This window comes from Cupressus sempervirens, chromosome 3, assembly GCF_028749045.1.
Source record: "Cupressus sempervirens isolate cs-2001-9-10 chromosome 3, ASM2874904v1, whole genome shotgun sequence".
In the NCBI taxonomy this organism is placed as follows: domain Eukaryota; kingdom Viridiplantae; phylum Streptophyta; class Pinopsida; order Cupressales; family Cupressaceae; genus Cupressus; species Cupressus sempervirens.
Window position 1 is genome coordinate 161,965,592 of NC_143120.1, and position 72,089 is coordinate 162,037,680.

The following is a 72,089-nucleotide window of genomic DNA, read 5'->3' on the forward strand; positions in this document are numbered from 1 at the left end:
CTCTTATGCTTGACACTTTGATTTACAATCTTGCTCCTGCACACATTAGCAATATGGCCTTTCTTACCACAATTATGACAAATAGGTTTAGAGTACTTACCTTTTTTGTTCCTTTCTTCAACATTTTTGGATGATTCTCCTTCTTTAGTACTTGTGTATCCTAGTCCAAATGTATCATTATTGGATCTAGGAGATCTCAATAATTTTTCAAAGTATTTGATGGCTTCATTTGGTTTGTTGATACTTTCAACAGATTCCTTTTCCCTATTTAGGTCACTTTGCAATTGCTCATTTTGTAGCTTTACTGTTGTTATCTCAATGTCCTTAACATTCAATTCATAGTTGGCATTCATCATTTGGCTCAAAGTATCCAATTGCATGTTGGAAATCTTGGTTAGCTCTGTTGACTTCTCTTCTAGTCTATTGGCCAAAACTCTTTTATCTTCTTCAATCATGGCTTTGTCTTCCATAGCTTTCTTCTTCTTTTTTTCAATCCCCTCACATAGTAATATGGCTTTTGATTCTTGCTCTAATTTGAGGTTTATGATTTCTTTTGCTTGGGCTCTATTCTTTTCCATTAGATTTGCAACTACTGAATCAAATTCATTGGAGTCTCCATTAGCAAATAGCTTAGTAGTGTCCATCTCTCTATATTGTGTGTCATTCTCCACAATAGCAATTTCTTTCCTTCTCTTTAAATATTTCTTTACTTCTTCTCTTTCTTCATCCAGTTGATGTAGAATGAGTTGTATTTCAATTCCTTGATTCTCAATAATCTTTCCCAACTTGTAGACTTCCATTTCCAAGATCTTTCCTCAAAGCTGCAAAGCTTCTCTTTTAGAGAACTAGGTTCTGATACCAATTGTTGGAATTACAATAGGAAAGGTAAACTTCTAGGGGGGGTGAATCAGTAGTTTAAACTTGGACCCATAAAAACTTTCACCACACATCCATCTCATACATTTACTAAGTAAACATTCACACATGCATGACACCAGATATGATTACCCAGAAACCCTCCAATGAGAAGGTAAAACTGGGTGGGGATGACACCCACAAATCTTCACTACTACAGTAATAAAGTATATCCCATGAAGGTTACAATGCTTTGACCATGAAACGTGATCTACCCTGTGAAAGGTTTGCCCCGTTAAAGGCTTACAAAGACTATTAGGTCTCACCCTGTTAAAAGTGTGCCTTGTTAAAGGACTTCAACTCATAATTAAGTAAGCACCTTGTTAGAAGATTTCAATACAGCCTATTAGGACTACTCTGTTAAGAGATTTGACTAATTCACCTGCTAGAATGATTCAGCAATGATCCTATAGTTAGCACTTGGTTGCTTGATGATAGATCACCTCTAAACTATTATCTTCTTGATCCTTCTCGATCAGATGTCTCTTTGTTGTATACTCTTCTCTTTCCTTTGTTATGCTCTAACTAATTTTGCAATGCAATCTCACTTCATAACTCCTTAGCCACTATGAATGCTCTATTTTTCACATGCAAACTACTCTCTTCGCTCCTTCACAGACCTTACACACGCTAGAGAGTTTAGGGTTTGTTCTCCTTAAGAAGACTTATGTGACTTTAGGTTAGGTATGAATCAACAGCTGTGATTCATCCATTTTACCACTTAAACCTTCCCTTTTTTTTATTAGTTGCATGTAATTGCATTGGGAATCCAACATAAGATTCATCCTTATCTCCAGAATATCGTAATTCATCTTTAAGTCGGCTAAAAAATGGTTTACATAGTTGTTTGTGCTTTTACAAACAATTAAGTCAAAACTATGTCACTCAACATTTGAAGTCTCTGATGCTTAGCATACACTGATCTCTATGTTGTAACTCGACATCTGTATCACTCGACATGCACTGTTTACTCAACTCATGAATCACTTGGCATATATTGTTTGTTTGGCACTTCAGTGACATGGCACATGAGTGGGTTGAAACTCACTATTGACTCGGAATGCTCTATAATATATATGTTGTGCTCAACATGAACTAAGTAAATGATTTAAGTGTGTGGACACTCAATTGTCAAAACCAATCTGAGACCAACAATTATCTCGCAAAGGTAACATAACTAGAAGAAAAAGAGTAGAAGAACACATAAGATAGACAAACAATAATATTTTTGGGTCGACGTTATGAAGACCAAAATGAATGATTGCTACTACTTTGTTTCATCCTCGATAAGACAACACAAAGTCACATTTATAATAAATAACACATGCAAGACATAATATGTATATAACATATAGAAGTGAGATACAAATAGAGGTATATCACAATTATTAAAACCCTTTATAACCTTGTGTGACTAGATAAAAAAGAGTCAATTAAAGAAATATATGCAAAATAAGCAATATATCATAGGGGAAGCACAATAAGAAAGCACAAAAAATAATCCATCAAAAAACACCATGCAAGAGGAGAAATATCAAGCATGACAAATAAAGTTACCATAACTTCCAAACGAGTGTTATTCTCTAATGATGAGTCCCTTTGTTTGTAACTAGAAGAAAGAGATAACTGTTTTTGAAAATGGAGTAGCTAAATCAATACCAATAACCTTATGCATCCCATCAATATCACCATCATGAAAATCATTTTCATTAAACACATTAAAATCAACTTCATTAAGAGAATCTTCTTCATTGAAATCAATGACAAGAGAATATCTAATACAAATAGAATTGTCATGATTATTTAATTTCACATTTTTAAGTTATCTTCCTCCATTAGTCTATGCGTATGTTGGTCTAAGGGAATCAAAGCATCATTGGATGTCTTGGGAGGTGAAATGTTATGATAAGTACATTATTGGTCCCTAACATGACATCTACAACATCAATCATGGGCACACTATTTCTTTTTGGTTTTGTTTGAATTTGAATTGGTTTAGGATCAATCAAAATCGAGTACTTTTATTCTTTAGGAGGAAGAATGGTAAAAACCATGTTATTTTGAGATGTAGAAGTTGTGTAGGATATAAGAAGTGGAAATAATGCATAAATAAGAGGAATGGAAGGTGTAGGAAGGAGTGACTCTCTAGGGAAAGGATATGGAACTACCTTAGTATTGTTAAGCTCAAAAGTTATTTTAGAATTGATTTTTCATAGGATGTGAAGGAATGATCTTCACAATTTTTAATTGGTTGAGGTATGCTAGGCCGAAACAAGTCAAGACAAAGCACCCATTATTGGACAAAGGTTGATAGAGACTATAGTTAATCATGTTGATTTCTCCATCATGGAAAAAATTCAAAAACTTATAGATAGGAAAGACTATAACTTTCATGGAAGTGAGCCAAGGAAGGGCAAGTATAACACGAAACTGATCATAAGTTGGGATGAAAAAAGTAGTGACGTCTAAGGACTTCTTACTAACTTCTATGGGAAAGGTACTGGAACCATGGGTTGGACAAGTGAAACCATTAAAATTTTTAATCATAACATCTAAAATTCTATAGGAGTATTGTTAGATGTGTTGAATGTAAAAATGTTCTTCAATTATAACATTCACCATGCGAGTAGGATCCATAAGAATTCCACATGAGGGAAGACCATTAATATTTACAACAATATTAAGAGGACCATCAAGTGTCATAATTTTATCTATATGATCAAATATCACGTGAATTTCTAAGTTAGGTTCATGTTTGGATTGATCAATAAGGTTGGCAAATTGTTGTACTCATTAAATTTACCATCATAGTTCATAATTGTAAGAGGATCAACAACATTGGTGGAAGAAGGCATGTATTGGGTAGACTCAATGGTATTGGTAGAATAAGAAGATAAACCATTTGTAATAATTTGAAAATTTGGGTTGGGAGGAGAAACATATTTTTTCCTCAATCATTAACATCCTCAACATATATAACATAAAAATCAATAAGGTCTTGAGCAATATATTCCAAATGGAAACAATTTTCAATAGTACGACCAATTTGATGTTGATATTGAAATTCTTTTTTTAGATCTAATTTATTGTTGGATTTTTTAGAATGATCAATTGGTTTAACAAGAGGAAGTGTTAAACTATTATCATTAATCAAATTTAGCATCGCATTATGCAAATATTTAAAAAGAGGTGTAAAATTATAAAAAGATTTAAAAATTAATGACAAAGGAACCATGCCTTTAGATGTCATTTATACTTGCAAATTAATTTTGTTTGACAAATTGTTGATCTTCATGAAATGCCTTTACGTTTTTGAAACTTTTGGAATGGCTTGTATTTGACACCACTCTTATCAATAAAATCCATTGGAGTTGTGCTCGTAAATTGAATCGCTTAAAGATTATAATTATGAAGCACTCCACATAGTTAAGCAAAGGAAAATAATTTAGAAATCATATCTTATCTCTAATTTATTTTTGTAAATTGATAATACATTGCACATAAATATTAGGTAGGAAATAAGAAACGTAAGTATGCAAATGTTTAAATCTACCAATGAAATAAATCACTTTTTCTTTAACAACATGTTAAAAATGTATCAAATCAGTCAAAGAAATCTTAGGACCAATAATATTTTAAAAATTATAAATGAAAGCATTAAAACAAGTTTTTTAGAGGAATCAATGAAATAAGGAGGTAAAGAACAATGCCATTACATGACATTATCTTGAAATTTTCTAGTAAACAATATTTTTCACAAACTTATGCTCATATTACACGTCACTTCACAATGTTTAAAATGTTTTTACACGAGTCAAGGGATCACCTTTACTAGTGTAAGTCTCAATTTGAGGCATTTATATGTATTGTGGAATGACAAAATGAATGATATCCAAAGACAAAGGTTGAGCCATGTCACAAGTGAGAATATTGATCTCGGATTGAGTCACAAAGACAATTTTTTCTTGCAGGGATTAAATAGTTTGAGAAAGACTTGATAGTTGATTTGATAGAAAGGTTGGTATCTGACATGTACAAAATATTTGGATAATTATGGAAAATGGATGGAACATTGGAATACAAGAATGGAATATTGTTTTAGGTAGGCATAATTGAAGGTTGTAAAACACATGCAATACTTGAAGGAGGGGGAACAATAGGATTCAAAATATTTCTAATATTAACATGTGTAGGACTAGTGCTAGAATGGATGTAGTCATGAGAGGTGGAGTGTGGGCAGGACCACTAGGTAATGACATAGGAATAAGAATAGAAGTTTCAACACTGGCATCAGGTTGAGTTAAATAAAGACATTGATAATAATCTTTAATAGGTTAAACATTTTTTAGGATGAGATGGAAAATATTACACAACAAGTAAACACTATTATTATAATTGTGAATCATCTTCCTCATCGTTTCTATTATAGAGATATATTTTTAAATAAAATGTTATTGTCCTAACCATAGCTCAATTATTTCAAAGTCCTAGGAAATATTTTGCACTTGGGTAAGAGACACTCTTAAGGCCTCATCTTCATCTTGAGAAGAGTTAGATGAAGGATTGTGTCATTAGTAGGTGTGTGTGCCTCATCATGATTCCTAGGAAACCAAGATGAATCTGGATCAAAGAAACCCATAAGTCTACAACTTCTCCTAATCATAAGAGAATATATAGAACTCAATGTTGCAACACTCAAAAAAAGGAAAGGAAAGAAGTGTCTTGCAAACAAAAATAGAAAAATTGAAAGGAATATGCAAACACTCATCATATTTATACAACAAAAATATAATTAAAACTTATAGGAAATATTATAGAAAAAAATCTAGCCATCAAATCAAAAGTGAAAATGTTATAAGTAGGACTCACCAAAATACACAACAACAAAAACATAGAGGGTGAAATGAAATAGATATAAAGTGGTAGCCCACATTTTCCTAATTTACAATTGAAAGGAAGATGACCCAATAGGCTCAAGAAAGAATTAAGTGTTAAGTGAGTGCAATGATCCTTTGTGCTAATGATTATGATGATTTGGATTTGATATGATGATGCAATTCAGAAGGATAAATAGGCAAAAATGAAATTTTTTTAATAGACAAACTTACAAAAATAATCAAGAACCTACAATGACTTGAAATAATAACCAAATAATAGTTCTTACCTTTGATTACAATACGAAACTAATTTGCAAGGTGTAGATCACCCTAGGCATTATGCTCCAAGGTACAAATGGCCTCAGTCACTATATACCTTGTATTCTACCTAAACCTTTAACATATAGTCCACTGGATCCTATATTTTTTGAGTTAAGAATTTCTAGATTTGTCACCTATTCTTGCACACAAAATATGGGGAAAATATTGTGGAAGTGTTTTTTCTTAAATCAAACATCATTTGAGAAATAAACCTTGAAATAGAAACAAAATTACATAAAGTGAAAGTATATAAATATAAAGGTAAATGTTAGATCTACCTTGTAAATAAATATAACTTCATTAAAAAACATTGAGATCGAGCATATTTATGAAGATACTTGTATGCTTTTTGAATTATAGTTGTTGAACCTTGGAATATAGAAATGAATAAAGGATGCCTTTACAAACACTTGGATATTTAAATAATAATCATATACCTTCAATTTTTTTATTCTTTATAGATACATTTTTTAGGAGAAGAATGCCTATGGATGGTCAAAGATCTTCTTTCCTGATTGATAACTCCTCCACTTGGTCATCATGGGAGATAAACTTGCTAAAATGGTGAATATTTCCATAAAAGATACCGTTTATGCTTGAGATTTGGTCTTGAATGCTTGGATGAAAAGTTCTAGGAGAGCATTTTATTGCCCTTTTAACTTGATGTCCAAATGAGGAGAGATAAGCCACTTATATAGCTCTCACAATATTTTGGGATACAAATATTGGAGGAGATCGATACAAGATCTAATATCTGACTTAAACATTGCAATAAATTACCCATTTGAGTTTGGGCCCAAATCTCAAGGTATAGATCACTTACAAAATTATGTAACTGAATGGACATCCCCCAAGGCATTGTGTACCTGAGAAAATAGGCTAAAATTTGAATAGGTAGCCAGAAAGGATGAAAGGGTGCCACAATTAGGGTAGATGGGTTGTTGAAACAAGCATAACAAATGTGAAATCTCAAGAATGACAAAATGGGGCCTAACTAAGCATCTAATTATAGGTGCTAATGTTTTAGGATGATATAGAGAAGGAAACACAACACACCACAGTACAAGATCATGAAAAGATGGAGTAGAGATTGATGTAGAAGGAACTAAAGATATAGTATGTTAGATTGATTTAGGCACTAGCTCCTTGGTTTTATATTAATTATATGCTTTATGTAGTAAATCACTATGAGGAAGCATAAGACCCATGAGAGTAGGATAAAAGTGATAAAATAAAAACCTGTCATGTGATGGTAAGGGCTAATAGCCAATATCCTATATAGTGTGCATGGTACCCTTGTAGAAAAACTTAAGACATTTGTGTACCACTAAGGCGACCACATCCATAATAACTAACACACAAATGGCTAGATTTTCCAATAAATAGATCTAACTTGGGAATAAAACAAATGTGCTAGATACCACCTTGAATTTTTAAAGGTTTATCAGGGGTTTACACTCCAAAGGTGGAACAAACAATCCATCATGTGTCTAAATGGTAGCATGACTATTGTCATATTAAAGGCCTCTTTCATAGTCACATCTACTCTACACAATATATTAGCTATAACACGTGAAAATATTATTGTTTATTTTTGTAAGATTAAATAAAGAGGAGCAGGTTCCCTATAAGACAAAGCATCTTTGGGTGTGAAATATATATCCAAGCATTTTGTCCTTTGGTTTGGGTGTGAAATTGGATTCTTGGTGACAATATTTACATAAGGACAATCACTTTATAGAGAAGAAGATGATGCATAAATAAAATTTGATGAATGCAGTGGAATTAGATCAATTTAAATTTAAAGTTCATTGTTCATCTTATCCACATACTTATTAGGTTTCATCTTCTTATGCTCGACCTAGATGACATCACTATCTTTAGACCCATATGCCATCACTATCTTTATGGTCATGAGTGATGTGTTGTAGATAAAACTTTAAAGTATCATACTAGCAAGGGTGTGGTCTATTATCTAGAAGAGGTTTGATCCAAAAGAGGGTCACCATATTGCCTTTAAATAATTTTTGTAATATAATCTTATATAAATAGGATAACTTAGTGAATACCTAAATTCATTGAGACTCAAAAGTATTTTTTTTATATATTTAGAGGAACTATAATTACACTAGATACAAATTTGAAGATACACCTCCAAAGGCATCAACATGATAATTTTAAGTAGAATCTTAGAAGTAAGTCATTGTATGTTGGTAATCAATGAGAGAATTACAAATATTGGTGGGATTTTAATGTTTGTTTAAGGAGCTTCCCCCACAATGAAAACTACATATTACTAATAATTATTCTTTTAAGACCATCACTTGATAGATCACATGGGATTAATAGACTTATATCTTGAAATAAAGTTTGTTATTTCTCATTCATCGTTTGATTGCAATGAAAAAGGTTGGTAATGTTGTCCATTTTGCCAATTTTAGCTTGAAATATTTTGAGAAATGCATCCATCAATTGATCAAATGTTTGAATAGAGTACTTTGATAAAGAATCGTACCATTCTAGCACGATCCCCTAAAAAGATTGGGAGAATAGTTTAAACAAGACATAGTGTCTAGATTATGATAACCAATCAATGTGGAAATGTGGATCCCCATAACAATTGTATTCATTTAAATCAAAGCTTAAACCCCAAAGGGAAGGTTGGTGTTAAAAAATGTGCAAAGCAAACAAACTATGACAAGAATATAATGGGAGAGAAAGTTGGCTAGTAACAATTGTGATATTGGTGAAGTATTGATGAATTTGTCCCATATTTTATAGTATGGTGTTGAGGATATGATTCTTAGGTGGAAGAGGAAAATTATCCATGCCAATAGAGACATGAGTATTGGAGGATCTACCAACACCAACACCGATAGCGACATTAACACCTACACTAGCACCAATGTTGACACCGACATCAACAGTAATAACAAAGGTTTGGGATATGAAAGTGGCTACTAGTACTAAGAGGAAACATAAAATATCCCAAGGGAACCTTATATATATTGATTCTATAAAGAGTATCACTAGACATTGGATCAATGGTAGGACCCAATTGTATGATGTGGATATATAACCTACGCATAGAAACACCAATTTATAAACCAACAGTTTGAGTCAAGAATGTCTCGAGTAAAGTAGAAGAGACATGGGACCCCACAATCCTACTAAATTCCATCAAAACTTCAAGGACCTTTTGATTTGAGATAAACATCTCTCTTAGAGTACTTGATAATAGAGCTAGTTGTAGGGCACCATTCTCTTTACTAAGAAAATTCTTAAAGTCCCCCTAGTTGTCCTCAAGAAATTAAAATTTAATCAACATTATCATAGAGTAGATTCATGATCTTGGTAGGAGGAGATCTAAGAGGGAAATATTTTGGAGAGGTGTGCTAAGCATAGAATTCATCTACAACACTTGCTTCCTGACCACCTTTGACTTCACACTTATGACTGGGAAACATAAAGTATTTGTGGGAATTTGATTGAAAACACCTATCATTTGAAGTTTTATCATATGTGCTTCACATGTCCATGACCCTGAGACCTATTGTCATGGAGAAGCTCCCAAGACCTTTACTTTTATTTTCCCATGCCCAACACTAGGTACCATGACACATGAAAATATTGAATTCTCTCCAAAAGCAGTTGACTCAAGAATAATATTTAACAAACCTTCCATGACACAAGACTTTCACAAAAGATGGCCTTGTTGGAAAATGTCAAAAAGAGTTGGCATGTCAAAAAGGAAATCATGACAAGATTATGACAACTCTTTGGGATGATTGCAATTCATCCACAACTGATAGGCATGCCAATTAGAGACAATAGAAAAATCATAGTTGATCTTGTTGGGATGATAACAAGATAATCATGCCAAAATATTTGATCTAGCAATGGTTGTAACAAAAAAATGATGAGAAAATCAAGATTGATTTGAAGATGCAAGGGGATTGGATCTATAAAATTCAAGAGCCTGCATTATATACGGGGTTCTACATTTATTTTATTTTTAGGTTCCACTTTAAATTCTAGTTTAGATAAGATATGGAGACTTTTTGGGAAAAAGAGCTTATAAATTCATGGTTGTTTGAGTCTTGTTCTCAATTACACCATGGGTTTTCAACTTGAGATGTATGTTATAACATTTATATTCTGAGGCTTACTCTCTAACATTGGCATGTTTTCTCTTAATAAAATACAAAGACTATGCTCATGTAGCCATACTTATTTTATTAATCAAGTGTTCCATATTGGTTTATTTTATGTTTGATCTAGTTTACTTATGTTGGTAAAGTAACTTTCTTTTTACTTTGATAAGTTTGAGATCATGAATGAATTTTTTCTTCCCAATGCATTTAGAACAAAGATGAACTGTATCATTTAAAATCATCTTATCTAGAAATTTACCTTTGGGGGTTATTGTTTTCTCATTTGACCCTTACACAAACTATTTTAATCTAGGAGCAAGAACCATTCTTAGATGCATCTTGTTTAGTTTCCATTTTGAAATAGTATTCTTGTATCATGTCATTTGATGTAGAGAATTGTATAACCTTTTAGAGACTTTTGGCTTAATTCAAATCCCTATAGATGCATCTCTTGACTAAGATCCAAATATTTCATTCTATGTCATGTGGACTTTATGTATTTTGTTCCCTTGGTCAACAATGAAGGTATGTGATACATTGTGTCTAGTTGTTGAAGGTTTGAGTCTATGAAGTTAGGAAAGATCAAATTACTATGAATATCCCATAACAAATCCCTAAATATGTGATGAAAGCTTTATTCTAGCGAGTCACCTCCCTTATCCTAGTTTATTGTGAAATGTTTCTCTCTCCTTCCCTTCAACACCCAAATATGGAGAACTAACTTCTAAAATCCTAGAGGTTGCTTCATAGGCATAATCTAACCCACTTCTATGAAACTTCCCAACTTCCCTTATTTAGGCACGAGCCTCTTAGGGATCAATACTAAGAACTTGATTGTGAAACAAGTCTAGTACTAATTCCCAATAGCATGGGGAAGGAATTGAAAGGATCATTAGGATCCATATTCCCTGAGAACTTAAGACTTGAATGTGTACCAGTTAAGAGTAATGCTTGGTCTTGAGGTCCTTCTCACCATAATTCTTAAGGAAATTTGTGATGTAAAGTTCATAGAAGCACCTCACAACACTCCAATTACAAGAGTGAGCATAAAGAAAATAAAGACAAATTGATTACTATAAGCTTTGCTAAAATGAAAAAAGTTATACAAATTTGAAACTAAGGTAAGGTTCACAATAGATCCACTAAAATATAAAGTTAGAAAACTAAGATGCTTTGAATGATGGTCAAACCCCTCAAAATTTAATTACCTCCCTTATTTAAACAAATGTTTGAGGCTCTTTAAATTTTAGTTCACCAAGGATAAGAAAGTTTGTGTGACGTCAATGCATTAGGGGAGAGGACCCATACTTGAACACCCTAACTTTGCGCTTATCAAAATCCTAAGTAAAAATTTCAAATTGCTCCCAGTTTTTTACAACAGCTTACTTGCCGAGTCGTCTACTTATAACTAAGGTTTCGAGTCCACGTCACCTGTTATGATGCCACATTAGCATGCTTTTTGCCAAGTTGTCCAAAACAACTCCAAAAAAAAGTGAGACCAATGGTCGTGCATAAAGGGTACCCATAGTTGAATAGCTGATGTGGCATCACATCATTGGTTAATTTTTATATCTAAGGGTACATGTTACTTAATTTTAACTCATGTTAAAATTCAGTTATGAAAATTCAAATTTGTATTCAAAGTTGCTGAAAAACACTTTTCATTTGATATTTACAAAGGAATAGAAATGTCCTTGTATTATTCATTTTTTTAATATATAATTGATATTTACAAAAGAATGAAATGAATTGAAATGCTGAAAGTGAAAGATCTTACATAAGCTGTGAGTTTAATTGTTGCCTTTCATATATATTCAAAATATAAAAGAATAAAACATATGTGAAGGTAAGGTTGGAGGTAACTAGTCATTGCCTTTTCAGCTTTTGATTGGTTAAATGATCCTTGATCTGCTCCTGGTCTAGCTTCTCATCTGCCAAGTTCCGGTCTTTATTTCCTTGCATAAGGAAAAGAGTGAGGTTAGATCTTGAAAGATTTAAGCAATGACTAAATACCTACAACTGATTACCCCCTGCATATATAATATCTTTCCCTATTTTGAATATATATCAAAGATAGTGAAGTGCATTCTCAGTGCCCAAGTGAGGAAAAAGAAAATTTAGTGTTTGATTTTTAAAAATATGGAATTTAACTATTTTAATATGTATGTGCCCTTGACCGAGGCTCCCTTTGGGTATGAGCCCGACATTCACATTGGAATAGTTATATTACAGATTGCAAGATCAAATAAAAGAACTATATAATGTTAAAGGGACATGTTACTTTTGATATGAAACCTTTCATTATAATCAAATAAAAGCATGTTAATTTCACAAGGAATAGTTGTTGAAAAACTATGAATGCAAAGTCACAGAAAATGGTTTATGGGTGTCACGAGCCCATGTTCGAACCTCGTAAATAATATTTATCTTCTGGGGTTGCATCTATTTCAAGCAAGGAAATAAAACCCCAAGATTTAAGCATACTCAAAGTAATCAATATAAGCCTAGTTGCAAATAAGTAACAACATTAACTCATAATATACTAGCTTCAAATTCCAACTCATAGCAGAGGTAGACAGAGTGCAAGATTGGAAAGTAAAACCCACATTTTAGTCACAAAATTTCCAGCAAACATAAGGTGTTTTACAACTCAAGAAGCTGGTTAGAAAACAAAAATCTCATATGAGATCTATGCTTGAAAATGGGATGGTGTCCAACAACATAAGTAAATTCTTTTAAAAAAATTTCAAAGCAACAAATGAAAGAGTAAAGTTGTACTGGTAAACTTAGATTATGCCATGACAACAGGATCAAAGTAAATTCCATAAATATACAACGAATGAGGGTAATTTAAGACCTATTATCTTCAACAAACATTTTGTCAAGAGAAGATAAAGAAAAGCTACAACAGTTATTGAAAAATAACACAGGAAATTATCAACAATATAGGTTGTGAAGAAGAAAGAAAGACATTTCACGATTGTGAACTTCATCATCCAAGGCCATCAATCAACAAGAAGCTCTCAAGTTCAAGAAAATTTGTTTCTATCAAACCAAGCCCATATCTGTCCAAAAAATTGAAAAGCTCACACAAGAAATATGGTAACAGCTACAACTAAACTCATATTGCAAACAATAGGGTTAGAAGTATAAAACCTAGCTACGTGGTAGCTCTAATTTCCAGTTGTGGTAGACACAACAAAGTTGCTAAAGCATGGTGGCCCTAGCAAGAAGAAATTGTGCCAAAAATAATACAGATTTATTATGACAGCTATATATAAAGCTTTAAGCAATGGCAGCTCAAAGACATAGTCATTCTAGTCACATAATGGGTTTCTGCAAAAGCTATATAATGGAGACTTGAATAAATATGCCTAGCAAAGAAGAAAAACTACAACAGTACCTTCAGGATCAGATGTCCAAGCAGGAAAAGATTAAGAGAAATAACCACAAACAACAATGAAGAAATATGATTGCCGACTACATTCAACTGTAAGGAAAAAATCAATTACAACTTTCATACATTCTCCATGAAACCAATAGCATTACCTTTTCAAAAATGGCAGCTTAAATCCAAGCATGATGGCAGTCTCATAAAATTTTAGTCACAGAAAATGATAATATGAAATAAGATTTTAGATCAATGGCCGCAAGCCAATAGAAAATATAAAAATTTTCATTCAATGTGACGGCTACAAATGAACAAAAACTTTCTATTTTGAATGCTCAAGGCAATTGATATGGTAACAAAAATATAAAAATGGCATTACCTTTTCAAATATGGCGGTTTCCAATTTTACTTTCCAATCACAGTTTCAAAATGTAATTATAGCGGCTCATAAAATCATGGCGATGCAGGAAAAAATACACATTTTAGTCACAGAAGATGATTTCACAGAAGAAGTTCAAAAACAGTCATGGCGGCTATTCAAACCCTAGCCGCATCTCTTCTCCAGACTCTCCAAACAATGGAATATACAAAATGAAAAGAGTTTAGGGTTATGGAAAGCAATATAATTTATCCCTTTCTTTTCTTCATAAAATTTTGAAGTCTGCTCACTTCAATTTTTCCTAATGTCAATGACTATTAAGTACTAGTTTATTTGCCAACTTTCATATTGGCTTAGGTATTATGGTTTATGAATAAGCTTGTTTGAATGAGTTGGTGAATATTTCATTTTTTTTTTTAAAGTCATATTTTATAATAAAATATTAATGATATTGTTATAAATCATTAGTATTTTTCTATTCTTTATAAAAAAATGAAGGATGATGGACTTATTCATATGTTATAGACATGTGTCTAAAAGTGTTGAATGAAGTCATTATGTTTTGACTGAGCATTTAAATTGGTTGGGATTTTGAGGAGGTTTTCTAGTGTTCAGTTTGGGTCAGATTTGAACTTTGACCAGGTATTTTTGGAGTCTTTATAGTCTGTTAGAGCGTTCTAGGGGTAGTTATCAGTGAGTCATAGGTTTCTTTATGACTTAGTGTAGTTATTAGGCAGTGAGTTGTCATTTTTTATAAGATTTGACTCCTTTTTTGGAGCCTTCTTTCATGGATTTGACCAAAAGAAGATTGTTACTTAGTCTTTTCGACTATTATGGTAAAGGCAATTCTGATTATGCAAAGGAGACTTAGGAGACATTTGTGTCCTGAGCATTTTTGTGCAAATATTTGTAACTCATTTTGGAAGATCAAATACAAGTGACAACAACTGAGTTTATGTTATCTGGATCTATTTTGAGCCTTCTTTTCTTTCTGTAATTCTGTGTGTATTTTCAGGTGATTTGATAAAAGCAATTAGTGAAATGCCATTTTTCATGTTGTTTTGTCTCACCCAAACACCTAGTTGTAGAAAAGTATGTTTGTTTGCAGGTTGGAGTTCATGTTTTAAGAGTTGAAGCTCATAAGAGAGGCATTTGTTTTCCTCCTTATTCTGGTTCATTTTTCAGACTTTATTACAAAACATTTATGCAAGCCTATACAGAAAGGAAGTGTTTTGTATTCATTGAGATAATTTAGTAATCCTTCTTAGTTACCTGTATTTGAACTTTCACATCATATATTGGTGTATCACCTAGTTCTCTAGTTTAGAGTTTAAAATCTTACGTTCATTTCAGTAACCTCTATCTCATTTCCCATTAGTTTAAGTTAGTTTTGTGGAGTTATCAATGATTATCCAATAGGAACCGGCCTATAATCCAGAGGTTTCATTTCTAGTTTCGCATTTCCCACATGCAAAAATGAATCCCATATTAGGCAAGGTTGTTAAACTTGTTTAGTTTAACAGGGTGTAAATTTTAGCCTTAACAATACATTTTATTCAATTTTAGATAGTTAACATTGTACAAGCAACTTTAAAGTAACAAATATTGGTACAATGCTATCAAAAAAATTGGAAATTAAGTCAATAAATGTAGGTATTAAGTGAACAATTCCTATCACAACTATTGAAACACGTTCAAGTAGCGAGTCCTCTCCCCTATGAAAATTTTGAACTTCATTTCATTTCATTTCTTTCTCTAAACACGGAAATATTCAACACTCAAAAAACATAAACCCTTAAAAGAGCGCTCAGCCCTTTCTTTGAATTCTTTAACATGATAAGTAGGAGATAATTTCCACAGCAAGTCTAATATCAAGTCAAATTGTGATATTGCTATCACAATATTAATCTTTAATATGACGAAGTTGAAGGCAAAGGCTTGGTCCGTTCACCGTATTACTCTTTTCGCTTATTTATGTTCTCGTTTCCTTCTTTCGTCATCTGACGACGCCTTAAAATCTGTTTGGCGCAATTAAACAATCAAACCCATCAAACGAAGACAAAATTTTGTGCTAACAAAACGAGATCCGTGGCATCTTGGCCTTGCGATTGCGGAGGCGTGGAATCTTGCAATTCAGAATGGGGTTTTTCGTCACAACGCTCATCTTCCTTCTCAGCGGAATACTCGCCTCGCTGTTGGTGAGGCTTTGTTACAACAAGGGCCCTTCTGCCAACCTGTAAGTTGCATTCATTTTCTTAGACCAATTTTCTTTTCAGATCTCATATACTTGGATCCTCCATCATAGCTTATAGTAATTTCGATTTGTCCTTGTCCAGTAAAATAAAATTGTGAATTGGGGTGTGTTTTTAATGTTCAATTTACTCGTTGACATAACAATGAAGAATCTGAAGTTGTTACTTAAATGTATAATATGGATCTGGTGCATATAGCTTAACACCTAAATGGCTATCTGTCAAGTTTTAAGATCTTCAAAAGTATTTTGTGTTTGGGCGCTGTTCAATTTTTGCAATGGATTGGAATACATATATAATACGTTATTTAAACTTCAATTTAAAGGACTTTCTTGTAGGGTCTATCATTACAAGCCCTTTTCTGTAGGTTCTATTTTGTAATGCCTTGTGATATATAGCCAGGATTCGAAGCAGACAACACTGACCTAGTTTTTTAAGGATAGATTATCGAGGGCTTTGTGCACGGTCCTTGCTCTTTAAAACAAGATAAGGGATAAGCGTAGAAAGTATCAGCACGAGAATGGAAGCCCAAAATTTGGAAACCCAATAATGGCCAGACAAGACAACCTAATTTTTGGAATTTTACATATCATTTTCATCTTACTAAGCTAAGCTCGATGCTTTTGAGCAGGTTAACACGCCTGGAAACCAAAGTTTATGAAAGAATATTGGCATATGTGCATAAATTTCTTCAGCTGTTGCACTTTTGATGAGTGGATGTACTCCAAAAGTTACGTTACCATTGCCAAGCATGCTTTCATATGCCACAACAGGAATATATATCATTCAACAATCTAGGAATCAATGTCAAGTGAAAAGGTACACATTGATGCTATGTCAAGAGATTGATGCTTAACATTGCATTAAAACTGATTAGTTGCTCTTTATGTGTCCATAAAGCAGCTAAAGTGTACTTCAAGAGTATGCCTCAGGTCATTGACATTTGTCAGTAGGTTGGCCAACTGGGGGATTGCTCACCTCTCGGAAAGTTAGGAGCTCAATCTTCTAGCCTGTGCAGTTAAACATCTGGCTTTATTGAGGACAACATTGAGTTTCCGGCTGCTGTTTGACCCTTAAGAAAAACATTGAGACACTTCAAATTTTTGGTCAGCAAGATTAATTTCTCCTGTTAACTCATGGGCTTCTGCTATTTTATTTGGCCCATATTTAACATTAACCAAATTGGATTATAAGAACTAGCAACCACTATCTCTTGCATAGATATGATGCTTAGGAAGGTTTACTTTGTGAGGAATATATTGTTAGAATCTGAAAAGATTAATAACCCAGAAAACTAGTGCAAAGAATAAATTTCTAAACTATGAATGCAAATGATACAAAATCAAAATAGCAACACAGAGTTAGTCTCCAAGAGAGTAATGCAAATGCTAGAAGCAAAATAACATTAAGAGGATGCAAAAACAAGATATGCAAATACAAGCCAGGTAGCATGTTTATATAGGCTAGGAAGAGGGAGGAGGTGGCAACACCAACCAATGAGGAGCAACCATCTATCGGACTAAAGATAGCAAAGTATCTTTCCAAGATAGCTAATGGATGCTCACATGTAGGAAGGTGACACTTCACAACCATTCACCTAATAGGACATGCCTTATTAACCTAACCGAGATTATTAAAAGTGTAGGAAAAACCTAGCAATATAGGAAAAATAAAAAACTACACTAACATATATAAGTTGGGCCATGCCATTTAGTTACAAGCTACCTATAATTTATAAGCAATCTGAGGTGCAAAAATCAACTGTTGATTTATGTTTTTCAGCAACCTGTTTTGTCCTTTAATGTTCTACTTTCCTCGTTTGATCTGCCTCAAGTATTTTGCCTGTAATGATATAATTTTTTATTTGTTACCAGTGGACACTATTGGGTTGGCTTGAGTAGCATCTAGCACTCATTGAACAACCTAGGGATGGGATAAATGAATTTCTTTGAAAAAATCAATAAATAAGTTGTCCATGGAGAATGTCACATGGATATAGTGGTGATGATGCTGCATACCAGTTACTTTGGAAAAATCTTTCCATATGAAATATATCTTCTGTCCATTTTGTTCACTTTTGCTGGAGTCCCTTCTGCTTTGGCGTATTTGTAATGTTTGAACCATTGTTAATAACTGGTCTAAGATATCCTATTGGGTTCTCTAGATGTAAATTGGTGCTCAAAATCCATATAAGGTCTAAATTCTTGGTAATTTGAGTGTTTTCCTTGATTTTGGGGTTATTTTTCGTCATCTCAGAGTCTCAGGAGTATCCATTTTGACATTCCCTTCGTATCAATCTTGAAACCCCACCTAGAGACCCTTGGGAAAGTGCAGCTGTCAAGATCATTGGGTTTGAACTGTTCGCATTTTTTCCATACGTTAGAATTTAGTACCTCTTTTTTAGGACTCTTGATCCTTGAAATTTGAGATGTAGATGTTGCCTAAGTGTTGAATTTGTCATTATTTTGGACCATTAGTTTTTCCCTTGCCTTCATATTGTTCCTTGGTTTTCCTGATCCTTGAAGATCAGAAGTCTTCAAAAAAATGCTGTAGTCTATTGCATTTGTTGGACTTTCACACTTCCTTGCCCATCCATCCTATTGGTGTTTCCACCTGATTGCTTGATTATCTCTATAAAGTGGCCATCTTTAGTGCTCAGGACTCACAGATCACTCGCCAATGAACATGAGACAAAATCCTTTTTCTCCTTTGCACTTTAGGCTCTACTAAACCTAGGGGGCTTCCCTTATAACTGTATCAAGAGATTTTATCTTCAGTGTGATAGGCTATTGTAAAAGTAGACATGTTCTCACAACTATTCACCAAGAATTGTAAAATCTCCAAAAAATTGGCTTTATTTTTGGAGATTTTATCACTACCGACTTTGAGAATACATGTTCAATAAAATAAAACAACTTAGAAAACAAAACAAAAAGGATTCAAATGATTTATCTTTTAAGTCAATGTTCTTCAGGACCTTTGGACAAATAAATGTAATGCCTCTTTTGGGATTTACATGAATTTGGTCTTGAAACAATAGTTTAAACTTAAGATGAGTATTGTGACTATATATGTATATAAAATCAAATTAAACTTGCTAACTGTACAGTCCCTTTTTGGAATATTTCTGATTTAGGGTCTGCACACATCATTAATCACTTGAAACACATATCAGGACAGTCATAGTAAGAATACATAATAGCATTTACATCAGGACATTAATAGTAAGAATACATAATAGCATTTAAATCAATATATTCATCATTAATATCTAATCTATTACAACATATGCATAATTACAATTTTTCTCAAGGCATACTCCTATAGTCAATCTTTTTAGGAATTCGTTAGGAATATTTACAAACTACAATCTCAAGGATAATTGTCCTTGTATCGCGAGAGCGTGGGTGAAATCCTCATCCATCCATATTGGGGTGGTTTACTTGAGAAAACAATTAATTGGTGTTTTGTGACATGACCAACATGCAAAGTAAAATAATAAGTATCCTATCCCCACCTGAACAAGGAAGCTTCAATGCTGAACAATGTAAAATTAATTAAGTAAAGCAACCCCAAGGTTTACATGGGGTACTTGCGACTATATGTTGGATACAATTTAGTTGAATGATGTGATATGTTGTTTCTCACAAAGGGACTTAAGTTATTTTTCACGGATTTATTAACTTTTTTCTTCAAATGATAGCTTGGGGATGCCTAGGAATACCTTGAGTGACTAAGGGATGCCCAAGAGTCTCTAGTACCAAGGCATTTAAAATGTATTTTTTAGAAATATTTGCAAGGAAATCATATATATATATATATATATATGTATGTATGTATGTATATATATATATATATATATGTATGTATGTATGTATGTATGTATTTGGCTGTTTGAATGACATTTTCAAAATATTTGCAAACATAATATAGCTAGTTTATAAGGGTTTGTAGCTGTTATTGCATACATTATTGCTAGTTATGTTGGCTACCCTAAATAAAATTCAGAACTAGAGTTCCTATGTTTGCAATTCATGTGGTGTTAGTGTTGATCAATTGTTATTGTTTTTGATGTTACACAAAATGTCATATCTTTAAGAGTTAGTGTATGCCGAGCTCACTCGGGCGATGAAGATAGTTTCCTGTGTCTGCCGAGCATTCGAGTGTTTGCCAAGTTCAGAAGACAATGTCTATCAAGTTCACTTGGGCATCGAAGAGAAGTTCGCAGAAGTTGAGTGTTAATCGAGCTCACTCGGTTGACAAAGTTTGGATGGAACCAGTGTTAACCGAGCTCACTCGGTTACCAAAGGAAGTTTGTGAAGATGCAGTGTTAGCCGAGTCCACTTGGTTAACACATGAAAATCATTATGGTGTTAATGTCTATCAAGTAGGGTTGGCTAACAAAGGATTTTCTTGTTTTGGCATATTGAGTTTAATGGATTTGTTTGTTGGTTCTAGCCGACTGAGGAGATGAATATTTATTATTCTAAGGTATATTCAAGTCGACTTGACAATGTATGTGATAGAAGTATAAGGTCAAGTTGAGGATTGAATGTGTGTGAGTGTGGAAGATAAGAAGATGCTTAGAGGAAGCGAATTGGAAGGATAAGCAGAATAGCCTTGTTGGGCGGTAGATTAATCTAATCAAGAAGGATCAAGTATTGAAGCCAGATTTGAGATCTAAAATCAGCAATACAGTTGCATCAGCAATCAGGTCATATCATTGTTACTCTCTAACCATTGTAGCAGTGTATCAAATCTCTTAACAGAGTTGGCTTAGTAGCTATTTGCCAAATCCTCTAACAAGGTGGCATTTCTAGATTGAAGTGTCTAAAGACCTCTAACAAGGCCACTCCTAATAGGGTGATTAAATCTTCTAACAGGGTCACACTTAACAATGTGTTTTGTAACCTTTAATAACAAATTTTACTTTTGACCTCTGATTTCTCTTTCAATTCATCAAAATTGCTCCTACCAGCAAGTCACTTTCTCCTTCCCACACTTAGGCCTTCCTTGATAATGAAATTCTCTCATTTTTCTTCTGATTTGCTCTTGGTGATATTGGATTTACATTTGATTGATGCTTGAGATGATGTTTGGAATGACTTCCTTTGATCTCCACTCATAGTACTCAAAGGAGATTTGACCGAAGTTATGAAGGGCTGACCTCATTATTGCTTCCCTAATTTGAATTTTGCAAAAAGTGTTGACATCTTCTCGTGGGTGTAGTTTTTTGTTTTTAGGTGGAAATGTTTGATGAAGGGTCAACGGGTTTGAAGGTTTCAGGTGGAAACTCATCATAAGGTCTAGGCGCAAATGCAAAACTTAGGTGGAAATCCCCCTCGCTAGCCCAGTGCACAATAGAAAGTAAGGTGGAAATGTTGGCGGGATTTCTATGTTTAGGTGGGAGTTAGTCGGCATCCTTGGAATTTGATTTGTTCAAAAGATATAAATATAACTTCAAAAGCTCAAGTTCAACACACATCTTCCATTCATAGTTCTTTCAAAACTAATCCTGCTCTGATTTTTTTTCTATCTCAGCTCTCTCAACTCTGATTTTTGCTTCTCCTTAGTTTTTTTCCTGATCTGATTTGCTTGGTATCACACATTTGCCTCTACCTTGAATTGTTTTGAGTTTGAATGTGCTAGATTGATTTTTGAAGATCTCCTATGTATGTCCCTCCGTTAGGATTCACACCCTTTCACTAATGACAACCAACCTCCTAAGTGTTTGTTTTCCTTGTTGCGAAGGCCAATTTGCACGTTGAATTCCCCCCTTTCTTCTAGTGTTATTTGACATGTAGGTGGAAGATGTTTCATGGAGTGTGTATTTTCTAGTTTTAGGTGGAAATCACCTTGATAATTGGGTGCATTTTAGATTTTTAGGTGGAGATCATGAATGTTGAAGGCAAATTTTCAAGACTCAAACAGAAATGCACTTTTCAAGGGTTGAATTTTCACAATTTAGGTAGAAATGAACCTCAAAGGTGAGTGCTATTGCACATTTTGAGTACAAATTTAGATTTTAGCCGGAAATGCTTAAGTGCCTTGAGCACAAATGTTAACTTTAGGTGGAAATCCAAAGTACTAGTGTACAAATTCTAAGTTAAGATATAAATCCTCCAATTCATTGAGTTCAAATTTCACTTTAGGTGGAGACCAACCGTGTAGGATTTCTTATGTCATCTTTTCAAGTTTCCTTACCTTTCCAACTTCAGATTAAATCTTCACCGGCCTTGGCTTTTCATTGTTAAGTTGGAATTCCTTAAGGGTCACCCTTCATCACTTAGAACTTTAAACCCTTTTTTCTTTACCCTCACTTGTTTTAAACTTTGAATATCATCCTTCTTCTAGGGTGCAAATTCCACTTTTAGGTGGAAATGCTCCAATTCCTTGTGCGCAAATGAGAAGTTTAGGTGGAACCTATAAAATTTTGCATTTCTCACTTGAAACTTACTTTATTTTTTTTGCATTTCTTGACTATGGATTTGGAATTTCCTCTTACTCTTATTTAGGCAACTTGGATTTTGATTTCCTCTTAGCATTTCCATCTTAATTTGAATTGTGATTGTTCATATTGACAAAATGCTCCTTCTTTATCAACACTTCTTTTTCACCCCTTCCCCCTTTTTGGCGACAACCCATCATTACCTTGATAACCTATTACAACTTTCAATTTTGTGCGATGCTTTATATATCACCTTCAATCTCAACTTATGTTTTCATTAAAGTTCTAAGACCCTAGTAGACATCTTGCTTTGTCTTGCTTAATTCCATATGGAGACAACACAAAAACTCCAACCAAACCACCCAAACAACTAACTACCAAGCAAAAAAGAGAAAACCCCCATATGCAATGGGGCAATGTGTGAAAAGGTCATAATAAAAACTCTGAAGCCCAGAGGCATGATTGGATTGTTGATTCGCAACAGCCTCTGGTCCACAAACATGGCATGATTTCAGGTCTGCTCCATCCCTTATTTCACCTTGGAATCTAGCCGTCCTCCTCAATCAAGCCTAGGATCAACATTTGCCTCCCAGCTCACGAGCATGGCAGGACCTCCAATCCATCCGTCTTTGGGTGGTGTGCTTGATAAGACGTATGGACTGTGGAGACTACCTTTCTTAGCAGGTCTAGGATCACTCATTCGCCTTCCAACCCACAAGCATGGAAGGATCTTCAATCCATCCATTTTGGGTGGTGTACTTGATGAAGAATGGCTGACACTTCCAACTCTCATGAACTTGAAAGGCTGGCCATCCTTCCTATTTGCAAGAAATTACTATAAATTCAAAATAGATTGCTAAAGGAATTTTCTACATCATTGCTGACAAAATACCCCTTGATGGATTAATAGATTTTTTCTCATGTTGCTGCAATGAGTTAATCTCTGATATGTCTGTGTGTGTATTGCTGCTGTCTATCTATATTTCCAAATGGATGTTTTTTGAGGTATTGGCTCCTGATAATTAATTGAATGTTGACTGGATGATTGATGAGTGACAATGTAATGATATTGGGCTTGATATATTGGTGTATGATGATTGAATGAATGCTGATTTTGATATATTGATACTTGATTGTTGAATTGATTGTTTACTCGATCCCATGATGAAGCAATGATTGATTCAGATTTGATGATTGTTTGCTTTATCTTGTTGATTGATTTTCTGCTTGATTTCTCGAGGGGTTGATGAGTGTTGGATTAGAATCGGTTGGTTTGATGGATTCATGAGTGATTATTGAATAGTTATCCTTGAATGCTTGGAATGATTTCTCTTGCAAACTTAATTGGTGAAAGAGTCACCAACTTCCATAAGAATTGAGTCAGCACCCTCCATTGCTACCTTTTGATAAATAACTTTATTCTTCAAATTGATCTTCCTTTGCATGTCATCCTTAAGTGAAACCTCCTTTTTATGTCTTCCATTGTGAGGGAGAAGTCACACCTCTTTATCTTGTCTTCCCTTTGCAAGAGTCACAACCTTTCACAGTTACCACCCTTTTAAAGAGTGCAACCTTTCATAATTTCTGCCCCTTGAAATAGACACTTCTTTATTTCTTCAGATTCGTTTCTATTAATCCATTGTTTCTTTGACTCTTGTTGGTTGAGTCATCATTGGATGTCCTTTTCAAATGAAATGATCTCCCTTTTATATCTCATGTTTGAGGGAGTCGCAACTCTTCATTTCATACCTTTGACCATGCACTATACTTATATATTATTCATACTCTTATATTTAAGTTATTATTATTTACTATTAAATCCCCCATTTCAAAAAGGGGGACATCACAATAAACCCTAGTTGATGCCTTTTCATGTTACAGAGTCAAATTGCACAGTACAAATGCCTCTTTCATGCATCCAAACTTCAAATTTAGGGTATGCTGCACACCAATGACACACCCAAAAGAGAGTATTTCTTGAGATTCTAGTTACAAATCTCTAAAATGACGCACAATCCTTATTTCACTTAGAGAATTTTAATTCATTTTAATTTTTTTTGGATGAAAGCAATAAATAGAATATGCAGTTCTGGAAACCTAAACAAATAAGCTTAAAGACCCTTGAATTTCTTGCTTAAGAAAATTCCATACATTGAAAGAGACAGTTGCAGAGAACACACCCTGAAAGTGTTATTCATATATTGCAATCTGAGCTGGAAAAATGTCATACAGAGATTTATTAAGTACAGAGAACATTTTCTCTTGTTAAAAATACATTTTTGTGTAAATACACACTATTAACAGTTTAAAGAAACCATTAACCATGCACATTAATATTAAATCTAAATTTCATCTCTTCATTTCAGTTTTGGCATTGTAATGAATTACTTGTGACCATATGCTTTCATTAGTTTACATTCCGATTCCTATAACATTCCTATCATCTGGCCCCAATCACTTCATTTGGTGAGTTACCTCATCTATTGCTTCAATTTTTACCACATCTTGATTAGTAGGAACATTCAAAGATATTCCTTTCCCCCAGTGAAGATACAACTGTTGGCATTGGTGGAAGAACTTCAAATGCATCAAACACCTAGCATGGACCAAGTTGCCATAAAATTTCTCCAAGTTTACCTTTTGAAATAAATTTATAAAAAACCTGTTTGCCCATGGAAACACCCATTTATGCTCTCTCCATCTTCCTCTGATCTCTCAAGAGGAAGAGCCTCCTCTGGGTTCCACATTCCAAATTGTGGATCATTTCCAAGTACAACATACTTCAGGTCAACCTTGCATTTCTTTTATAAAAGAAACTTCACTTTAACCAAAGTTGCCCATGTTTGCATTCTGATCTATTTAAACCATCTGCAATGATGTTTTATATGTTGCAAAGCATTTGAAATGCATATTAGGACTAAAATGATTACAGATAATTTCTGACGATGCATAGACATTTTGTTAACAGTGAGCAGCTGACAATGCTTCAAAAATCATTAAGAATACAGTAAGGAGGTATTTGGCTTGTGTGGGTCACCTTTTATACTTGAAGGTAGTTACGAAATGCTTAGCATTGCTAAAATGTCTGTCTGGGCGCAAGAGTGGTTAGTGCTAAGTTTTGGGATGTTAAAACTTCCTGTTATGCTACTCATTTCAGTGAAAACTTCCTCCGAAAACCTTAGCACGTGACCAACGATTCATCCAGACAGTTGCCTGATTTTTATTGCATGTTTCAGCAAAAAATGCTATCCAAAAAATGACGTCCAGTTGATGTGAAGAGGATAGCAAACAGTGGTATATGCTTTTGCACATGGAAAACAAAGGAGCTCCATATACCTCCAGCATAGCAAGTCAAATGATGTTCAACAGTGCCCTCAGCAGCAAGTCAGTGGACAAGCTATAACTGAAAGTCATATCATAGACTCTTAAGCATTTGACAACCTGGCCTTTTTGTTTCCCCTATGAAATTGCGACCTTGCCGGATTCTTCCATGTGGAGGGACAATATTTAAGCACTGCAAAATAGTATAGCGCACGTCTTAGAAGAGGAAAAGCCCCCACAATGTGCTGCTGTGCATTGTGCCCACATGGCCTTATCTTTATAAACAAAATGTGTAATATATTCAAAAGCCAGACTTAAATTACAAAAGGGGAGGAAAAAACATGTTAGAACAACTAGCATGTCCCTTTCCAAAATATTTAAAATTCGTTATGGGATGGGTGATCTCCTGGGAAGTCTCAGTGCTTCACCTTTGTGAGCACCATCTATATCCAATGAGCATCAAGTGTTCCATTCATTGTCATGAGAGATGTGTTTGTGTAAACCACTGCTCATGAAACATGGGTCAATGAGTCTGACTCAAAAATTACACAGCTGAATCCTAATAGCAATATCACAATTTGACTTGCTGTGGAAAATATCTCCTACTTATCAATTGATAAGCTTAAGGGGCTTTCTAATGAATGGTTTATAAGGCACAACACTCGGTGAAGGTTTTGCAAATGGGGTTGCAAGCAGAGTGGGTTTGACCATGGGAAAACTCCATAGTTAAGTGTGCTCGAGTTGGAATAGTACCGGGATAGGCAACCTCTTGAGAAGTCCTCGCGGTTCACCTCTGTGAGCATCATCTAGATCCAATGAGTGCTAAGTGTTCCATTCATTGTCACGAGAGATGGGTTTGTGTAAATCACTACTCGTGAAACATGGGTCAATGAGTTTGACACAAAAACTGCATAGTTGAATCTTGATAGCAATATCACAATTTGAGTTGTTGTGGAAAATATCTCCTACTTATCTATTGATGAGCTTAAGGGGCTTTCTAATGAATGATTCATAAGGCACAACACTTAGTGAAGGTTTTGCAAATGGGGTTGCAAGCATAGTGGATGTAACTTAGTGAAGGTTTTGCAAATGGGGTTGCAAGCATAGTGGATGTAACTTAGTGAAAGTTTTGCAAATGGGGTTGCAAGCATAGTGGATGTAACTAGGAAAACTCCATAGTTAAGTGTGCTCGAGCTGGAGTACTTGTGGGATGAGTGACCTTTTGGAAAGTCCCAATGCTTCACACCCAATGCTTCACCTTTGTGAGCAACACCTAGATCTAATAAGTGCTGAGTGTTCAATTCATTGTCATGAGAGATGGGTTTGTGTGAACCACTATTCATAAAACATGGGTCAATGAGTTTGACTAAAAAATTACGTAGTTGAATACTGATAGCAATATCACAATTTAAATAATTTCAAATTTGGCGAGATAATGAAATCGGGATTTTAATTACTGGACAGACCAAATGTTGAAAAATTCACAACTAGTACAAACGAACTCCAACAACCATGAATGCTTGCAAAGGGCTATACTTGATTGTATAATCCTTTGTTATTTAGTTTTCATCTTCTCAGCAAATTGAATTTAATGTTCTCCTTTATAACCAGCCCCCCTTGAAGGCCTGGTTCAAAATTTTATTCATTCCTGCACTACAACTTATCTGTTTGCCACAAAACAGAGCTAGAGACGTTTGAAGCCAAATCAACAATTAGGTTGCTGCTAGACTTGGCAAATTTGAAGCTTTACAAGACCCCTTATGTTGTGGGAATGGGTGCATAGAACCTGGAATATTAAAAAAGTGGCAGCGAAAATTAATTGTGAATAATTAATAAAGTAAAGGAGAAGAACAAATAAACATTGAAGACACAGATTTACATGGTTAAACTTTAATGCTCAGAGAAAATATTACAATATTTTTAGTATCATAGATTCTTGCTATTTTTAGCTCATTATTTAGAATCTTAGTTGAATGGCCATTTAGGCTCTTATTTTGTATTTTATTAATTAGTTTATTTTTAGTTGTTTATATTTAGACTACTTTTCTTTATTTTGTTAAAAGCTTTTGTAGACGCTATATATTCAGTTGAATAATTAATACAATTAAATTGTTTTTTCAGAGTTTCATGGTAACAGAGAATTGAAATCTTTGGTTGATTTTTTTTGTGGCGAGACATTCAAAATTTGTTTTCACCGATTTGTTTGTAGTTTGCTTCATGAAGAGTGCACGATTATACTGAGAGAGGGGCGGGGGTGAATCAGTATAATAATGATTTTACCAATTTAAAACTTTTTATCAAAATAATAACTTCAAATAACTTTAAATGCTGAGATCAACAATTTCGCACATGAACACAATGTTTACGTGGAAACCCAATGTGGGAGAAAATCACAGCAAATAAATGATTCCAGTCCCTATGTTTATGAGCATCGAATCACTGGAAGCTCCAACTCCCACACTTTGCAGGCTCCGACCTACTGGAAGCACCAACTCCCTTTGTTGTCTTCATGAGCACCCATCCACTATACACAAACTTTTATTCCACCTTGACTGTGTTGCTTGTTTCAACGGATGATGGATCCCTTATAAATCTCTTCACCAAAACTGCTATATTTCTTCCGCCAATCTGAAATTACAATTTTCTTTTTAATCTGATTACAACAACTCCACGCTCACGTCTGAATATATCCTTCGTTATATCCTTTTTATTATTCTTACATATTAAATATACTCCTCTATCTTTTTACTTCACCACACTGCCCCTTATATATATTCCATTTAACATCCATGTTCTTTCTTACTTCTTTTTTGGCTCACTGCTTACCTCACTTCTTCTATCTTTATATTTTCATTTTTTTGTTTGCTCTGGTTCACAGTTCTGTTCTGCTTACTTTCTTTCACACAGATCTTCCAGATTGCTTCCTTTTCTTTTCACTTCTATTATATTAATCTTTCCATTACTTACATTCACATCTTTTCTTTCACATCACTCATTATTAAACTTCTTACATTCCTTTTTTTTAATGCGAACGGATTTTTTGTTCCTTTTATATTTTTTATATTCCTTATGAACAATTGTGACTTATTAAATGGACATTTTAGTTACTTTGCACCTTTTCATAATCCACTGTAATAAATTAATTGTATTTAATTAATTCATGGCTTTAATCGCAACCTTCCATATCTTAGTTTTTAATTTCATTAAGAACAATTTTAGTCTTTATGTTGTGCAATTATTTTGAGCAAATCATTCCTAACTATATTGCCATCGGTGTTAAACTTCTTGCTATGGACGGGTTGCATTCCTTAGATGGGTTGGTGGTTTAATCTTTGTTTTGTCTGCAGACTTGGAGACTCATACCAATAGACACATTCCTTATACAGCATCATTCCTTTCTATACCAATCATTTATTTCCTCTATCAGAAGTCACGGTATGATTGTGGCTATCGTATGTCTTATCTCAGTATGCTGACTCTTATATCGCTTTTGCCCTTTATTGCTGACTTGGACATATTATGAATCAAACATATTATCTTTGATATGTATATCGAAATCACCATCACTGTCAAACTTCCTGTTATCTTTATCGAACTTATGAAGGAGCCGCCTGATTATAAAGTTGACCATTTATCAAATTGTAAACCTGTCTCCATTGTTATCGCTTGAACCATTTGTCTTTCATAGTTGAGCCAGTATACTCACATAGTCACCATTGATAATTGTCTCTGCAGCTCAATTTTTGGCGTTGGGCACTGTCTGATATTGTTGTCAAAGATCTTCGATTATAAGTTTGCTTGTAACAGAGATGCACACTCATAGACGGCTGCCATATATAACAACTTCATACGCTGGTTTATTTGTTCCCGTCTTTGATGTTTTGCATAAACGAATCATCCGTGCTGCCTTCTTTGGTACAGTGTTTTTCAGTATATGCCAAACTTTCGGTGACTTTCATTGCTGTTTATTCAGTAGTATTGCTATGATGTCTTTGTCTTATTACCATATCATTGAATGATATTTATCGCTGGCTTTTGCAGATTTCATGACAACGTGTATCTGAGTTTATATTGATAGTATTGCTGTATACACAGGCCTTATTAATGTCCCTCTTCTGTATAAATATACCTACTGATTTTTATATTGAACTGCCTCAGAGATACTCTGTCTCTTTGCTGTGTGACTCTTTTTGAAGATACTTGCTTAATTTTTCATTGCCGTCTCATAGTCTTAATATTTAATTGTCACTTCCATGCGGTAGCTCTGAAATATTTGCGTCCTTTAAGATCATTACTTATGGCTTTGCTTCTTCTATAGGTGTCACTGCTTCAGGATGAATCATTGTTTATTAACAGCATGTCAAATATTGTTGTTGTCTTTTAATATTAAAATGTGCAATATATGACAGTATTCCTTCATATTGATTTGCTCTTCTTATATATTCTTTATTTTTCTGTTCATGTTTATTTGAAAGATCTCTTTTATAAATCTGGTTGCATATTTCTGTTTTACATGTGCACAAATTTTCTTTCTATCTGCTTGTAAATGTGCTTCATATCTAATATATCTCTTTGCATTGCTCTGTCTATGTCTCAGTTATACTACTTAATTATTACTGATTCGTATTTGAATACTTCATCTTGAAATGCCATCAATCCTATGCGACTTTGGTTATACTACATCTGTTTGTCAGAATGGTGTCTATCACTTCATCTCAATCATTACTTCAATCTGTGTTGCATCTGTCTCTAGAACTGACTTGACATCAATGACAATCTCTCAATAAACTCATTGTTTTTAACATCAATGACAAATTTCCATCACTTCAAACGTGAACTAGGGTTATTGTGAATTTGTGGGTTGGTGTAGTTTCTGAAATTGCTTGTGACTCTAAAATTGTGTGTATTTTTGTTACACACATCAAGGGTTTTTCTAATTCAAAACAAAATTCACAGGTGCCGTTTTCCTCATACTTGTGTGTTTTTTTTGAGCAAAAATTGCATCGTTTTAAAGCTGTAATCTGTATTTTTTTTAAACAAAGGAAAACCCCAGTGTTTGTATTGCATCGATTTTTTGGCATTTACAAACAGCGATTTCAGTAAATAGCATGTCATTTTCAGTGAATTGTGATGAATAAAAACATTTTTTTTGTCTTCTGTAATGTGTAATTTTTTTGTGTTTTAAAACTCACAATTTTCCCACTTATTGTGCATGATTTTTAGCACAACCTGTTCTGATTTTTTGGTGCACATTTTTTTCTGCTATAAAGTTGATATTTTCACTTTTATTGTAGACTTCTGGCTCAGGATTCTTAACACATGACTAGGGTTTTCTAAACCCATGCCTCTGTGAATTCTTTCTAAAACCACACAGGGTTTCTAGGACAGAACTGAGTTGGCTAGTGTTTTCTGGCAAATCTGTGCAGGCATCCATATTTGGAATCAAGGGCAGCTCATATTTCTTGTTTTTTCCTAAAAAAGAGTTCTTTCTTAACAATTTATTTTTTCAGGTTCGTCATAGTCTTTATTTTTTGTGTTTCAGCATGTTCTGAGCAAACTTCTACCTCAATTTTCTTGCCTTGACAAGGTTGACCAACAACCTTACTATTAGTGATGGCATCTTTGACCAACCTTATGTTGGAAGGAAATCAGCAGTTCAATGGTTGCAATTACAACACTTGTAAGTAGCGTATGCTAACATTGCTCAAATATCAATGTTTTGACAAAATTGTTTTCGTTAAAGAAACATGTCCTACTCAAACTGGGTCAGATCAAGGCAAATTTGATGAACATAATTGATAAGCTGTCATGTTCATAAAACTTATATTATGGATGATCAACTCCCTCAGGTGCCCTCCGACAAAAAGCTAAAGAGATGTGTGAACTCTGGAAGGAGCTTCATGAGATGTCTGACAAGAGTCGAGCTTTCTTGTGAAGATTATGCTGTTTTCTATTATGATGGATGAGAAGATGTCTCCCTCAGCATATCTTACGAAGATCAAGGACATCCATGACTAGCTTGAGGCTATTGACTGTAAGATGGAGAAAAAAGATACGGTAGTGATCATGTTTAAAAACCTGTCCCAATCCTGCAAGCATTTCATTGAGATACTCAATATCACTTCTAAGTTCTTTTAGTGTTGATCTGAAGTTTCTTGATGTTTGCAACAAGCTTTTGCAGCAGGATAGATGGAAACAACATTTTAGAAGCAATGCTAGTGTGTACTTTGCAGACCAAGTGGCTTTCATAGCCAAAGTCTCAGACAAGAACAAAGGTAAACCTCTGTGCTCCCAATAGAAAGCACCAGGTTAACTGCAAGCATCTTCAAAGAAGAGTGTTAAATGCATTATTGTCACAACTTTGGTCACATGAAGATAGATCGCAAGAAACAGTTGGCATCGAGACAATCTTCATAGGGATGCTCTTAGCAGAAGGTCCAAGGTGATACACATCTGATCAAGAGTCTGCCTACTATGCCTTCATACCTCTACTTTCAGTCTCAGTACCTTGAGGGTTTGCCTTCCTCTGATTGGCGATTGTTTGGAACTTTGGAATATTGGAGGTGTGTGTGCCCACGCCTTAGGTTTGATAGGAATGCAAATTGAGAAGAGTTGATGGCTTAATTGTTTGGCAAAAAATGAGTGTTAAAGGGTTTGTATCAAGACACTAGAGGATTTTATGCTCTTCTCCAATGAGCTTGAAGGTAAGGGTTGGCGTGATGGCCTGATTGCTTGTCAAGTGAAGATAGTAAGGAGACTTATAGGTTATCGGAGGTTCCGTTAAATAAATGGTTTATCATCCAAAGGTTTCATAAAGTATAAGGTGATTGTTGTAGAGATTGAAAAAGGCCCTTTGGCATTGGGAGGACCTTTTTTCAAAAAATTCAATTTGAGCTTGGCTTATACTTTCAGGGTTTTTCTCATTTGCCACCATTAATGCAGAGGGTCGCTCAATTACCAAAATTCATTCTCCCCTAGTCATTTGATATGAGGGGTCCATTTTGGGTTGGATTTTATTCGCAGTGGCAAATTTTGTGGGTACTATAATACCACAAACTAGGGTGTTTTTACTACTATTTCTAAATCATTTTGAGGAGGTTTGTATTATTATAGGTGGATTTTGTTGTAGATTGTCCCCATGGCATTAAGTACATATTCACACGATTAACTTTGAAACTCACACTGCTTTTCTGTTGGTAGTGCCATTTTGTCCATAATATTGAAACTTTATATTTAGGTTTACTTAATTATTGTGATTGTGCACTATTTGCAGATTCTATCTTTGATTTTATTTTTATGAAAATGGTTCTTAAATGTTTCTCTAATGGTCATTGAGTTAGGATCTTTCCTTTTTATAGTTTGTACTTTTTAGAATGTTTCTTTTTTGTCTCTTGTTTCTGTTTTAGAAATTATGTAATTTTTATTTAAGGAGCTTCTGTCTTCTTTTTTTAATACTGAACATCAATTGATTATCATTTCAGGGTTTTAGTGCAAAGGTTGTCTAATGTTTCCAATAAAATTTGTGGTTTGATTACTGTAGAAAATCTGAGCAATTATTTATTAGTTTTTTGTCCGATTTTTTGAAAACAAAAATCATTGGGTCTTTTTGGCAAATTTTCAAGAACAAATATCATGGTTTCAGCAGATTTCTTTCTAGAGATACAAAGTTCTTTTCTTTTGTGATTTTTCATTAAAAATTGTGGGTCTTGTTTTTGGTGTGGAAGAGTTATGAGCAGCATGATCGAATTTATTCTGGTTGTAAGGGTTTTTCACTTTCTTTTTCTAAAAAAACATGTGGCAGGGTTTACATGATTTTTTTCCTCAAAAATTATGTTCTTTTTAATCTTGGCAGGTTTTACTTGTTTTTTTCCCTTAAAAATCACAAATTTTCTGATGTAAAAGGGGGTTCTGCTTGATTTTTCCCCAAAAATTGTGGTTCTCCTTGTGGCTTTGCTAGTTTTGACGATTTTTTGAAAATGGTGTGTTTTTTACCATTCTTTCCATGACAAGAATGTTTTTGACCATTTTTTCACAAAATTGTGCCTTAAAGTCTTTGACAAAATGTTTTGATAAATTTTCATTAAATTTTGGCTTCTTCAAAGTGTTTTGGGTTGCACCTAGGGTTTTTAGGGTGAACGACATTCTTGCAAACATACTAGAGTTCCGATGATTAATTCATAAAATTGTGTGTGTTTTCAACATTATGTCGTTTGATGATTTTTTCATAAAATCATGGTGCTGTTTTATAGCAGTTTTCTTTTGACATTTGTATTGGCAAAATGTTAATGTTTGGTAGCTTTTGTCGGATAACTTTATGGTTATTCATATAATTATATATGAGATATAATATTATGTGAGATATAAGCTTATTATTTGATATATATATATATATAACATAATTAAGTTATTATTATTAATTATTTGTTTATTAAATAGACATGTCTATTCATTCACCCATGCTCAATATAAATGAAAGGATGTTGCATATGGAAAATATATGCCTGATTACAATTCAATGCTATTACATTTACAGCAGATCCTGGAAACTTAACATGGTATCAGAGCAGGTTGCAGATGTAAGATAAATAGCTTTATTGTAAACCTCATTCTTGACATGGAGCTTAAGAGTGTTTGAGAAAGAACATGAGTATGTACTTGCATATATTTATAAATATAAAGATGTTAGCGACACGCAATATGAATGAAGAGAAGAGGGTCTCACTGGAACCGAGTCAGACGTGAAATTTTAGAAACCATAACTGAGAAGGAATATCCATTCTAAAGGAACATGTTGCAAGGGAGTGCACTATGGTTGTGAGTTTTTCATGACTGGGAAGAGAGATCCCACTGCAAAAATTCTTGTGATTCGCAGGTTGTTACTGTAGTACATAGATTAGAGAAGGCTCTCAGATTGAAATGATATTGAAATGAGTGAATAGATAAATGAGGAATGAATCCTCTCACCTATCTACCACTATAGTGCACAGATGTTAGTAATTTTTGGAAACATGGATATGTATACTAATAGCACAGACCAAAGAGAATTATGATGAATCCCATCTCCCACCGGCACAGAATCATATGAGTCATTTTCCTTGATGAAGTGGAAGGTTGCACATCTTTCTAGTTTGTAATGGATTCTTCACCCTCCATGCATGTATGAGGCAAAAACATGAAATATTCCCTAATCTACTGCATACAAAAATTCAAGATTCCACTGCACCTTTTGCAAATTTTGATGAACGAACACCCTCGACTATGCCTAGGTTGACTCGCTTTTGAATTTGATATTGTGAGTCAACTGCAACAACAACCTTCACATATGAAATGTTAACAATGTCGATAAGGAGGGGATTGCAAATAAACAAGTGTTGTAACATCAACATCAATGAACATTATATGAACTGTTAGACAGTAATGAACACCAATATTCGAATGGAAGAGAGTTTATAAAACAACGAAGCTAAATCAAACATTATAGTGAAAGCGGAAGAAGAAATTATTGCAGATTCATTTTTTTTAAAGCGCCAAAATAAACTGTCATGTTTGAAAAGGATGGGGCATATAATGTAATCCTCCACATCGAGAGTCTTATTTGCACAAAAGGAGTTCTACCTTGCAGAATACAAAGACAAGTACCATGATAACCCCATTGCATATTGGAAATACAATAATAAAATTAGGCGTCTATCAATAAGCCTTCAAGTGGAAGGGTGGAGCCCTTTCTTCATAGTTAAATCTCGAGGATGAAGAAATTACTACAAAATGAAAATGGGCCAAGACTATCGAAGGGTGGACGGATATGGTGAAAAGATAAAATTCTCCTCCATCTGTCATGCCAATTTACATGACACACAAGTGCGAAGGGACCCACCATCATTAAAAGAGTGTTGATATGTATTAAATGACATTGATCCCACCTACATAAGTATGCATTGTTTGGTTCCTTAAACAAAGATATATGTTAGTATGTGCACTTTGATAAACAAATATGTTTTAAGTATTTTGATAACAAATATTTTTTATATACTATAAGAGTTGCCTTGATCTTTTCCTCTGAGAATGTTATTGCAGGGAAAGTGAGATTGAAATTTAGAGGGAGAATAACATTTCATTTGAGGAAATCTTGAAAGAGAGGGAGAAATAGGATGTTATTTGGTTAACCTTCAGTGAACCCGATCTAATTAATTGAGAGAGAGTAAACCATGTTGAGTTGGTTTCTCTAATGTTCAATAAGTTGTCACAGTTATGAGGACTGTGACTATGTATGGGCCTATCCCCTGTGTGCATCATGAGGAAGTGACGACTTCCAAATGATAATCACTTGTATTTGGAGAAGTTGTTGTAAGGTGACGATCTTACAATAACTTGTATTATGAGATAAAATAAATTGAGTAAATGGTGAATGTCTTGTATCTCAACATTTTGGGAGGCCATTACTCTTAGAGTACTTGGTGAATATCATTGATATTTTGGGAGGCCAATACTCTTGATATCAAATGTGGTATCTAAATTTTTTTTGAGTAAGTGGTGAATATCATTGATATTCTGGGAGGCCAATACTCTTGATATCAAATGTGATATCTAAATGTTTTGAGTAAGTGGTGAATATCATTAATATTCTGGGAGGCCATACTCTTGATATCAAATGTGATATCTAAATGATTTTGAGTACTTGGTGAATATCGGATGTCGATATTCTGGGAGACCAATACTCTTGATATCAAATGTGATATCAAATCTTGTTTTTGAGTACTTGATGAATATCGGATGTCGATATTCTGGGAGATCAAGACTCTTGATATCAAATGCGATATCTTACCGTAAGTTTGAGTAATTGATGAATATCATATGCTGATATTCTGGAGATCAATACTCTTGATATCGTATGCGATATTAATGATGGAAATCTTCTGAGATATTACCGATGGTTTAATATTTGTCTTTTGTTTATCCTCCCTTGCTAAGAGGGAGTGTTAATGTTTGGTAGCTTCTGTCGGATAACTTTATGGTTATTCATACCATTATATATGAGATATAATATTATGTGAGATATAAGCTTATTATTTTATATATATATATATATATATATATATATATATATATATATATATATATATATATATATATATATATATATATAACATAATTAAGTTATTATTATTAATTATTTGTTTATTGAATAGACATGTCTATTTATTCACCCATGCTCAATATAAATGAGAGGATGTTGCATATGAAAAACATATACCTGATTACAAGGCAATGCCATTACATTTACAGCAGATCTTGGAAACTTAACGCAAAATTATGGTTCTAGAGTTTTTTGCCAATTTTTTATTAACAAAAATCATTTTGTTTGAAGTTGATCTCAATTTCTGGCTCTGGATGATGGGGGGGATGGCTTGGTTACCCAAGATTAAGTTGTAAGACACTCAATTTGTTCTTGAACTTGGTTGTGTCTAGAAGTTCTGTAGAAAGCAAGAAGCTGATTAGAAGTCTAACCACCGGATCTCTGTAGCAAGCCTATGTCGCAAGTGTTCTGTAGAGGAGTTAACCTTATATGTATTTGTGGCCAAATGACCTGCAAATTATGTCAAGTATTCTGCAGGTTAGTTGGAAGAATGGCCATCAAGGGAGGGTGTTGAAATAATTATGTAATGTTTCTATATTGAATATCAGTTGGTTATCATTTCAATTGTGTTGAATTTGCGATTGAACCTATGAACAAGGGGAAAAATGGGTTAAATGGTTTTGGAAGGCTGCCTTAGTTCTCTTAGATGGCTTGTTTTGGCCTAAAACTAGTTGGCCACTTTAGAAGTGTGTAATTCCTTAAGTGTAGGCGTAATGGCAGTGTGCAAGAGGTGTGAAGGAGATCCTCAGCAAGCCTGATGAAGGGTCAGCAATGCTTCACAATGGAGGAAAGATGGACTAAAACATATGGCTTGGGAGAGATGTAAGGAGTAGTTGGGAATTAAAATTTGTAGTTATCATGAAAGATTTGCTCAAAAGTATTAGAGTGGAAGAAATATGAGAAGATTTAAAAAGAGAGCCAAGAGAGATAGATAAGGTTAGTGAAATTGTTTTTTAAATTAAAGTGGTGAAGAAGTAGTTATAACAATGGTGTAAGGCCATAAAGACATGGTTTTGGTTGATTTTTTATGAGAGATGTTAGGGTGCCTATACTAGTGCCTAGGGATGCTGGTGCATTAGTGTCCATGAGGATGGAGCATTGGAATTGACAAGGGATGGTTTGACAACAGCTGAGGGATCACGGTTTGCTTGCATGGAAAATCAGTGATGGGATTTAGGCCTGCAAATGAGCAAAAATGGCAACTGAAACATGACTAGGGAAGGACAACTAAGAGTGAAAACTGCCGAGTACATAAATTTAAACTCTATGCTAGACATTTGGTGTAATCTGATAATTTCCTTCTGAAACACATCTGGCAGTTGGAGGCATAAACTGTCTTCTTTCAAAGAAAAAAATGAGCAATATTAGAAAGTCTGTCCTAGTCTCATAGTTAGAATAAAACCCTCTCATCCTTGGTAGTTCCATTACAACAATGACAAGGATGCCCTCGCATGGTCTGTTTGGCACTCATAGCTGAACCCTGTATTTTAACTCCTTCCTTTGCTAGTTGGTGTCCACAATTCTAGCAATATCTCTGTTAGTGAAAACCAACAATTCCCCTCATCAACTGTCTTCTTTCAAAGTCTTCTTTCAAAGAAGAAAATGAGCAATATTAAAAAGTCCTATCCTAGCCTCATACCTAGGATAAAACTCTCTCATCTTTGGTAGTTCAATTACAAAATTCATAAGGATGCCCTCCCATGGTCTTTTTGGCACTCATAGATGAACCCTGTATTTTGACTCCCTTTGTTATTTGGTATAATTTACACAGAGTTCACAATTCTAGCAATATCTCTGTTAGTGAACGCCAATAATTTCCTTCATTTGCTGCTGCTAGGGCTTATGAAGAACAAAATGGAAACCACTGCCATGCAAGTGTTTCTTACATTTCGATGCAACTCCCAAACAGGGGATTTTAACATGCATCCATGGATCATTGCTTTGTTGAAGGATGGTTATTCAGAGTAAAGTGCAATAAATGATCATTGCATTGGTGCGTGGCTAACCCATAGCTCTCAGCAATATTTGTAGATTGCTGAGCAAGAGTTGACTCATTAGTTGGCATGTAAGTTCTGATTAATTAAAGTGGGAAGGGCCTGAACTGATAACCAAAAAGTAACATTAAGTCTTAAACAGATAGCCCAAAAAGATCAAGTGCAGTGACTCAACCACAAAATGATTATAACCAGAACCAACAGCAATAGCGAAACAAATATCGAAAGCTTTAAACTGAACCAAGCTGGGTCAAAACAAAAACCCCAGCCAACTAAAAGAGTTTTAGATAGGCTAAACCGCCACCAACAATAAACATGAAAACCAAAAACTTTCTAACCAAAAAGACCATGGCAGACCGAACCAGCAACCACAACCAAGCACTGCACTGCACCAACCAGCAACTGCCCAGCAGAAAAACCAGCATCATGAACCAGCACCAAAAACCAATCACGAGACACCAAAGCATGAACCAACCAATTTTGCAGCTCCTTGAGTTGGTCCAGCAAGGAAAGCTTAGGGCAAGCAAGCTTGAACTCGCTAAATCCCTGGGAGGTTTCTCGCTGACCTTCAGTCTCCTCTTTCCTTTTTCTCTTTGCCGCTCTCTCCTTGAGTTGCGCTTTCAACCTCCCACTTTCCTCTTCCATCGTGGTCTAGGCTTGAAATCTTTGGAATGCTAGATTATTTGGGCCTGTACCTTCTTAATAGACACTAAGGCCTTTATCACTTCGTTTCGCTCTTCCTTAGGGGCACTTTGTTTTTGATATCCTCCACTTGTTCCTCCAGCTTCTCCTAGCTATTGAGCTTGTCTCCCAGCTCTCGACCCACTTCCCACCAGACCTCATCCCTATGGCCAGACCTCCAATCGACAGATTTCCTCTCTGTTTCAGCAATTGCCTCCAGTCTGTTAATCTTTCTATGGGCTATGTGCATTTGAAAAAGAAGTCACTTAGCCACTGCTGTCTACCTGTTATAACAAGAGGCCATCTCCGTAGAGTGAAGGGTTAGAGTGTCCAAATATTAATTGTGCCATCTTTTTTCGAAACCGGACCAAGCGAGGGCTCTCTAGACACCTGGGGATCATCTGGGTAGCCTAAATGCGCCATGGGGTAGGTGGGTACATTGTAGAACCTAGGGAAAGAGTAGTAAAAAACTAGGATGAATTCTTCGGGTTCCAATCAGTTTCAGTGGCAGAGGAGCCTTTCTCCGAGTCCTTCGAGACTTCGGACCTCATGCTTTTTGTTCTTGGCTTTACGAGGAGGTAGAGTTTTAACCCTAGAATCAAAGGAATTCTTGGGAGTAGCAGGAGTGCAAGATTTTCTCACTGTGGAGGAAATATCCTTGAATATCTACTTGTTTAGCTTAGGGGCAAGGTGAGGGGAGGACTGGAGGGTCATATTTCAATGGAACTCATGTAAAAGCCCTTAATGTTTTGGCAGGGAGCCTTTCGCTTTGCATTTTTCGACAGATAGAGAAAGGGAGGAGTATATTCAAAAGGGAAAGCAAAATAAATTATATTTGTGAAAATGATTCAACATAGGGAAAATGTGGGAGTGATACCTTTTGTACCTTCCTTTGCAGGTGAAAAGTTGGATGAGAACCTTCACCAGGGCCTTCCAAATCTCTTCGATCGCCTCTCTGTTAAACCCATGATGTAATTTAGGGATTTTTTTTTACCTGGCTCCATAAACCACTACAGAGTGTCCTTGAAAGACATTTTGGTGTTTCTCGGAATCTTGACCCCTTCCATGCTCAGCCCAATGATGATAGAGATGGACTCCGAAGCGATGGCAAATGTAACACAACCCACTGTGACCTTACCACCATCCCATGACTCCACAATTTAATGAGAAAGCTCTGGATAATAGCCTTTCATGCCCGTGATATAATTTGTTAAATCACCCATGTCAAGGATCTCCCAGTGCTCCTTGTCATTCTGGTACTCTCCCCATTCATTAGGCTCAATCTGATAAGGGTCTCCTCTCATCCTTTGGTTCTGATGAGCGAAGTAAACACACAGCTTCAAGAACTCACAAACAGACAAACACCAAGAAAGCAAAAGCCAAGCTTTTCTTTGCTATCACATTAAATTGTAAAACCAAAATGGCATTTGAGCTCATAAAAATGCTTTGGCAAATGAACCCTATAAAGAGTAATAATGGCAAGTCCATTAATGTGTGATTTCAGCGCGATCATGACCAATCGCTTGGTACGCCTCCACAGGGAGCCTTCCCAAATTTTCAATTCTACCGTAAATTTCACCATGCTTGCCAACCTATCCGTGACATGATTGCCCTCTCGACAGGGGGCACATTTTATATTCCTTCTAATAGTTAAAACTGGATTACTAAAGGCTCTCAAGTTATCGAGAAGCCCCCATTGACTACCAATCTCCCTGTCATAGGAAGACGGGGTGGTATCTTGGTTAGTAGGATGCAGGGTCATCATATTCTCCTTCACATTTTGGATAAGCCCCATGCTGACTGATTTTGCATTTTTACATTTGTCCCTGAAGATCCTGTTATTGCGTTCCCTCCAGAAGCACTAATTGCCATATAAAAGGCACTGTTCCATAGCTCAGTGATAAAGGGATGGGGGAAGAGGATCTCCAAGAATTGAAGACCTCTTTAGGGTCAAAGGCTCTCAAGTTATCGAGAAGCCCCCATTGACTACCAATCTCCCTGTCATAGGAAGACGGGGTGGTATCTTGGTTAGTAGGATGCAGGGTCATCATATTCTCCTTCACATTTTGGATAAGCCCCATGCTGACTGATTTTGCATTTTTACATTTGTCCCTGAAGATCCTGTTATTGCGTTCCCTCCAGAGGCACTGTTTCCATAGCTCAGTGATAAAGGGATGGGGGAAGAGGATCTCCAAGAATTGAAGACCTCTTTAGGGTCATTATTCCAACACCAATACACTTTGAACAGGCACATTATTCTTTGTCTGACTTCCCAAGCAAAAGGGCAGGAGAAGAAGATTTGGACAATAGACTCTGCATCATTTTCACATAGAACACACCTATTAACAATCTGAATACCTCTTTTTTGGGGATTATCAAGATTGAGAATCTTGTTAGGGCAGACAGTCCAATTAAAGAACATAACTTTAGGAATGGCTTTATTATCCCAAATCCTTCTCCAGTCAAATAGGGTTGGCCAATTAGGAACTAAAAGGTTCGAAACCTGTTTTAATAGTATAATCTACTGATTTGGAATTCTTCCATATCTCTTCATCCATTTAGTCCAATCTACGAAACCTTAAGGTATTCAGACAAATTAAAAGTTCTGAAGCAACCAGTTTCAAAGCAGCGTCAAACCAGTTGATGTCAATCTTCCAGTTCACCGCGTAGTTCTTTCTTTCCTAGTAGTCCCTAACCTTGAACCCCAGTCTATTGGTAATCTCCTCCTTTAGAACCGAAACATAGGGTGAAGGTCAAAAGCAGGCATATCTGACCAAACATTCCCCAGAAATCCACTAGAGCCCCATTTCCCCATTTCGCACCTGCCAAGAGGAACCTTAAGTGAGGAGGGGTCTTTTTCAGATTATTCCAAACAATTGATCCTTGTATAAGGGGGTTCTTCAGCAAGCTGATCCCATTCCCATTGTTGGGATACTTTCCTCTTAAAATCTTGGCCCATTCCAAATCTGACTTCATCACATTCCAACCAATCTTTGATATGAAGGATAAGTTCATAAGGTGGGAGTCCCTTACATTCAGGCCTCCATGATCCTTAAGAGAGCAGATTGTTTCCCATTTGACAAGTGAGAGGCTTTTCTCGTCTATTACCCCAGCCCAAAGGAAATTTCTTTTGATAGCATCCAACTTTTTGGTCCAAAGAATTGACATACGAAATAGGGACATAATATACTGCTGAGTAGTGTTGAAAAACTGCTGTGAGCATCTGGAGTTTCCCAAGACCGTTTCACATTTGACAAGCGAGAGGCTCTTCTTGTTTACCACCCCAGCCCAAAGGCAATTTCTTTTGATAGCATCCAAATTTTTGGTCCAAAGAATTGGCATATGAAATAGGGACATAATATACTGCTGAGTAGAGTGTTGAAGAACTGCTGTGAGCATCTGGAGTTTCCCAACATTACTAAGGAGAGCTCCTTTCCAAGCTGCAAGTTTTGACCGAATCCTTTCCCACAAGCTAACCCAAACATTATTATCCACTCTGGCCGAAGTTAAGGGCATACCAAGGTAAATCGTGGGAAGGGTGGCAATCTGGCAATCAATATCAAAGCAATTCTATCTTGGAGCCTCTGGGGGGTATTGAAAAAGTACAAAACACTTTTAGCCAAACTCAGTTTTTGACCCCAAGCAAGGGCATAATCCTCCAGAATGTGCTTCCAAGCTTTAGCTTCAGCTATAGTAGCTTCTCCAGCCGTCAGAGTGTCATCTACAAACTGCTGGTGTGAGACATCTCCATCATAGAAGAGGGTTTAAATCCTTTTAGTACCAGCATCCACCATTCTGCTAAGATTTCTGCCAAGAACATCAGCTAAAATGGTAAAGAGATAGGGAGATAAAGGAACACCTTGTCTTAGTCCACCAGAAATACTGAAGAAATCCTTTGGGGAGACGTTGACCAGCACGGAAAACATGGGTGTTTTGAAGCATTCCTCCATCAGCTGAAGGATTCTCCCTCTAAATCCAACTTTCTTTAGGACCTCGATAAGAAAGTTCCATGAGACCATGTCATAAGCTTTGGAAATATCAAGCTTAAGTATCATACTTTTCTTTTTTTTCTTTGTCCATAGTGTGAATCACTTCATGAACAGTAAGGATAGGATCCGTTATTTGTCTCCCAGGGACAAAGCCTTTTTGTTGAGGGTGGATCAAAGCCATTATGTTGATTACAAAGTAGGCGAACAATAAATTATTAACAATACAAATACATATTCTTTTAATACTGCAGATTATTGCCTAATTTACCTGGATCTTTTAGGTGTTATGTCTTAGGTTTCACACTTTCAGCTCGGTGTAAGATAATATATCCTTGAGGGAAGACTGCATAAAAGTGTCAATATTTCATTCTATTAGGGTGGATCTTTGATTGCTTTGATCATTCATTGAAGAAATCATTTGATAATATTTTGTCATTATTTACATGTTGGCTTTCTTGCTTGCTCATAATGCAATAGAGAAATATAGAAGCAAGATAAACCCTGTTGTGAATCAGTTTGAACTTTATTTAATCATGTTAGTTATATGGAACTTGGTTGTTATTAAGATAGTTGTAGTAGTTTACACAAATAATCCACCAATGTCTTCAACTGAGTGGTTCTAATTTCTCTTCATGGCAGATGTTTTTGATTAACAAAGCTGGAAGAACATCTCTGATATAGAAATATTGTTTGCATTTTTGCAGGTTGCATTTTACTTTGGTCACTACTGCTACAGTTTGCTGTTGGATGATGTGAGTAGTCTTTCCTGTTATGTATTGCTACATATTCCCAACTATTGTGTTGGACATGCAAGTTCACAGTTATCATAAGATTATTATTATAGGAAAGAGCAATTTTACCTTTATTGATTATTATAAATCATCGTGGAATAAAACATCAATGCTTCACCATGTTTCTAGTATCCACAATTTCATTGAGATGATAGTTCTATTCTGACGTTCACTTTTTGTTTATTGCAGGTGGGCAATTGTCTATTTAGCACAACTAAAACCTCTGATTGTACCTATTTTGAGTGATACTGAATGAGAAAATTGGAAGACATAAATATGGAGGCAGCACTTTTCAACTTTGATATGTTTGGCTGTGAGTGGATGCACCATCATCATATTCGAGTTTATGCTGCATTAGGTATATTCACAAGCTCAACAAGTGCAGAAGATTGCCAGGCTCTTATTGTGGACAGTCCTCAATTAGTTGTGTTCAATTTTAGTTTTATTCCCCATTTTATATTGTAGTTCTGTAGTTCAAAGATTTCCTTAGCTTGCTTGATAGGAGAACACACATAAAAAGTTTATGTTCAATTGTGTATTGATCTTAATCTATTAATTATTCAGGCTCTGCATTGGTTTTGATATCATCTCATTTAGTTGTATTTGTTTACTTATAGCTGGTCTCTCATTGATCTTAAACTCTTTATCTTTGAAGTGCATATGTGATTTTGGAAGGCAAGCTATTTTTTGGTTACCGTTTCCAGTTGACTAATTTTTGACAAAATTTCCAAAAACTAAATAAACAAAGTTAAGTTTCCAAAATAATCTCTCATTTGTATGAAGGTGTAAAATTATTTTAGTTTGCCATAAACTAGTAGGGTTTCATGGGGATGTGCTGCTTCTTTTGGAAATGGGGAATTGCTGGAGACGTGGGGATGGTTGGCTAACCTTCCTGCTCCATCTGTCTACTACCACCACCACTAGGCAGGAGATGGAATGTTTCCAGTAAAAGAGGATATGTCTATCATGCATCTCTCTTGTTTGGGACCAAGGATGTCTCCCTCAAGGTGATGTATTCCCTGTTAGGTTTGTTGGAAAGTCTTTTAGATGCCCTTGAGACTGTAGGGAAACTCTCATACATCTCAGGGGTTTTTGAGATTGTCAATTTTATCTTGTGCCAAACACCTTCAAAACACTAAATAATAATTAAATTCTTCTTGATGTTTATACCCCAACCCTTTTCATAAATTGTATGGGCCTCAGACCTAAAGTAACCCATGAGAACTATAAATATGTCTCACGCTCTCTCCAAGTCACAGTCAAAGATTAGAAGATTGAGAAAGGTTGAAAGTTAATAGCAAGTGAGAGCAAGCAAATCATAGTGTTCTAAGGAATTGAGTTGCACGACAATAGCTGTGTTCCATGGGGAAGCACCCCTACAAAAATGGCATTTTAGGAAACAAGGGCATCCCTACGATTTAGTGATGGCTAGACCTTTGCCACCACTGAGGAGGAGACATCCTTGTCTCTGTCTTCGAGATGTCTCCCCTATTTGGGATGTTGAGGGGACTTGTAGACATCCCCAAGATTTAAGGAAACTCCTCGGTGTCTCATGTGGTTGTCCCTTGTGCTAGATGGATGTGCTTGAATCCAACACTAAAGGTTTACAGGCACCACCCACATCCTAAGATGCCCATAATAACTATAAATACATCTCTCACACACTCACTCCAAATCAACTATCAAATCTTGAAAATATCGTGCAAGGCTGCAAGCTACATAGCAAGAGAGCATTAGATCACTATCAAAGCTTGAATGTATTGAGCAAGGTTGCAAGTTAGCAAGATAAAGCATTGGCGATAGGGGAAGCAATAGTAAGAGGAAGAACACGTGTCAAGCATTCAAGTGTTTGTCAATCCTTTAAGGTAAGCCACAGTATGCTATCTTTTGATATTTCTATTGCACATTTCCAAATGGCCGAATCTGAAATTAATGCTTCTATGCTAGTTTTTAATCTTTGTATTCAATGCAAATATACACTAAATTGTTCATAGAATTGTACATGGTTATAAAATGAATTAATGGAGTTCTGTTGAACTGAGAGAATCCTTAAAACAATATTAAGGGGTTTCAGTACTATGTTTTCACTTGGTTTTTGAATGTGTTTACTAAAGCTTAAATTACCCAGTTTCACATATTTATGCACAACTTTGTATAAATTAATGAATCATTAAATAGCTATTAATATTAAATTTTTAATGCTAGTCAAAATATGATTTTGTATTTTTTACCTCTGCGCTTCATTTTACTTGATGTAGGAAAAACAAAACTAGTATCCTTGTTAGAAGGTTGGAGAACAAAGATTTCTATTTGTGTATGCTCAACTTTTGCACTTTGTGCGATCTAGAATAAGAAAAACAAAAAGGGAATCCTTAAATTCCTTCTTAATGACAATAACATGTACCGTATAAAATTTAAATTCATTTTCGTATGTCATTACCGCTAGTTCTGACAACATGAATTATGGAGAGCGTTATTAGGGGTCCATGGAGGTTGGACTTTGAGCCTCCGTGTGTAGGGAGATGTGGGCATGGGAGTAGTAGTTATCACGAAAAATTTAACATATTGTATGATTGCCAAGATAATCGATATTAAATTGAGGAGATGGTCTCCTAAAACAAGAGATGCAATGTGTTAGAGTTCCTGTTGATAATTGGAGAAGAAGGGAAATGAAGATTTATAGGTAGAAAGGAATGATATGAAGAGAGAGCTTAAAAAAGAATGATATGTTATTATAAGGACAAATGAAGGTAAAATAATAGAGAGAGTTGAAGGGAATTTAAAAAATATTAATAATTATATTATTTTAAGGAATATATAAATAACAATATAAATTATATTATATGAATAAACTAGTCATTTCTACCAATTAAGTTATAAGTTGAAATATTTGATTTAAAAAATAAAATGTTGGTTATTTAATTTAGACTACCAAAATATCTAATTAGTTTGAGGGATAGTATTAGTTTTACAATTTGTAAAATGGTATAAAAAAATTAAGATAGATTGTAAAATAGTAGTTAGTAAAATATAGTGTAAACTTTAAAAAAATAACATTTTACAAATGATAAAAATAAACATCAATGTTTTTTTTTTTTAAAAAAAAAGGGGTAAAAGCTTTGACCTGGAGCTATGAACCAGTGAGGCCAAAAACGGGGGACCTCATCCCCATGAGATTAGAACCTTGATGGCAAGGATAACAACACAACAACTTAATCATCACAACATGCCACTATTAAAATAAACATCAATGTAAAACAAACACTATATTTAAAATAAGAAATATAAAACATTTAATTATATATTTCAACTTGGTAAGAAAAATAAATAGTGATAATTAATATTGATTAGACATTCATTTGTGAGGTGGAAAATAAAAATGATTTTTTTTTGAAAAGTTAATCCACTTGTCACAAATGTGGAAAATATGAAGTTGTAATTAATGCATTCAGTAGTAATGAATGATAGACTTGTTAGAAAATATTTGTATTTTCTTATAAATGACAAAAATAAACATCAATGTAAAACTAATAAATATATTTAAAATATAAAATATAAAATATTTAACCTAGATAGTGATAATTAATATTGATTAGACATTCATTTGTGAGGTGGAAGAGAAAAATGATTTTTTTTTAAAAAGTTAATCCACTTGTCACAAATGTGGAAAAGATAAAGTTGTAATGAATGCATTCATTAATGCATGATAGACTTGTTAGAAAATGTTTGTATTTTTGTTGGAGATTACCAAAAATAGTATGGTCCAATAGAATGAATGAAAAATGTGATTTATAAAATAATAAAAAAATAGAAAAAGATATAAACATTTGAAGTTTCTTTTAATCTTTTAAATTCTATGAGTTGATTGGTCAATTGAATTGAATGATTTCAATACTTTCCTGCCTTTGGCAGGAACTAATAAGAGCTACAAAAGCTTTTACTTGAAAACGATAAAAGTGATAACTAATAAAGCAAAATCTTAACAAAAAGGATTAAGAGAATTTGTGAAGTGTTTGAACATAAAATACTAAATATAACAACAATACTTTAATACCCTCCTTTAATGCGCAGTCTACTAATTACACCAAATTTACTTCCAAATTTTACAAATTTGCTAGGATTGAAACTTGGTAAGAATGTTTACAATTTGATCCACCTCACATGCTGCTTTTTACTATTTCCTTTATACTTTCCTTTTGTTGAGAAAAGAGCTTTTATTTGTTACATTTTGTCTTTCCATGTGATTGTACATTTACCGACAACAAAAACATATCTAGAAGTGGATTTTGTCATCAAGAAAACCTACTTTCTTTGAATTTATGAACCCAACAGGCCTAAGATCTGGATTTTGTCATCAAGAAAACCTACTTTCTTTGATTTTGTGAACCCAACAGGCCTAAGATCTTCACTAATATATGAAATGCGAAGTCAAGTGTCTGTTTGTCGCTCAATGCTCATTTTGTTACAACCAATGTTTTTCTTTTGGGGTTGTAATGGATTTTGAAATGAAACTCATAACATTGCTCAAACATTGTCTAGTAGCTTAAGATAGATAAGGTTGTGATGTCAATATCAGGATTTAACTGTGTGATTTTGAGTCAAACTCATTGACCCATGTTTCATGAGTAGTGATTCAACATGAATCCATCTAGTTGATAGACAAGGTTGTTTGCTAGTTCCTTGATTGGTGACTAATGTATTACCTTTGAGTTTGGCTAAAAGCTTCAACTCTTTCTCCAAAGTCGTAGAAAAGATTTTATAATATGTCATCTAAACATGTCAGACAAACCTTTGTCATGTTTAGATTGAGAAATTAAAATATTGTCACTTGTTTGCCAAACTTCACCTACATAATATTGTTGGAGGCCTAAATTAATCATGTCAAAAGCTATACTCATAAAATGTTTGATTTGTTTAATCAAATGCACCTCACTACCTACAAGGATTGTTGTGCCCTAGATTTTCTAACCCAGAACACAATAGTCTTTTTTATTAAAATCTTTTAATGATAGAAGTACCTCTTTCTTTTTTTAATTTATTATAAAAAAATAATATTAGAAAACTAGAAATAGAAATTGAAAAAGAGATAATATCCATTTTCTTTTCTAAACTAACCTAACATGCTTTATTAAACCATATCTCACATTATGAATAAGGTCTTTTAATGACTAGCATTGTGTTGTTTAAAATATCTTAACAAAATCGTAAATAGTGCATAAAGAAACTTTATTTCTCCTTTATCTTATTCTTACAAATAAAATAACACCTCCTTCAAAAGTAGTATTCATTCCCTTTATTAATTAGATTAAGGAAAAACATTCACACCTAACAATTTAAAATTTGAAAGGATGTGCTTATACAATAATCACTAACAACAACAAAAAGCCTTTTTACGAATGCAACTTTTAAAACTAACTTCCTTTATCAATGACATTAACAAAAAATCCATTACAAGGTGGGAGACCCTCCAATCTATTTTACAACAAAGATTTATTTAGTTGTCGAGGATACTAATATCAATCCTTGCCATTATAGTCTTTCCATAGAACATCAACATGATATATCAACAAAACTGAGTCTAATATGAAACTATATCAAATGTTATGATGGGCTTAAGGTGGGGCTTCACACCGCATAATACCCTTTCAAACCAATTAACCATCATGAAATCATTTAAAATATTCAATCATCATCAGAAGGTAAATCATATAAAAATTAGGTGCATAATTTGTAAAAACACTTGTCAAGATGCATGCATAATGATGTTAACAGAAGTTCAATAATCACCCATTAGAAGGAAGCACTACATTCTGTGTTGCCAATATAGCCTAAATCATACACTAACATAGTAGTTAAATATCATACATTAATATTACGATGCAAACTCTTCTTAGTCTAATGCAAATTGCATCTATAATTCCTAATGATTCTCTCAAAGGTAGATGTCAAATTATTTTTCTCTATTAACCATCAATAATCCCTGATGAAGTAGGCAGTACCCCAAAGTCCTCAACATATGTTATGCTCTAATACAATGACACATCAAGCCTTCACTCAATAAGTCTAACCACATCAACCTAATGTAATTGGATAAGATATCCAATAATGGAAAGTAATGAAAATCTATATCAACCTCAAATAGGTCACCACAATTAATCAATTGATGAAAGAAATAACATACAAGGAATCCTAGAAATCTTCTTAATGACAACTCTATGAAAATTTGCACATGGAGATCAATACATGATTCGCAACAACATACTCAAGGAAAGCCATCACTTATCTCTTAACTACAACATCTCATCTCACATACTTAATCCTTCAATCCCTATAACAAGGGTACATTCACACAATTAGAGTTTTGTTAAGTGCATAAGAGGAGGGGTCCTACATCCTCCCCACTTGTTTTCAACTTCCTCCTAGATAAGCAAGGTAGATAAGATAATTTTATTAATGTCCAACAAAAGACCACAACGTGGGTCTATGGGACTAGAAGCTTACACCAAGAAGAAAGCAGACAAATGGAGCACCAAACGGTGTCTAAAAAAGAACAAGTACAACAAAATAAGAAGAAAGTAGGAGACATCACAGAAAATATTAGGTATCTGTCTTCACAGGGAAAAAGTCCAACATCGACTGATCTGTGTGCCTACCAGAGGCCCTGTGATGAAGCTAAGTGCTACGAGAGGAGTGTCAGTAGTGAAGAGATCCCTTGCAGGGTTTCATAGATCTAGAATGGCGCATATTAGGGAAATTGTATGGTCGCTTCACACTTCAAGCCAGAGCTAAGGGCAAGAAGAAGGTTGTAATAACCTGTGCTTGGGTTTGACTCCTGGGAAATGATAGCTATAAAGCATGGTCACGAAGCTGTAAGGACTCATGGAGATAGAGTACAATGCAACGCTGATCTATGTACCTGAAAAAATTCAAGAGGGATCTGCAATCTCTAAACAGACAATAAAATCTCCCTCTAATCTTGTAGTATATGGGGCATTTGAAAAGGAAATGGATCTTAGATTTTGCCTCTGCTAAGGTACAAAGTCTACACACCCGATCCTCTCTAGCAATATGGTGGTTGACCTGGATTCGAAGTCTACGCGAGCCCACCTTGAAGGAGCCAAGGGAGATACGTAGGGCATGTGTCCAGTATCTGTGTAAGTACCTAGGGCGTACAATAATCCCATCCCAAATATCTAAGAAGTGCTCAGTGTAGAAAGCCATCCTCGTACATTGTCCCCCTGGAGGATCCACCTAGGTCTGTATGATATACTGCCTGTAAATGTCAAGTTTTACATGCCCATTCAACTCCTATCGAGAGGGGAGTAGATAAGGAGGAGTGTCCAATGAGAATCGGTAGGGAGGGAGATGGTTAATGTCGATCCCAACTGAACTCAATAGGATAGTAGCCTCGACATACCAACAATGGGCTCTAATGGCTGGATTGAAGTCTGCAATAGCAACTAAGGAATAGTAAGCTAAGTAAGGGTATCTATGTTGGCCTTCAGTTGAGTCTGTAAAGCCATGAAGATGATGGAGAAATCGAATCACGTCAAAAATGGCTGCAAGCTTGAATGGGTGAGCTCCTAACTCAACCAAAACAATATTGTGGGGGGTAGATCTATGACATCTGATAATCTGACAGAGGAGCAGAGTTTGGGTACACTCGATCATGGCCCAATCCAAGTCTAAAAGGGAAGGACCCCAAACCACCAAACCATAGAGCACCGTAGGTCTTACTAAGGAATCTAGGAGGGATAGCTTAGACGATGTGCCCTGAAAGTGGTGTTTGAAGCACTCTCTCGAGCATGGCAAGGGAACCCAATCCTTTACCAATCCGAGGCTAAATGGTTGTCTCAAGCTGAAATGAGATCTAGAAAACTTAACCCCAAGGTATGTGTAAGATGATGTAATCTCAACTTCCTGACCCTGGAAGTGAAAATGGAGATGTGAGGTCTTCAGACTGTTGAAGACCATAACACAAGTCTTCTCAAGGTTCATGACCAGCTGTCTCATGTCGCAAAAAGATGCAAGTCCATCCAAAAGCCTCTGAAGACCCTCAGGAGAAGTAGCAAGAAGAACCACATCATCAACAAAGAGAAGGATGGAGATCAATACCTAGTGTAGATGAGAACCATCACCTAGAAGCAAGGAGTCACTAAGACAAGCCTGAAGCTCATCAATATAGATCCCGAACAAGGTGGGCAAGAGGGGGTAGCCCTACTTCACCCCAATGGTGCTCTGGATAGGGTCAAAGAGGCCCTCTATGGTCTCGGGTCTACCAATCACTATCTCATATAACCTCGTGATAGCCGTCAGTAAGATTTCAGAAATACCAATATCTCTCAGTCTCTGAAAAAGGGCCACTCTAGGGATGGAATCAAAAGCCTTACGAAAATTCACAAAACAATAGTAGACTTTCTTCGAGTGGTGCCGAGCCTCCTCGATAATAGCCTGTAGTGTAAAGATATGATCCATGGTCTGGTAGTCTACCCTGAATCCTGCTTGACCCTTAGCCCTGCAATTCCTCTTGTCTAGCTCATTGGATAAGATAGTATTCAATGTTGTAGCATAAAGTTTGGAAATTGTATGCCTAATCGTGACGGTCCTATAGTTTCCAAGATCAGAGGCCAGCCCAGACTTATGGATTGGGTGAATAACGTGTCTCGACCATGAGTTTGGAAAACCAAAACAAACCACTCTATTAAAGAGTGTAGAGAGATAAGGGCCCAGGATCGTAGTATCGAGCTTAAAGAGCTCAGCTTGAAAACCCTCCTCATCAGCCACCTTGCTGCATCTCATAAGTTTGATGGCCTCATAAATGTTGGAGGTGGAGAATGAGTGACAACGGGGGAGTGGGCTGGGAAGGGGAGCAAGCTGAACCGAGATGTCATACAATGTGGAGACATGGGAGGCAAGGAGGTGAAGGTCGGGGGTGGACTAAGGTTGGCTAGGCTAGAGGAACATGATGCGCCAAAACAACATGAGATATTGAATAAGTGTGTCATGGAGGGATCTGTCTTGTGAAGCAATAAATAATCGTTTCTTATGGCGAAGAAAGCGTTTGTAAGAGAGCCATAAATTGGTGAAAGCGGGGGAATGAGTATCAAAAGCCAAGTGCAAGGAGCGATGGAAAAATTTACACGCATCATCAAACCACTGGTTCATGGGACAAGTATTCTATCGAACAGATCTAGGAGTGTTGGGAATGGATCAGTGGGGGATAGAGAGGAGAGCCGACTCCCAAATTGCGGTAGCTAGTGAGTGAAACATGTTGGACACCTGATTGTGATCTGTGAAGCTAGCGGGGGAGAGGAATCTTCTCAAATGAAAAATGAAGAGGTCTTGATCACTATCCTCAAAACAAAAACGGGTATGGGGATGGATCTGGGTAGGGTGACTAGAGGTGGGTGGTAGAGGGTGGGAAGAAACAGGAACCGAAAGGCTAAGGAGGGCATGATCAGCCAAGGGAAGACGAGAGATAGTAAAGTATTGGATAGAGGGGAGGAAAGAAGCAACAATGAGGATATAATCAACCACGCTCACACCCCCACTATGAGGCCAACACATAAAAATCTCAGAACTCGAAAAGCAAGAGAGGCCATTCAAAATCACTAGGTCAGAGGGATCACAAAGCTGGAGAAGGTGGCGACCATAGCAAGTTAGAGGTCCACTGTGATCCTCGGACAAATGCTAAAGCCCCATACTAGTTGGACCTCTCTCAGTAGTACAAATCAAGTTAGACCCATGGTCATACTGGGGGGTCTGGAGATCTTTAGTCCATGCATTAAAATCTCCTAAGATGATGATGTCACCCATAGCCTCAAACTTGGAGATGCTCTCAAATAGGTCTGTATAAGGGTTCCCATCCTCAACACTATGAACGACGTAAGGTGAGGAAGTTAGCGGAGAGTAACATATGACAATGAGTACATCTCTTTGACGGTGACTAGTGCTTCCAACCCGGATCCACATAAATCTGGCATGAATGTCAGAAAGAACCAATGTGGTAGTTCTAAAAAAATCATCTCTAATCAAACAAGCAACCCCACTAGAACCACACACACCACTTGAAGCGCAGACCTCCTCTTTGCAAATTGAAAGCCACTGATACCCTGTGTAACCTGGAAGGGGCCGAGTAGGACTCTCATGAGTCTCAGTGACAACCAAAAAATGAGCATACTCAATTGCATCATGAAGTAAGCCTGTCAAAAACCATAGGGAGACATTACCATTCCAAGAATTGACAAGTAGAGAGCTAATGGAGGGCTTAGACTTGCCCAACTGTTAGTTCTCAGACCATCATTTGGCTTGGGTATGTCTCGTATCCCAACCCTTGGGAGGTGAGTTACGAATAGCTACTTTTAGATTCCTTATCACTGCTCATTTTTTGTTACTCCTTGCTTCTACCACGAGACTCCTAGAGTGCATTAGTTCAGCTACCTATGATTTTGTGAGGTCCTCATCAAGAAATAACTTTGTGGGAAGAAAGAAGAGCTTCTTCTTTGTCCTGAGAGCTTGTAGTTGATCAACCAGTGAGAGAAACTTAAGAAAAAGGGTGTCATCATGTCCAAACCATGCTTTGTCTAATGTAATATCAGAAATACCTAGTTGCTCACTGAGAAATGAGTAGCTTGTGGGGGGAGGATCAATGGAGGATGAAGGAAGACCTCTAACCCAAAGGTTGAGTTCCCTGAAGCGCCTAACTCGGTCTTCTGCCAACTTCTCTTGGATAATTTTTTTGACCTCAAGCAGAGGTGTAGTACTGGAGTTTTTGCAAGTGCAGGCCCAAGATTTAATTTGCTACTCTTTTTCAGTTAAGAGAGATGTTTGTTTATAAAAAATCTCAATCTGCTTGTCCTTGAGGTTTCCAATATCTCCGAAGTCTTCAATAATGGAGCTGTATCTTTTGTAATGTCTGTTGTTTGTGTGGTAAAAGTTTTAGAGAGGTCTTGGATGTGTGAAGAATTAGCCACAACCTATTGGTTCAAGTCATTTAATGATTCATATAGGGAGTGAATATTGTCTTGGAGAGTTTGGTGTACTGATTCGAACTTCTGCAACTGTAGTAAGAGACCTTGGGAAACTGTTGAGAGAGAAAGAGTTGTGACTTTCATAGCTGCATTATCCTTCTTTAGTAATGTCAAGCAGTCAACTATTTGCTGTAATGTTGCTGGATTGGATGGGGGGTCCATGATTCAAAACAATACTAAGCAATTCATCCAAAATTTTAGAATGTGCACCTCCTTCTAGGTTCTTGCCTATACCCTATTGGATTTTAATCTTATTGGCTAGAGATTCAAATTATCAATCATATGAACATCTATACTTGGAGAAGATATTATTTTCTAGGATTGGGCATCTCACAAATCTTTGGGTTAGATATAATACATTGGAACAAGTTAACTCCAACAATCTTAAGGTAACAGTAAATAGTATCATTTACATGATTTCTCAATTATAAGTGGTCACACACGTGTTGATAATCTCTCAAATTCCAAGGTTTGCAATGCAGTAGCTTGTAAGTGTATATGATACATGGAACCACTTTTAACTCAAAATATAATGCAATTGAAATATGGACCTTACCCAAGGTGCATATAAGTTCAATATTCAAAATTTCATTGCACAATAATTTCTTATTCCAACCATTGATTATGTCTATTATTGGACAATGTCCCTTGCTCTACATAATTCTCAACTATAACCTTATCGAGTTCATACAATGACACAACTCCTATTGAGATGATTCTATGTAATTGTTTATCCCTAATATTTAGGACATAGGAAAGGGAGATGGTGACGAGATCTCTTGTATTGACCCCCAATTAGTAATACACTTTCCTATGCTCTACCCCTTGCATGATTTGTTGGGAATCCACCTTGGTTATGGCCATATACAAAAGTCACATTAAAATATACTTTTCCAACATTTTAACTAGAAAATTCCTCAAAAAGTAAACTTAAATCCAAAGGTAAAAATATTAATAATTTTATAACTAAAAGAAAATTCAAGAATGGACACATTACTGAACCCTTAATCAAAACTAGTGAGACACATCCCTGAAGAAAAATGGGACCATCAAAATGAGACTTGATGAAGTAGCCCAACTTTGCATTATACCTTGTTGGCAATAACAAAGAAGTAAAATAATTCACAATGAGGAACTGAAGCAATAATTCACATTGCTTAACAATTTCCTCAACACAATATGACTGTACCAAGGTTGCAGAGGGGAGAGAGAAAAACTGGCGGTCTTTTGATCATTCTTGTAATTATTCTATAATGTCCCCTTCTCCGTGCTAAGCCTTACTGGCACCTTGTTGGTCTATCTCCCCATCCGGATATGATAGCGACATTGATCGTGAGGATGCCAGCCAGTCACAAGTGTTTATTTGGTTTCGTTGGGGAAATATTTAAGTGGGTTTATAAAGCTACTTTATGACTTAAAGTCATTTTATAACCAAAGTAACTTAAGTGACTAGAAGACCAAAATGTTATTTATCCCACATTACCTAGTTGTTGTACTTTCCCTCATATCGAGGTTATAAGAACAATGGGGTCCTTGGGATTGTCATCATGAAATATATCAATATCTTGGAGACAAAAATCTTGGTTGCTTAGATGTGATTGGTTTTCTCTTAAGGACGAAACCCCTTAATGAGAGTTGTGGAAAGTGGAGGTAGCCCCATAAATCTCTATTAAGTTTATTAGGAATCAGGTACGAATTGTGCATACTCATATACTGTGTTCAATTGGGTTTACTTCAGAAAGGAATAAGCTAGTTGTGGAAATACATGCCTCTCCTTGTAGTAGCTAGATAGCCATATGAAAGGTCCATTTGCAGATTGAATGTGGAAGCTAGCATCACCACATAGAACAAACGATAACATTGCAAAGTTAACCCCTTCCAAAGGATATTAGACGTAATAGTCCAGGCTTGAACGTTGAAGACAGGGCATTGCGGGTTTCTTTTCTTCATCGTAGAGTTAGAGGGAGTTCGACAAGGGTAATCAGTTAACCTAAGAGAAACTTGGTGTGATACTGGTGTGTTGTAGGGAGATTACAAGTGTATAGGCATTCGTCACAAGTGCGACAATATAGAGACATTTCACCACAGGCCAATAGGAGAACCCTCACAATAAGGACAATGTAGGAGGTGGACCAAGATCTTAAATCTGCTCTGATACCACTTGTAGAAACCCACGACAACTCTAATACACCTTGTGAAAGGTGGATGGACAAAATAAAACTAAAATGAAAAAATACTGAATGTGCTGCGGCACTAATATAGTTCATTAACTTTCCCATATCAATTACATTGCTCATATCAATTACATTTTGCTCATATCAATAACATTACAAGATGCCTCTATTTATAGAGGTCTTAGATTATTTCTGTAAACATCTAAATTAGCCGACATAAGACAAATAAACTTTTCTAGAACTATCTAAACATAAATGACTTCTAGAACTTTACAAACTTAAATATTAATTTGACCTAACCCTATTTGGTAATCCAGTTGGAGTTTCTAGAATCCTTTAGTATGATTTTACATTTCATTTGAGGGAAAATTACACATTCTAATAGACAATCGGTTACAATACTCCAACAGGCTTGACCATCAATAACAACTAAGTGTGTGATCTTTAGTCAATCAAATCTAGCATCGTGTGAACTGCCAAGACCCTCACGTGAATGTCTATACTTGCATGTCCATTGTTAGTCCAGCCTATTTATAGGCTGAGACTTATGTTTTCACCTGATTTTAGGCTATTAGTTTGCCTTAAAAGTTGTGCCTTTGCAAAATATTAAACATGATTTCCAATGTTTGAAGTGTCTTTTTTTTTTTTGAATTTCTTGAAAAGTATTTCTTTTTTCTTATTGGTTGACCCTATTTTTGCTAGGGGTTTAATTAATTTTTCATTTTGAAAATTACAAAAAAATTGTCTAATCAACTAAAAGTTTTTTTTTTAAAGTAAATTTAAGTCTCCATATCTCTAGACTTTCTCTTTATATATTATATGCTATATAATATATATAACTAGTAGTATGGAGAAAGGAAAGGACTAAGAATTAAATTATAAAATTTATTATAGAAGTTAATTAAATTTTATTATATACTTTATTTTATATAATAATTTTTTGAAATATATATATATATATATATATATATATATATATATATATATATATATATATATATATATATAAAATTCCTAATCTCCTTCATTATTATAATTTTAAAATGAGATTTAAGTTTAGCATTCAAATTAGTTTTACAAGTAAAGTTAGAGTTTAGTATGAGAATTCAATCAAGATTAGATTTACTATTACGTTATGTTAGGGTCAATAATAGAATTGCATTTAGAGATAAGCACCACAATATTTACCCATTTAATGTTTATATTGGAAAAAAAGTTTGAGTAATTTTTTATTTCAGTAGATAGTAATGAAATACATATTATTTAAATAGATTGATAGTAAATACGCTAGAATAAATTCATAAATTATGAAGAAAATTTGAAGTCATCATATAAATGAAATTATTTAAGTCAATTGATTTAAAATAATATCATACCTATTGATTTAAAATAAAAAATAGATGTTCAAACAACACTTTCCTCTAATTTTCTCTAATTTTCTATTTCATTATTCTATGTTTTTATATTATAAAAGAATTAAATTTTATTTTAAAACTTATAAAATTAATTGATTTGATTTACTCTTTAATAATTATTAGTTTATATTACTTTATTTTAATTTTCTTCTACTAATTATTTACAATCATTTCCTTATGTCAATGTTTGTTCAATCTATTCAAACAATATTTATTTTTTTACTATTAGGCTGGACTCTTGCTGTAACACAACTCTTGTTTACCTTTAATATTTCATCTGTTGTTTAATAGCGTTGATTAAATGTGTTATGTCATACATTATTAACATTAGCCCTTATGAAATGAAAGGTCGAGAGTGAGTCTAAATTAGTGATTAGATGTATGACTGGAGTACATCGTAAACTCCGAACTTAACATATGAAACTACTCATTCCTTTTGTACTGTTATGGTTATATTGTGAGAGCATATTTAATCTTGTTGAGAGCCAACCACACCAATTCATGGATAGTTATCGATTCACTTGATTAAGACCAGTGGTATATGGGCTGGGATCATTTCATATTCTGATGTAATGCTGACATGATAAAATATCCATGTTCTACAACTTCCTCTTACACTATGGATTGAAAAAGTGTGTATCCCTTCGTAGAATTTTAATGTCCTCATACTTTTGAGTGTCCATTATCATCTTATTAAAGGGCACATTCTCTGGGTCCTTTATTACATCAAAAGGTGATTAAGTTTACTCACAAAACTAAAGTCATATTATATGCAATGAAGGCTTAATGGATGTATCTTTTATTCAAATCCATCTTGAAGAAATCATTTTCTTCTATATATTTCAATGCATCCAAGCTAGCTATGGCACACTCTTAAAAATACGACAGTATCCAATACTTTGCTAGGTTGCATTCTTATCCCTTATGATGTAGATCGCTTGATCTAAACCCACCATTAAAATTTAGGGTTGATTTCTCACTTAACACGTAAACCTTAATAGTTTAACAAGAATGAAATGAGGGATTAAGATCAACTAATTTCAACGTTAAGGTTTACTTATGTGCCTACCAAAATGTCATGCCCAAGATTAGGAAAAAATCATCCCAATCCCCTTTTTTTTGAAACCCCAAATCTTACTAACATTTGCAATGTTACTAAACTTTGTTTATTTTGAGAGTTTGTAAATTGAACCATGCCACTACACATTTATAAATACTTTAATCATTAGTCCAATTTTCAATATAAGAGGGTTGGTCAGTCAATAGTTTTAGAACCTAATTAATAACTTAATCATTGAGAAATGGGGGTTAGCCTCCGGATCTAAATGAATCCTGAGAGGTTGTCGATAACTGCATAACTATATACTATATCACTAAACTTATAATATTTCCCTTTAAATTTAATTGATCAAATTAAGGATGCCATACCTCATACATATTTTCAATGTTGCTTCCCAAGTTAACACGGGTAATATAAGGTCTCATTTGCTAAAATTTAATACTAAAGATTTCTTAAACCCTCTAAAATTTGATCTAAAGCTTGGACTAACTTTATAATGTTTCCAAAAATAATTCTATTTTTATTTTTTTTAATAATCAATTTCAATATTTAGAATAAAGTATTCTAAAATGACCTATGATGCACTACTAGAAGAACATTAATATATTTTATTGTCTCTAATCATTAAGTTCATAATTCATCATTACCCTCTAGAGGAAAATAATTATTTAAATATCAAATCAAAATTGGTACCCTATAGTACAATTTACATTAAACCCAATAGCATATCAATAAGCCCCTAACTAAGGTCAAATTTCCATAAATTAAACATTAATTCTCCTAGAACACAACTTAATTTACATTTCCATTAATTAAATTTACTAGTGACTATTGTGGTTTCACAACACACTCCATTTTGGACTCAAAGTGGGGACCCCCATTTTTGAAGTGTGAGATCACTTTCAAGGCACCCAGTCAGGTGCCTCGATGGATCAAGATCTCCCTATGAGTCTAAACCATTTTAGGGTGTCTAGTCAATTGAATTCGAGCTGTGCTAGATGGTCATAAAGATATTTTTCCCCTAAAGTGTCAAAATACACATGTGCACACCATGCACACTTGCACACCCGCATTGAGTGCACAACAAGTGCACTCAATGCATCCTCAAAGGTGCAGTTGCGCACATGCACATGTGCACACCCTCACAGTCCTTGCCTATAAATAGGGACCCCCCTCTTTCTATTCACTTGTTCACATTGAGACTTTGAGAACACAACTTTGCACCCATCTAGACTTCACACGTCCGCAAAAGTGCACCTTAGCATCCAAACCTTTTTAAAGGTAAAGGGAAGGTGCACACAAATACACATGGACATGTGCACACCCTCGAAGAGTGTGCATTATGCAAAGAAACAAAAAAAAAAGGTCCCCTTTACAAAACAATGTGCATATGTTATGCACATGCACATTTCATTTCATTCTTTCTCCTCAAAGCTCTGTAAGGGCACAATCTGCACATTGCACACATGCACAGACATGCCATGTGCACAAGGTGTGCACATATGTATTTTAGGCATTTGTAGCCCTTCTTTCTCAATTTTATTTGTTTCGGTTAGTTTTTTGGTAGTTGAGTCACGTTTCTAAGGCCATCTTAGGTTTTCATCATTAATAATACTAATATTTCTCTTTTGTGTAGATAAATGGGGCTATCGTCATCTTCTATGGCCGCAAAGATTGCACCCAAACTAGTAGCCTTCACATATCAAGGAACACCATCCAAATTTGGAGATAAACACTCATAAATCTGAGATACTGAATTAGGTTACATTGACAAGAATGCCTTCTTATTATTGTGTAACAAACCCAAGGAAGGATCAACTATGGTATCTGCATTGATTAGAAGAGGGCTAGTAAACATGTCTTACCATCTAGTATCTGTCCAATCATCATAATTGATAATGACTCTAGTAGACCACTACGTGCTAGAAGAGAAAGTGGTTAAAAGTGTGACAGGGAAAATTGTCTTAGACGTAAGGCCACAAAAACATTGAAAAGGTCTTTCATCTACAAGAGTAGATCATTACTTGCAGATCACTAATGATATGGTAGATAGATGGTACATAGAGAATGAGTTAGAAGAAAAAGAGCTAGTACAAGGGAAGTACCTTATTGATAGGAAACCATTAAACTAAAGAGGTGGGAAGGTCAATATGACTTAAGGGTATATGATAGATGACATTGGCTACTCTATAGTTCTTTAGAGTAGATCCATGGGCCTCCTTGCAATAGGTCACTTGGAAACTTGGATGGTAAAATTCATAGAGACCACAAGGATAGGAAAGATGCCAATTGATTGGGCTACAATCCCCAGACACAACTTGGACGAGCACCTCATTTCGGTGAAGAATGACCCACATTTCTACATGACTTCCTATGTCTTGTACCTTCTAGTTGCAAGACCAACGAATAATCTTGGCTTGGTTAAGAAAGGGAGTATGTAGGATGAAAATGCATGGCCATATATACTCTTATCCCCAATCAGTAAAGAAGAAGTTTCCTTTCAAAAACCCTGAATATAGGTTTGTCAATGATGAATTCATCTTTGCTATCATTCAGTTTGTTGAGGGGGACTATGCTAAAATAATGTCAGTAGAGGTAACAACTTGAACATGATAGATTGGACCTTATTCCATCCAATTTAACACATTTTCCTATATTAAAGTAGCTGGTACCCTTTTGTGCCTAAAAAATCTCCCTCAATAACCATTAGACATATTGTTGTTATTAGAGATAGCAAGACAATTGGCCTCCGCCTATGATAGAGTGTGGAAACAACATAAGAAGACATGGGTCTGGCCGATTACCATTGGGGATTTTGAGGTTCAGAAAAAGCAATATGTAACTACTTTTGACTCACAATGGGATCAATACCCTTTGGAGGATTATCCATCACCTCGCCCATATTTTGACAATATTTGGATGGTACAACATCTTATAGGGAAAAAGTTTGTACTTGAGATGGCGATTGAAGATCACTGGATGAATTGCATAGATGACTATGATGTACGAATTAGGGACTATTATAGAATGAGTATACAACTTGTGAGAAAGGTTCTTAAGTTGGACGTATCCCTTAAGGCATGGAGCAAGGACACTCCTAATGTGATGGATCCATTGTACAACAAGGAGAAGATCTATGAACGACCCATCATGAATGCAAAAATAGGCCAAGAGGAGAATGATGATATTCATCATAGGGCCCGATACATTATAAAATTAACAAGGGAGTGGGAAGCCTTTTCGCTTAATTCTAGTTCTCCAAGCTCCAACTTTGCAAGCCACCGCTCGACCAAAGAGGGTAAAGGAACAAAAGTTACAGTTCCTAAATACCTTACAAATTCGTCTGTGATATTGGAGACAGTGCATCACCATGAGTGGGAGGTGGAGTAATTTCAAACTGAGAGGGTGAAGAGAAAGATGGTCACTCAGGAGAGAACCCAACAAGAATAGGTTCAACCAGAACTAGCCGAGCAGGAAGAGACTCAACCCAAGAAAGAAGAAGCTCTAGCACAATAAGCCCTTGTGACTCCAATAGAGGCCACCACGTTAGTACCCAAGAGAGTTCGCATAGAGACAACAATGGTAGGTGAGAAAAGGAGGTTAAAGAAGAAAAGTAATCCATCTCCTCAAGTTCTAGAAACCATACCCGAGGCTCAAGATGAGGACAAAGGGGAGAAGATTGAATATATACCACTCAATAGGAGAACCTACTCAAGAAGGGCTACAAAAGAAGAAAGGAGGAAGAGTCTAACCCAGACACCACCTTCCATCCTAGAACAACCCACTCATATAGAAACCTTAGAACAAGAGCAAGAAATATGGATAATAGAGATGGCGAGTGAAGGGACTGATATCTTTGACATTTTAGACTTTGACTTCATGCCAGTGGGCATAGAAATGGTAGTGGAAAGGATACATGACACTCCTCGAAATGAGTCGTTAGGAGAAGATTGGGAATAATTTCTTCCCTTACCTAAAAGGCCACTTGGTATACCTCCCCCACTACAAGAAGATCTTCTATCTATACCTCCTAAGCTAGAACAAGAATCTAGTTGCTCTACAACCTCCAATAGTAGAGCCTAAAAGCTAGACCATAGAGGAAGGAGAGTATGTCCAGTTACATATAGATGAAGTAAAAAAGAAGGAAAGATTGTCAAGGAAGGAGAACACGTTGTTCCTAGAATAGAGACTAGGTCTTCAACCCAAGTAGAAATAGAAGTTCAATCAATAGTCCTTCCTCGATAAGAGAAGACTCTAGAGTGAGGCGATAAAGGGAAGGTTCCAAATTTGGAACCTACGTCTTCTGCCCAATACATGTCTCCCATGGAAACTACTTTTGCATGATAAAAAAAATAAGTCTTAACTCGACAAAGGAGGCATGGAGTTCACTGAAGATGAGGGAATGACACAATTGATAAAAGCAACCAGGATACTAGAACCACCCAAGGGTGATGCTTATACATTAGCTTTTATCATGAAGAATCAAAACGAATATCTTTTGTACACAAATTTCCATTCCACCTCCCCATGCTGATATAGAAGAATTGTCTCCAAAAAACTATAAGATGAAAGAGACAATGCTTGGAAAACCCTCAATTGATACAACAAAGGTTTTAATTACCACATGAATTGAGCAAGTGTTTTCACACCTAGATAAAGGTGAATCATAAATTTTGGTTTTGAGAAGGCAGAACAAATTACTAAGGGGATATTTGAACGAAATAGTAGGTCCGATAGACCCCAATCATATAGAGATTTTTCTAGGGGCCGCTTTAGAGAAGAAAGAGTGAGGACAAGTTATGGAGGAAATTGATTCATTTTTGGACTCTTGGAAAAGGTGATATCATAGTTTTGAAGATAGAGGGGTACAAATAATAGAGGGTAATTTGAACCTTCTACAAAACATTCAGAATAATGCTGACAATTTGGTTACAATAGCAAATCGAGATTTTGGGTTGATGGATGAAGTGCATACCTCAGCCAATGATTTGGAAGTATTAAAGACTATCAAAGGGAAAAGGTATCAAATGTTAATGAAAGTATATATGACAGAAGAGTTAAATAAAATAAATGATTGGATACAAAAGGTTTCACCAAGCGATAAGGTTATGGAAAGGTTATATGAAGATATTCAAGAGATAAAGAACAAAGCTTTGGGGTAGTTTTTGGAAGCGAATAAGTATTATTATTCTGCTAGCCTAGAGATTTTTGGGATGAGTCAAGGACTCAAATTTCTTCAGTAGAAAAAATGGTGCAACAATTTAGAGCATTATTTGAGGTGGCTTCATCCGAAGATGATATTAGACAAATCTATAAGACATAAGAAGCATTACTAGAGTTAGATTCAAGATTAGAAGATTTTACGGATACTAGGCTAGAGATCAGTAATTATCACTAGGTGGTGCGTAAGAAATATGAGGCTTTGGATTTACCTAAATCTTAGGAAATCATGAATATTATTCAAAAGTTTAGAAAAATACATCCAAAAATAAATTTTATCTAGAGGGAAGAAAACCTAGATCCTAGAAATTAAGTTTTGACACTTAGCGCAAAATTTTGACAACTTAGATCTTATTAGAAGTTGCACTTTTCACAAGTTGTGCCAAATCAAGAGGTGTGCCCACAATTTTGAAGAGCAAATAGTGTGCTGATAGTTAATTTCCAATTGCTATTTTTATGCATCCCATGCATTGGAAACATATTTTAACGACAATTCAACTCCCAGAAACACCAGAGAAGGCCAAACTTGCATTTTTAGAAGTCTCAGTGGCTCTCAGATCATCTCACAACTTCTCTCTTCTTATCTTCTTTTTCCTTTATTTTTTTAAAGTCATGTAAAGGATCATGCACCCATTAATTGATATAAACAAGGGTTGAGACCTACGTAGCACCATTTAGAGAGTTAATTTGTATATAATTAGCTTTATTTTATTAGTTATAGCATAGTGTTTACATTAGAAGAACTCTCACTCCGAACACAAAACGAGGAGAGGGTTTCTTATAAATACATGGATGCAATTTGTACTCTAGATCAATTTTTTGATGCAATAATAAATGCTATTGGTGCTCTCACATTGAGTGTAGTAAATCTTGTCGGCGTGTGTTATATTTTGTGAATTCATGTTTCGTGAATGATAATGGAGCTAATGATTTTATTGCGTTGTTATAATTGTGTGATATTTGAAATCTAATGTTTGCCTTACATTAACAAATTCTACTATTGTGGTGAATTGGATAAAGAATCAATATTGTTCTTGCATAGCATTTTTTATCATCTACGCACGCTTTTCGTGGCTACACAATTTGATGAATCGTGAAACATCGTTTGGTTTTTATTAAAGTTCTCATCGATGATTGCATCAGTGGAGTTGAGGAAGTGTTGCTCCTAATTTCATTGGTTTCCTACTAGATCCTCTTGATAATTTAATTTAGAGACATGTTGTTTCTTTGGCTTATGTTCGTTAGGAATTTTTGTTTCAATAATTTTCTTTGATCTCTCATTACTCTATCTTAGTTATTTTCTTTTCAAAGGTATGGTTAAAATAGGAATTCATATAGTTGTATTGATTATAAATTTCATTCATCATAAAACATAAAATAGAAAATTATATTAGTTTTGTGGTTATGTTTCAGCAAAGTTGTGCAAAATTGGTAGATATTAGCAAAGGCCTCCTTGTGAACATTGACATTTATCTTCAATTGAGCTACTAACATGTTGAAAAATAGCCATCCAAAACCTTGGATTTGGTCATCAATTAGGTTTTCAAGAAAGAGATTCAAGATAATTTGTGTCATTAGAATAATGGAAAATGAATGCTCAACAGAAGTGGCGTTAAAAGGAGGGACAAAAAACTATTCTGCCCAAAAAACTAAGTTGTTTGACAGTTCTACAATTTGCAAAGTGCTATATTTTTTGAACTCTGTCATAGTAAGAAGGTGCACTTTTTAGAAGTTGCACTTTTCAGAAGGTGCACTTTTCAGAGGGTGCACATTTCAAGAGGTGCACTTTTAAGAGTAGACATAAACTAGAAGATCTGGACCCACTGTCTGCATTTCAACGAGCATTAAGGTCTTCACCTGGTAAACACAAGTTCCTAGAACTTAGTCACTTTTGTAAGCCTCACAACTTGATAAGGGGATACCCATAATCCATCCACCCACATTTCAAATTCCATCATCTTCATCTATTTCACATTCAAACTTATTCCCACCTACCATTCCACTAAACCCTCCACCTATGGCTTTCTTTGCAAATGCAATAGATTCACCAATCAACTTGCAAGGTCCACTCAACATCCTTCCCAATAACCCTAAGAAAATTTTCCCAAGCTCCATCTATGGAGAAACACAAACAACTAAAGATCACGTCAAGCTTTTTAAATAAATATGCAATAAAAAATAGATACAAGAGGAAAACATGGTCCTTAGTTTGTTTCCATACACATTGGGAGAGGTTGTATTTAATTGATACGTAAATAGGCCGCCAGGATCTATTCCAAACCAGGCAACTTTTGAAAAGTTGTTCTTGGATCAATTCAAAACATTCATAAATCCAACCATGATACACCACTAGTTCATATCTATCAAGAGGAATTCAACAGAGACTATCTCACTTTTCAATCATCATTTTCACATGACATATCACAAGTTGGAAACCCCTTATACCGCACCAGTGGGGGCTGCAATTCAAATCTATTTAAACTCTATGTACCACATCATTGCTATCTTCCTAAGGCGGTTTCATGCTGCAAACATTGATACTCTAGAAAAGGTCTTTGAAGGAGTCACCTTTACTAAACAGATGAGCCCTAATGGAGGAGGTATGATGGCTCTAACTCATACTAGTATGATAGTACCACCATACCATGTCGGATTGCAAGGGATGCCTAGTTAATTCATTCCATTAACTCTAGGCCCATTACAACATGCACCAACTACTTCAGCTCCAGTTATAACCTACCCAGGATACAAACCTCCAAAAGATGCTTCTTTGAGAAAAAGGTCACACCATCCAGTGAGGCAAAAAAAAAAAGTTACCATTGAGCTAGATCAAATGAAAAAGACCATGTATCAGATAACCAATGAGCTAACCCATCTTAAGTTGTCACAAGGGTAGAATAATAATTTCCAAAGAACCAATACAACCCTATACAACAATAGCTATGGTCAAAATTACAACAAGAATTTTAGTGGAAATAATACCATAGGGAACAATGTCAACGTACTAGATCGAAGAAATAGTTTTCAAAGATAGAATCAATAGTGGAATACCCTTCCAAACAATGAGAGTATCCCCACAGACACTAATAATAATGCCTAGTTTGTTGATATCAATCATATTGACACCAACCAAAATATATCAAACAATGGTAGCTTTTTAGAAAAAATCAAGAAATGAACCAGAATTTGCATAACACTAACAACAAGTCTACTATTCAGTTCAACACCATGTTGTTAGAACCTTATGATTCTTCACAGAACACTAAAATAGGAGACTCAATCAACAAATATTTCATCTTCCCATTCAACCAAGAACCAAATCTTGAACTAGTTGAGATATTTTCTTTTCAAAATGATAACCAAAACACTTATAACCTAAGAAATAGAAGGGAACCCATGAATAATATAATTCCTGCTTGATTACAACCAACACCGCCTGACCCAAGAGCAAATAAAAATCTGACACCTGCAAGAGCACCCTTCTCAAGGAAAAAAAATCTAGCACAAGGGAACGTACCTATTATACTGAAGAACCTTGTCTGGTCAACTAAGAAGTACAATACCATTGAAGAGTTAAAAAGAACCAAGGCTAATACCTCAATGTATGATATGCTACAAAGTTGTCTGAGCCAAGAGGAAGCACTATTGAAAACCCTCGATTATACAAAGACAACATTAGGTGCTAGCACTTAGAAGATAGTATTGCGATAGGTTAGCACCTCTGAGGCTATGCCTACCATGTATAAATAAAAAGCCGAAGTTTCCCCCCTTTTGCTTAGCCTCAAATTTTTTGAAATAAACTTCACAATTGCCTCATAGATTTAGGTGCTTCCTCTAATGTCATGCCACTCTCAATATCTCAAAAGTTAGGAGTCACTCCACAAGCTATGAATCAAAGAGTAGTTGAACTTGAGAAAAAAGAAGTGAAAGTTATAGGATTTTTGAAGGATGTTCGCATACACTTGACTATAGATCCCAAAATCCATGACATCATTGACATACATGTAGTAGAAATTCATGCCACATACGATCTACTACTAAGAAGAGAATGGACTAGGTGTTTAAGAGGATGGTTCTCAATAGATTTCACTCAATTGTGGCTACCTTGGAAGGATTTGAACAACCATATCAAAATAGACGTTGTGCCAAAATCAAAGACAATGATCATCGATTATAATGCTCCGAATGAAGTAGCATTTCTTTAATCAGATTTAGGTTCCTACAAAGTAATGACTTTTGATATAGCTTCAACCAAAAAATTTGATGAAAATAATACTAAAGGATCACAAGACCCCACCCCATGTGAAGAAATAATAACTCAATTCATAGATAAAATAGTTGCAAATTTATGGTCTTTGGGAGAAGACACAAATCCAAATATTCTACTCCTTCTGGGATTCTGTAGGTTGCATCATATGAGCCAATCAAAATTTGAATTCTTAAATTGTCAAGAAGTGATCACTCAAGTTTTAAATTAGTTAATACGCTCTACAACCGAGAAAACCACAAGTGAAATATCCAAAGATAATTTGAGTCACCTACGGTACGCTCGCACTCATGAACATCCTTGGGAAGGAAACTGAAGAAAATCTAAATGCTTTATACATTGACACCTCCTTAGATGAGGGAGATTTATCCTCTTCTCCAATAGGGATGATTAAAGTTCTTAAAAGGAGACATTTTTTGAAAGGTCAAGGTTGGACCTTGATTTTCATTCAACCTAAACCTAAAATTACTAAAATCATGGAGCTGATTGAAGAAATAGAGGATAAAAAAAAGGAACAAGCAACCCCATATCAAATGTGACCAGTAGTGGCTTATCAATCCCTACACAAGGGAGGATGCAATGGGTCCCCAAGAAAAAATTATTTCAAAGATGAAATGAAAGAAAAGGTTTAGACAAATAAACACAAGTCAAAGAGACCAAATGAACTACTAGTACTGACACTCAGGTTTGATGGTTCCAAATGCAAACTAGGAGTAGGAGCAGGAGTAGGTATTGAACTAGTTAATCTGAAAGGTAAGTCTTTTTATGATGCATATCATTTACAATACATGTGTACTAACAATGTCACAAAATATGAAGCCTTGATACACAGACTCCTCTTCGCACTAGGGAAGGATGACAAAGCTCTCATAGTTGAAGGAGACTCCTAGTTGGTGATTCGAAAAGTCAAATTGATCTATTCTTGTAATGAAAAAATACTTCTCACTTATTGTAAGAGAGTTTGGGACTTGATGGAAGAATTTGAAGCACTGAATGTCAAATCTATTATGAGAAAAAGAATGTAGTAGCTGATGCCCTTGCAATCTCTTCTAGTGCACTACAACCCATGGAAAGAACGAAAATCAAAAGGCTCTTAGTAGAACTTGTGGTTGTGCCGTATATCCTTGATAGTATTACTAACTTCCAAGTCTTCCAAGATGATCAACACATTCTTGAATTCATTATGTACAATGTTTTGTTCAAAGGAGAAGCAATTGATGACACACCTAATGACAAAACTAAAAGGGATGAACTAGAAGATGAAGATGGGATCATAAATTTTAAAACTAATATTATTCCTAAAGGGATGGTGGAGTTGGAGCACATCTTTGACTAAGATGAATCAACACACAATAAGAGGACCAATGAAGATAAGGGAATAGAAGAATTTGACTCTTATAACCTAGGCATAGAAGACAACCCTAAGATGGTGAAAATGGGAAAGGCTTGTAATTCCCAAGAGAGGGAAGATATGCTTTAATTACTCATAGAATATAGAGATGTCATTGCATGGAGTTATGAGGAGCTCAAGACATATGATCCCGACATCATTGCTCATGATAATCCTTTGAAGCTTGATGCTAAGCCTTTTTGCCAAAGATAGAGACTGGTAAATCCCATTGTTGAACCCTTGATAATGAGAGAAGTTCAAAAGATGCTAGATTCCAAGATTATTTTCCCTATTCAACACTCTACTTGGGTCACTAACTTGGTACTTGTGAGGAAAAATACTGAAGAGATTCACCTTTGTGGAGAATTCCAGAATTTGAATCAGGCATCTCAGAAAGATAACTACCCATTGTCACTTGATGAAGTACTATAGATTGTAAATGGATCTATGATGATATCTTTTCTAGATGGATACTCAAGATTTAACCAAGTAATGGTAGACAAGGAAGATAGATTAAAGACAATATTCACCACCAAATGGTGGACATTTTCTTACAAAAGAATGCCCTCTAGTTTAATCAATGTAGGAGCTACATTTCAAAGACCGATGGATGAAGTGTTTAAGGGGTTAGTAAATAAATGCATAGTTATTTATATAGATGACCTCATAATCATTTCAAAATAGAGGACTACCCATATTGTTGACTTAAAACAATTTTTATACCAATGTTAGAAATACGATATATCTCTTAATCCAAAGAAATGTTTATTCAGAATTACAAAAGGGAAGCTCTTGGGCCACATCATTTATGAAGTATTTCAATTGATCCTAAAAGGATAGAAGAAATTCTTAAGTTTTTTCCTCCCCATAGTCACAAAGAAGTTAA

The 72,089-nt window shown here is 35.1% G+C and overlaps 1 protein-coding gene across 1 annotated transcript; it reads left to right on the forward strand.

Moving 5' to 3' along the window:
- The first annotated feature begins 16,030 nt into the window (after window positions 1-16,030).
- Window positions 16,031-45,234, forward strand: LOC149565263 (V-type proton ATPase subunit e1-like). Its single transcript, XM_089818815.1, has 3 exons — window positions 16,031-16,273; window positions 44,561-44,608; window positions 44,837-45,234. The coding sequence occupies exons 1-3, from the start codon at window positions 16,176-16,178 to the stop codon at window positions 44,901-44,903; spliced, it is 213 nt and encodes a 70-aa protein (XP_089674941.1). The 5' UTR covers window positions 16,031-16,175; the 3' UTR covers window positions 44,904-45,234.
- Window positions 45,235-72,089: the final 26,855 nt, after the last annotated feature.

Coding starts and splice junctions, on each gene's coding strand:
- LOC149565263 (XM_089818815.1), top strand. CDS start 16,176: ATGGGGTTTTTCGTCACAACGCTCATCTTCCTTCTCAGCGGAATACTC. Junction 16,274..44,560: donor AAGGGCCCTTCTGCCAACCT/GTAAGTTGCATT, acceptor GCATTTTTGCAG/GTTGCATTTTACTTTGGTCA. Junction 44,609..44,836: donor ACAGTTTGCTGTTGGATGAT/GTGAGTAGTCTT, acceptor TGTTTATTGCAG/GTGGGCAATTGTCTATTTAG.